This window comes from Euleptes europaea, chromosome 1 (assembly GCF_029931775.1).
Source record: "Euleptes europaea isolate rEulEur1 chromosome 1, rEulEur1.hap1, whole genome shotgun sequence".
In the NCBI taxonomy this organism is placed as follows: domain Eukaryota; kingdom Metazoa; phylum Chordata; class Lepidosauria; order Squamata; family Sphaerodactylidae; genus Euleptes; species Euleptes europaea.
In genome coordinates, this window is record NC_079312.1 from 95876859 (window position 1) to 95948947 (window position 72089).

Here is a 72089-nt window from a genome sequence, read left to right on the forward strand (position 1 = left end):
TTATAGAAAAATAAGAGTTGGTTTTTATAGGCCAACTTTCTCTGCCACTTAAGGAAGAATCAAACCGGTTTACAATCACTTTCCCTTACTTTCCCCACAACAGACACCCTGTGAGATAGGTGGGGCTGAGAGACTGTGACTAGCCTAAGGTCACCCAGCCAGCTTCATGTGGAGGAGTGGGGAAACAAATCCAGTTCACCAGATTAGCCTCCGCTGCTCATGTGGAGGAGTGGGGAATCAAACCCAGTTCTCCAGATTAGACTCCACCGCTCCAAACCACCACACTGGCTCATATAGCGACCCCTGGTGGGATTTTCAAGGTGATTAAACAGAGGTGGTTTGCCATTGCCTTCCACTGCAGAGTCTTCCTTGGAAGTCTCCCTTCCAAGTATCAACCCTGCTTAGTTTTCGAGATCTGACAAGATCGGGCTATACCATGCTGCCTTCCCTCCACCACCTCTTAGTAAAATGTAGTCAAACTTGTGTGTATGTCCTGATAGCATCAGAGAAAGCCAGAGCTGGTGTACCCTATATCACTTTTCAGGTGTTTGACCATGCATACAGGAAGAATGTGCTACATGCCCTCACCATTTTGTCTGAAAGGACTAATACATGTAACTTCCAGCTTTCATACACTTGTACCATATAACTCAGATTGTTCCAGAGTTTTGGTGCATGTGTACTGAGGCTGAAAATTCTCACGGTGCCTCTTTCAGACAAAATGGCGATCACACATGTAGCACATTCTCTTCATATATGCAATAAAGTGTAACACTTGAAAAGGGCTTGTCTTGAGACACTGCTATTAAATGCTTGGTCTCAGAACGCAGGCAGGAACAGTTTGGGGATTAAGCGCCCAGAATAATGAAGCTGGGAGCTGCTTGGTGATCTCAGATCAGGACCAGTTTATTATCAGAACTGAATTAAATTGAGGCAGAATGAGAAAGATTTAGGTAATACATGATTAACAAACAAGTAATAAATATGTAATTAGATATAAAAAATACGTTGAGAAGAAAGAGTAATGTAATTCAAAGAGGTTGATAATCGGGTTGTAATTTGGAATGGCTTCACATATATTGTTGTAATGTGTTTTTGCTTTAATGTTTTTATGTTTGAGTTTTTTAAAAATAAAATAAGGACACAAATTGTAATTGTTCGCTTCTCTTCTTCCAGATACCATTTAATGGTACTTTTTTCCTTGCCAGACTATTTCCACTGGTTAGAAATCCATAAATTTAGACAAGCTTTTTTATTGGCAAGGTGTAATGCCTTAGCCGAGACACAAGGGAGATACAGTAAAATTATTACAGAATAATGCAAATGCCCATTTTGTCTGGATCAAAGAGACATTGTTTTAGCATGTTCACAAAATAATATTGAATAAAAAAATATATCACTCCCTGGATAAAACAGCTGATGACACTTTCTGAGAAGTGGATACTATGTTATCTGGTATCAAGTAGATCAGTGACTTGTGTGAGAGATGTGGCAAATTTTCTCTTTATTGTGTAAAAAAAATTAATCTTCATTTCCCCCCCCCCCCCCTAGGGAAAAGAATTAATGAGGCTTCAATCCGAATCCAGTACTTTGGCCTTTGTTGGCTACAGCTACCAAATTGTTTTCTGAAACTCGCCTTGTAAGCATTCTACCTTGCAAGGGTGACTTTCTTGATCTTAGTCCCAGGAGGGACAGAGGCTTGTCCCTTTGTCTCTGGCTGACTGGGCAGTGACAGGGACTGGTGGCTGGCTACCTACTGAAGCGTAAGGACTCACACGTCAGCTTTTTGTAGTTTATTTAGCTGCACCATCCCACTGTTGGTCTTGGATTAGACTATCTCAACACCATGAAAAGACAGATCTTTCTACAAACCTGAAAAATGCCCCAGGTTTCAGAAAAATCTGAAATCTAAAAACAAAACTCAAAGTCAACCCCCCCCCTTGGGAGTTAAACCCCACCCCCCAAATCACAGAAATGGTGCCTGTACCTTTATGAAAAGAGTGCTCTCAGTGGCTTTTGCCACTATTACCAGCCTTCAAGCCTTCTGTCAATAAAATCAATGACAAATGTGCATATACCCATTGGCATATTCCAAAGTGGTGCCAATGCATGTGCCCACCCCTTCTGTGGTAGTACACCTGCCCTTTCTCTCTTCTGGTTCCCACCTAACTCAAAGCCAGTGGTAACTGATCCTGTTCTTCTTCCTTTCCAGGAGATGTCCTGGAAAAGGAGGAATAGCCATATTACCACTTAAAGGGACAGTGGCCAGTGGTGATCAGGACCACCCACCCACCTGTCCTTTTATTCTGTCCATTGGTGGCAGCTGGGCTGAAAGGGGCTGGAACAACCCAACCAGTGTGCCCTGCCAGCCCAAGGCAAGTAAGGTATCCATATCCTTTCTACTGCCCAGAAGTGGGTTATAGTAGCTGCTGGCCACCCTGGAGCAGTGAGCTTTCAGCAAATCTGTGCCCAGCACTAAAGCAGGGCCTGAAGACAACAGTCTTTACCACCTTTTGAAAGACAGCACTGAGCTGTCATGGTGAACCTCCCTTGGCAGAAAATTCTGAAGTTACACTACTCCCATGAAAAGGCCTTAAGTTCAGCTAATCTAAGATCATAAAAAGAATATATGGGACAAGGCATTTTTTCAGACACTGTTGTAGGGGGAATTGTTGTACACTTTCAGATTGTTGTATCCTGCAATTCACACTAATTCTTGCAGCCAGCTGTGTTCTTTATCAATGCACAAGCCTAGTGATTCACCAGGGCCCAGACTGTATAAGGTTTTACAGGTCAAGAATACTTTGAATTATGCCCAGAAGGTGACTCCCAATGCAGCTTCTTGAAGACAAATGTACTGTGGTTCCCTGATGTATTAGCTAACAACCTAGCTACTGTACTCTAGATCAGGGCTTCTTACACTTTTTTCCACTCGCGACCCCTTTTTGCCTTAGAAATTTTTACGCAACCCCAGGTATATAGGTATATAAAATAAGTATACAAATCAAATATTTACTGATAATAAATCTTAAAGGAATTTATTTTAAAACAATTCTTTGGTATACATATAATTTTACTATTTATTTTTTATAATTTTACCAAAAACAAATCTGCATACTAATGGATGTGCTAGTTTTGTGACCCCCACATTCAGTTATGCGACCTGACCCACAGTTTAATAAGCTTTGCTCTAGAATACGAAACTATGGAAAGTGTTCATGGGCACCAATTTGCTACAGGAAACTTATCTAGACATTATCAGGAGTTGTATAATGGAAGAAAATTATTTTCCAGATGACAACATGACTAACATACCAGGCATAATTGAAAAAAGGCACTCAAGGGTCATGGCTATCACCTGAACACCAAGGAGTAAAGAGGAACCCAGTAATGAGGACCTGTGCATTCAGAAAGAATGTACCCCCTTCCAAGATAGGTAGCCCACCCATTCACATGGCTCATCTTTAAACAATTCTGTCTTTGCCAGACTGAGTTTCAATATGTTAGCTCTCATTCAGAGAATTTCTTAGTCCAGGCACATGTTCAGGGCTTCTACCATTCAAGGAGAGATGGTGTATAATTAATTTCCATTTGCATATTTATGATGCTGGATTCCAAACCATGGTCGACATACCCTAGCTGTTTTATATAGATGCTTAAAAGGCAGACAAGATACTGTCTTGTGGGAGTAAAAGGGGACCATTCCCATGGGTAGAATAGCACTATTCCATTACCATGTTTTATAAGCAGAGAGGAACAAAACCATCACAAAGTGGTTCCAATAATGCTGACATGCAATCCACGCCTGAAGGCACCAAATGCTGCTGAAAGGTTGAGGAAATCAACACACACCTGCCTATTTCTTAGTCAAGGTCATCCTATAGCACAATCAAGGCTGCTCCTGTCCAAAAATGAGGCCTGAAGCCAGTTGGAAATGGGTTTGGATGATCAAGTTTATCTAAGCATCCCTAGAATTAGCAGGTTCACTCCAGCACTTTGCCCAACCAAGGAAAACTGGAAAGTGGCCAATAATTGGCCTAGTCAGATAGCTCCAAGCAAGTTTTCTTTTGAAGTGACCTCATCACTGCCTCCTTAATAATTTATAATTATTGGCAATTAGCAATGTCAAGAAAGGATTCCCAGGGTGGGCAAGAAACACACAAAATTACGTAACTCTGGGGTATGAGTCCTTATACCTCAGTCTTAGCAGCTGCCACCAGCCCTTTTCAACTACCCAAACAGCCAGAAGCCAAGAGGCAAGCTTCCAACGTTACTGGGGTTAATATCAAGAAAGTCACACCTGCAAGGTAGACTACTTGCAGAGCGAGTTTCACAAGAAACAATTAACTTGGTAAGTGTAGCTACGTAGGCCTAGGTACTGGGATTAGATTGAAGCCTCCTGAAAACAAAAGACCCACAAGATTATAATTAAAGTGATTTATTAAAATAGTGCAAGAATCTTTCTAGAAAGTGACAGTGAGGATTAAAATAATAAAGCTAATTCAAACAGACTACCTACACAGTATTAGCATTGGTTCAGTTCACCAGATGTTACTCTTCCAGCTGAAGTCCTCCAGTATTCAAAGTCCACTCTTGTCAAAGAACAAGCATGGACAGACAGCAAGTCTGATCCATAAGAGAGGCAGAAAATCAAAGGTCCAAAGTTGGATCAAGGAACCATGTGCAAGGCACCAAGAACAAAAGTGGAATGAAAATGTTAAACTATATGGGCTAGGGTCTTAGTTGGCCTGAGCTCAGTTGACCAATCAGATATGTGGTTGGTGATGTCAATTGACTACATAACCCTGTAACAAGCCATGTGACCAAGTGGGGTCAGAAATGTGATAAGACTAAACTAATCTGCAGCTAAGTCCAGCCCACGTCTCACAGGTTTTGGCTCTCATGATCTCATCTTTGCTAATTGGATGGAATATGGCTTCACGGTTCTCGGCCTTGGGAATGAGAAGAGAGTCAGGATAGAAACTAGTTAACTCCCTGCACCTGAAGGTTCATGTCTGGGTTGCAAAATGGTCACAGCTAGCTAGGTGTCAAGCAACCGCACAATTATTTTCAACTTAAACTTTTCCATTGTAGGCCTGAAGACTGAACCAATCTTTGAAAGAACAAGAAACTGCACCAAGAGATTTTCTTGACAAGCAATTCTTACATTCAACCTACTATATATAGACAGTGAGTAAAGATGAGTGAGATGATTCAAAAATATTTTGGTTGCTGACTCTAGTTTTTATTGTCATTATTAAATAAAATTTTATTTCATGTGACTGACTGATCCAGTTTCTATATAAAAATACTTTAAATGATAATGATCCCCTACCTTGGGATAGGTGCTACCCATTTTTCTGTTAAGAAGAAAAGCTGACAGTTGTGACTTTGTATGTGAAGTGAAGAGCAGAGCCATCCTTGCCATCTGACAGACATATGTATACTTCTGTGGAAAAAAACCCTGCAAAGCTTAGATGGATTGATCCAGCCCAAAAAAATTGAACAGATTTTCTGCTTCTAGCCACACAGTCCCCTCACTGCAGAGCTGACCTGATGGCAACTTCCAACTGCTTCTCTGGAATAATGAAAACCAGTTGTTAGGCAGCTCTAAATAAAGATGTTATAAACTTGTGTGTGTAGTTCCTTTTCCATCACTTGAGGTTAGATCTGTTAACCTCTATTTTTAACCAGGTGCTTTTTCACATCCTTTCCCTCCCCCCTTGTAACTGGGTTAATTACTAGATAAAAATCCTTGCGTTGTCAGCATTTTTTGTGAAAAAAAATGCAGTTTTGCTTAAGATATACTTGAATTTTAGACCAGCAGAAATAACATACAGGTTGCAGATTGATAGAATCTGTTCCAATGCATTAACTTAACACTTGGGCTTAAGAAACAATGTTTTGGAAATAGTAACACATTATTCCAGCCTAGGTGAAGAATTGCAAATTGAGCAATTTTTTTCCATGGAGTCTGGCAGCTAGCAATGGCAAGGTTGTTTTTTTTTTTAAAAAAATAAGTATGTTCACACAAAATGGAAATATTTTGCTAGCTACAAATAAGAGCACATTTTTAAAATTTAGGTGTCACACATTTGTGCACACTGCATTTTGCTTTGCTTACTAAATACTAAGACTTTCTGAATTTCAGCAGTCAATTTTTTTTTTGCCATCAAGTCACAGGATTTTCAAAGCAAGAGATGTTAGGTGGTGGTTTGCCATTGTCTATTCCTTGGAGGTCTCCCATCCAAATACTAGCCAGGGTAGGGACTAAGAGAGTGTGACTGGCCCAAGGTCACACCCATGGTGTGAGTGTGGATTTGAACCTGCGTTTCCCAGGTCCTGGTCTGACATCTGAACCACCACACCATACTGGCCCTCCTACCAGTAAATATACTTTGCCATAAAATAAAATCCAATTCCTCAAACAATGTTGTACCAGCCAAAATGTAGAATTAGCAGACTGTAACACAGTGTACAAATTTGGTAAGCATCTGTACACACAGTGAGCTACAGCTGGAAGGTCCCACAGGACCTTGTTGGCCAGATGATCTAATACACATTATGGTATGGGTTTATATATGGAAGAAATGGGGTGCAAACCAGGAACTGGTTTTAGAGCTTGCAGTCTCTCTGCATATCAGCAATGTTCCCAAATCCATCGTATATATATACCAGTGGTGGCGAACCTATGGCATGCGCGCCAGAGAGGGCACTCAGAGCCCTCTCTGTAGGCACGCAAGCTGTCGCCCCACCATGCCTCAGCCGCATCGTGCCTCCTCTTCCTGTTACGCCGCAGCGGCCCCCAGCGGTGCCCTCTCCCAGAAGGTGTGGGTCGGAGCGGGTGGGCAAGCGGAGGGAAGCCCCCGCACCGGAGTTCAGCCCCTTCTCCTGCATCGCCAGAGGCCTCAGCGTGGCCAAAAGCACGCTGGGCTCCCGGCCTCTCCCCGCCCGGTGCGCTTTCCTTGCCAAGGCGCACGTGGCACGCAGCCTGGCTCCAGTCCAGGGCCCAGCGGCCCTGCCCCGCTGTGGTCCCTTTTCCCTCTTCTCTCTCTTCGGTGTCCCGCTCCCGCTTTTTTCTCAGGTGCTCCGGGGGCGAACCCACTGCTTTTCTCCACCCCGTCCCGAGAGCAGCCTGGGAGGTGTAGTATTGGGCCGGGCCTCGTGTTAGAGCCCGCCTGTTGCTGCTGCTTCCCCCTTCCGTTTGGCCGCCCAGGCTCTGGCTCGCCGCAGCCTGGTTTGGGAGTTGCTGTCGCTTGGATCCCTGGCTAGGCCTTGAGCGTTTGTTACGGCCAGGAGCTCCGCTCCCAATCTGAAAGCCTTTGAACTTTAACGAGGGACACTCAAAAGGGTCCCTTGGATTGCCCTTTTTCAATGGTTTTGCTGGGCCGTATGCTAAGGATCCCTTTTTCAGACTGGCTGTGTCCCTGCCTTCTTGAGTCATAGAACCATAGAGTTGGAAGTGACCACCAGGGTCATCTAGTCCAACCCCTTGCACAGTGCAGCAATTTCTCAACTACCTCCCCCCCACACACCCAGTGACCCCTACTCCATGCCCAGAAGATGGCCAATATGCCCTCCCTCTCATAAACCGCCCAAGGTCATAGAATCAGCATTGCTGACAGATGGCCATCTCTCTCTGTGTTAAGTGCCATCAAGTCGCTTCTGACCTGTTAGCTGACTTGCTCTTTAAATGGGGGAATTAGCTTAGCAATCGGAAACTACAATATTTATATAGCAGAATGCACTCAACTATACCAGAATCCGTTTATTGAGACCTTGAATAACGACAGAAGCAATTGGATTCCAAATTAAGAGAGTTTATGTGTTCATTCATTCAAATGATGCAACACACAACAAACAGAGAAACTAGGAATGCAAAAGGGAGGAGGTTAGAGACAGTTACCAATTTGGAAGGATATCATTGGTGGGGAAATACTGCACCTTTCTTGTAGAGGAGTTGTCCCAAAGTTCCACTAGACTAAAATAGCAGAAAATAGAGAGGGTGAGGGCAAGGGGTTCCTGTGAGCTCAGCCAGTGAGGCGGGAGGGGAGCGTGGTCAGGCTGCGCAAAACCAGACCAACAAAGTAACGGCAAGTATGCCAGGGAAAGACCTAAGGTAACATTATGGTAGTGGACTACCCCAGATATACTGTTTCTCTGGGGGCGGGGTGATAGGATTACCCCTTCAAGGTTCCCAGGTGACAAAAGGTGACAAAAGACTTTAATGGTCAGCTGCCAGGGTGTGTACATTGGAATTTGGAAATCTATTCTCATTCCAGTGGCTTGTGCAACCCGGGAGGAACCGGGAGGTCCTTGCTAATGGGCTTAAAGATCCTATAACAAAAGGCGCGATTATAATAACGTCCAGAGATCGCGATCTCACATTGCTGGAAGCACGAGTCATCGTTCTCTTAATGTCTCTGAATGGCTTAGCTTAAGCAGTTCGATGTTGCAAGGGAGGGGAATGCAGATGCAGGGTACGTGCTTTTGCGCTTTCTCTGACATGGCTTCTGCTGGAACGGAGGTGACCAGGAACATGGCGTCTCTCAGGCTCTCTGGAGGTTTCTCTGGCCTCGGTCTCTCAGCTGCCGGCTGCTCGGAACACACAGGAGCGGTCATGTCAGTTTCACTGGCATGCGCGCTAGCCTTCCCTGTAGCGTTAAGGACAGGTGCACGGTTGGAACGGGAGGACACGTAGCCTGTTTGCGGGTGCCATAACCAGTCCGGGAGATTGGCACGCGTGGGCTTACAGACTCATGGCGACCCTATGAATCAACGTCCTCCAAAATGTCTTGTCTTTGACAGGCTTGCTCAGGTCTTGCAAATTGAGGGCTGTGGCTTCCTTTATTGAGTCCATCCATTTCTTGTTGGGTCTTTCTCTTTTCCTGCTGCCCTCAACTTTTCCTAGCATGATTGTCTTCTCCAGTGACTCTTGCCTTCTCAAAATGTGACCAAAATACGATAGCCTCAGTTTAGTCATTTTAGCTTCTAGGGCAGTGGTGGCGAAACTTACAAAGTATGAGCCAAGGTTAGACAAATTATCAGCATGCATACAACAGCAAAAATCACATTAATTGTTCAAAAGCATGCCAAATGCAAACTTTTACCTTTCAATAAAAGGTTGTTTGTATCATTGAAAGCTCTGTTATTGCTTTTTTCTTTTAAGACAAAAGATGTTAATGTATGAGTTGTTTTTTCTAAACTAAAACCTCAGTATTCAGGTTAAATTGCCGTGTTGGCCCTTTGCGATAAATAAGTGGGTTTTGGGTTGCAGTTGGGCACTCGGTCTCTAAAAGGTTCGCTATCACTGATATATACCCTCACATTGACTGGGTAAACGTGTGCTCGAGTTATGCTGTAGAAATGAGATTCCTGGGCATCATAAATGACTGTGCACAGTTGGTCACAGAGCCAACAAGAGGGCTAGGGATCTTGCCTTTGGTTCTGAGTGGGGCTCAAGACCTCGTGAGAGATGTAGAGGTTGTAACACCAATTGGGAACAGTGACCACAATGCTATTAAGTTCAGCATCCATGTCAATGAAAAGTTACCCCTAAAGTCTGTAACACTAGATTTCAAAAGAAGGAAATTTACAAAAATGATGGAAATAGTAAAAAGAAAACTGAAAGGGAAACATAAGATAGTCAAGTCTCTAGAGGATGCTTGGGAGCTATTTAAAACCACACTAATTGAAGTCCAGATAGAATGTATACTCCAAATTAGGAAAGGCACTGCCAAGTCTAAAAGAATGCCTGCATAGTTAACAATGCAAGTCAAGGAAGCTATAAAAAGTAGTCTTCTTTTAAAAAGTGGAAGGTCTGCCCCAATGAATGAACAGAAGGGACTACAAGTTCTGAAATGTATTGATTAGAATATAGAATATGATAAATAATCCATACATTAGGCATGCAGAAAGATAATACAAATATATAAATATATAAAATAACTACTGACCAGAGAGTTCCTTTCTGCTGACCCTCTCTACAGTAATTGAGTTGTATTGTTGAATGGAGAATATATAGAGATTAGCTGAGCAAGGTCAGAAGTCCCAGATTAGAATTTAACCCATGAGGGGTCAAAGTCTGCAACCTTAAAATCCACTCAATCTCCTTTTTAACAAGATTTTTTTCATTATGATGGTATGATTTATACAAACCTCCAAAAATTAAATCATCGGGTCCATGTTCTTTCTCAATAAAAGATTGTATCAAAGGAGCACCAACTGTTCTGTGATGTATGTTGCTACTATGTTCAATTATTTGCGTCTTTAATTTTCTTGAGGTGTTCCCTACATATATTTTATTGCAAGAACATCTGATGACATAAATAACTTTATCTGAATTGCATGTTGTATAGCTGTTCAGAATGTATTATCTTTTGTCAGAATGTATTCTCTTTTGTCAAAGAGGTTAATTAAACTTTTCATATTTTGTTAGGTTACAACACGTACAATGTCCACATCTAACATGGCCTTTGGGCAAACCTGCTCCTGGAATGGTTAGTTAAGGGTTCATCGGAACAAAAGTGGTGCTGTGTATGGATTATATATTACATTCTAAATTCTGATCAATATGTGTCCTCACTTGAGCTAATTTTATCATGTCTTTTCAATTGATATTAATTTCAAAATTTGTAATTTTTAAAAATGTGGTTCTTTTACTAGTTGTATTTATTATAAAATTATGTTTTTATCTATTCCCCTGATGAAGCTTGTATAGCAAAATGCATAGGGGCTTCACAGGACAATAAAGCTGTCACCTGTCACATTTTTTCCTTTTCTGACTTACTGGCATGTTGCCACATTTGGCCAATTTTTCTTTCACCTTGGGGTTTTCAGGAAGTTGGGCTACTCCCAGCTGGGAGCATCCAGTAGAATTCTTGCAAGTCAGAGGAACCTGGTTTGTATATTAAACTGGATATTCTAGCCAGAATTCTGATGTTTTAGAAGATCTTAAAGTGCATCTATATACAAGGACGGCCTCATAGTTAACAGGCATTACATGTTAGCTGCACTGAGAGCAATTGGGAGAAACAAATCACCAGGAGTAAATGGAATATCAATAGAGCTATTCCAAGCCCCAGAAACAGAATCCATCAAAATCTTAACAAGAATATGCCAACAAATATAGAAAACAAAATAATGGCCTACTGACTGGAAACACTCTATCTACATTCCAATTCTGCAAAAGGAGATGTCAAAAACTACAGCAACTATTGGACCATCACATTAATTTCTCACCTGAGTACAGTGATGCTCAAAATCTTACAATGAAGACTGTTATTATATATAAAGTGAGGAATGCCAGATGTTCAAGCTGTATTTAGAAGAGGCACTAGAGATCATATTGCAAATTTACATTGGTTTACTGGAGCATATGAGAAAACCTCAGAAGAAAATCAGTTTGTGTTTCATAGATCACAGCAAAGCTACTGACTGTGTTCATCATGAAAAGCTACGGTTGGTTTTAAAATAAATGGGCGTGCCACAACATCTGATTGTTTTGATGTGTAACCTATACTCCGGCAAGAGTATATGGCTACTGTTAGGATAGAATATGGAGAAACAGAATGGTTTCCAATTGGCAAAGGCGTCAGACAAGGATATATTTTATCTCCCTATATTTTCAATCTGTTTTGGTGTGGTCCCCCCACTTTTTTGGTACTTGTTGTTGAAGCCACCATTATCTGGACAAGAAAACCCTGCAAACTTTGTTACCTTGATTTGCTGTGTAATATTCGTTTTTCAGAAACTAAGCTGGGTCAAGTAACAGAAACTTCCACTAGTTTCAATTTATTACTACTGGTAATTATCTTTAATCATAGAATCATAGTTGGAAGGGGCCACACAGGCCAACTAGTCCAACCCTCTGCTCAATGGAAGAGCCTAGGTGTCTCACAGTGTCATTCTAAGCAGAATGTCATTCTAAGCAGAATGACACTGAAGGGTTAGAAGCGGCTTAGGATTGTTAGAATCAAAAAGAGTATCAAATCTGGATGTTAGTTTCCCAGTAAGACATTACAAGAACTTTCATTTTGAAGCTGTGTTTTTGGACTGTATTTCATCCCAAAGTTTACATGTCCACCATATGCTGCACACATTGCTATCAGCACGAACACATTGTTCCACATGTTGTTAGTGAGTGCCAGAAATGGTTGTGATATAGCACTAAAAAGTAACATGCCTAGCCAGAGACTACACAAATACCTGGCAGTAGTAACTGGTGGATGAGAACTGTCTCAAAAAAAGGTAACCTGCTGTAATCAACATCTGGAAAGTGAAATGTATTCAAATACTTCATTTTGGACCTAAGGGTGGCTTTACATGTTCAGGACGTGAAGAAGCCATTATTTTCTGCTGTCATTCCACCATGCAGGGTGTATTCCTGAAACATTATGTTATGCTTCTGTTTAGTACATTCTCAGAATGTATCAGCACTGTCACTGGCTTGCAAAAAAATGCTTTACTTGTCCATGGGGCTCTGTTTTAGTGTTGTTAAAGTATGATGTAATCTACTTACACTATGTAACATCCAAAAATATGGAATGTTTCACGAATTTGCGTGGACACACAAATTCGTGAAGCATTCCATATTTTTGGATGTGGTGTTTTTGTATATGTTATACGTGTTTGTCCTTTCCATTGTGTCTTGCAGTATTTGTATGTGTATTGTTTGAATTGTTGTCATTTTTGGAATATAGCGGTTACTTTGGAGCCTCGGTATCTTGTTGTTACAAACAGGGTTGCAGCAGCTAATGCAGCATTTGATATACTGGTGAAAGGGCCAGAGTTGTCCAGCTGTACCAATTTACTATCAATTTACTATCAAAATGCACTTACTATTGAAAAGGAGACATCTGTGACTAGACTGCTGATCCCAAGATCCTTTACAGGCCCTTAGGGGGTATTATACACTTGTATTTTTGCAGGTCCTTATAACTCAAAACCAGAGGGAAACATGGCTTCCATTGCCATGGGTTTGTGTCTCTGCACTGATATAAATCCACCATATCCCCGTGCTGGAAATCCGCTCAGATTAGCCAAGGGGAAGAAACAGATGCATGACTCAGCAGTGTGTAGTATATCAGCTGTACTGTATGGTCCTAAATTTTCCTCAATCGGCTTGACAGACTAATGGCTAAACCCTATGCCTGTTCACTTTCAAGTAAGGCCCACTGAGTTAAATGGCAGTTATTCCCAACTAGGTGCGCGTAAAACTGTAGTCAGAATATCCCTTCATCTAGCAAAAGCTTCCCATTCACATGAATCAAAATTCGCAAATCACGATACACTGCTTATTAAGAGGCACACAAAATATGAGATTGAGGACTTCCTCCATGAGTCTCCCATTTTATATACTCTATATAGACACAGGAAATAATGTAGATCCAACCTGATTTCTCTGGACCCCTTGCAATGCAACCATTTGCCTTCTTTCCTGGTCTACAAAAAAGGGGACCACACAAGGGACCAAGGGAAAAATATTAACATATATAAGAAGTGAAAACAAAATTATTTGGTCTTTGCCTTGGGTCCTAGGTGGCCTCAAGATTATGGGAATAACAAACTGGGAATGGCAATTCTCAGGAAATATGGGAATACCAAAGCTAGACCTTTCCATGAAAGAAAGACACACCACAAGTGCTGCTTCTTTTAAAGAATATTTATTGCACACCCTAACATTCAATAAAATTGTACATTTGAAAACTGGATCAATGACCAATCTGTAACTTCTAAAATACTGGATATTTAAAAGGCACAAGAACATAGCACCCAATTGAACTGGCAAAAGGACTATTTCTGCTGTTACAAAAACTGAACAGGATAAGTAAACAACCAAAAATGGCGACATGTGGACAGAAACAGCCTTGTAGCACCAAGTGTGAAAACAGCTCTTTTCATTCACTGATAGACACTGTCTTTTCTTTAAATAAAAAATGCCATCATTCCTTTATAGCAGTGTAGGAGTCATTTCTCAGAAACGAACTGGACTGTATATAAAGAAGTAGGCAGAAAGAAAAAAACCGCTAAGTAGGTCAGTTTCAGTCGACTTCTGTTCTCCCACATGGTCTTAAAAATTCATTTCCTCGTTCATGAAACCACTTGTTCGATACTGTGGCAAAACAAAAACAAAAAAATTTGAACATAATGCTGGGCTCTGTGTATTCCTCTCCTCTTAGTTGTTAAAGAACAAAATACTGCTGTGGCAAATAGCAAAAGATAACTGAGATGCATGCAAGCAATCTCCAATTTAATTCCCGCTCGGAGAGCACCAGCAAGAAATGACTGTAAAGAATCAGTGAGTGGCATGTGCCCCCAAATTAGATTTGACATAGGCATCAATGTGCAAACTCAACATTAAAACGATTCATTTTTTCCATGGTGTGCACAGAAGGGGAACACAATAAAGAGTCAGCAGAGTTCCCTCTGCCCACCCCTTTCCCATCTGACCTATGGCTGCACAGTCATACAAGTTCTGTGATCTGGAACCCTGAGGAAAGGAGGTTCAGGCCTTTTCTGCAGGGATGTTTCCCCGCAGTCACCCCCGCAACTACTTCAGGGCTTCCTTTTGACTATGCATGCCTTTCCCGCCCATCAGAGGTCGCCTCGCTCTCCCTGCGCATTTTGGCCATGTTTCCCAGATGCTGTTTAAGCCAGAATTTGGAAGACGTGGGCAAAACGCACGGGGAGAGCGAGGTGTCCTCTGAAGGGCAGAAAAGGAATGCCTAATCAAAAGGAAGCACTCTATACTAGCTTGGCAGGGGAGGGGCAATGGAAGAAGGTTCACATGCCAGTACCCTTCCATGTGTACTACTTTGGCCACAAAAGATGGAACTCCCTCCCCCATTTTAAAGCTCTGTCGATTCCATTGTACAGTGAGATTTCAAATGTGAAAAAGAACTACTTAAAAATACACTTAAATGTGGTGCTTACCCTGGCTATCTATGTCCTGCTGTTGCTCTGGAGATCACAGCAGATCATACTTTAAAAATTGCTTCTTCTGCGTGGACTTCAAAATCATGGAGGTAAATCTAACAGTGAGCCACTGAATGTGACACCATCCAAAGATGTCAAGGGATAAAATGACAAACAGGTCTAACAGACTCTTAGACCCTAAACTACTCAGCATTTTAGCCTTTAACAGCTTAGGGAACCTTACGTTTTCACCATTATTACTCTTTTTACATTATAAGGGAGGATTACTTACCCCATTTACACCCTACTAGCACTGGGCATGCTGCGTGCCTTGTTCGGTAATCACCCTCTCCGCTTCTGAAGAGATTGTACCAAAATACTGCTGTCCCCTGAAGATGAAAACAAGTCTTTACTAACTTAAGTAAATTGGTTGTGTGAGAGACAGAGACCTAACTTCAAATAATAGCTGGCAACTTTTCAAACATTTTGCTACTGCCAAGCCACTTCAGGTCGCAAATCCCTTAAGATTTGGCTTGAACTGTCTAACCCAAAAATTCTATCTGTTTCAGGAATTTGCCAGTATCAAAAGTCCCGCTTCTGTTGACAGCTCTCAGCAACTTCTTTGAAAGTGTTCACCTATTCATTTCTGTTGCTCCTTCTGTGTCTGAACTGACTTAATTTTCCCTCAGCGGAATTCTCAGTGAAGCAGGTCTTCATGTATGCTGTATGTCTCCTGCTTGGCTGGAACTGCCCATAATCTACGAATTGGTTTTGGTTGTTTTCAAAGATGTCATGGCTACATGATGTGCCACTCACTATGAGATACCTGACTGCTTGAGAGAGAGAAATCACGTCGCTGGGGAAAGCTATAACACCAAACATGACTGAGAAAGGGAAACATCCTCATATCTGAGACACTAGTGAGGCCCTTCCCAGCTATAATCCAAAAATCAAAATAGGAGAATATTTGCCACAACTGTAATGTAAACTTCAGTGCTTTTTACCTGATGAGCTCTTATCAAGCACCGAGTCAAACTAATAATCCCAAAGCAGTCTTAATCTGTTCGTACTGTTTCAACACCAAAAGGCAGATTAAACAATTTGCCTTTAGATTTATCAACATAAAGCATGCCTTCAACTAAACAGACACGCAGCGGATGAGGCCAGACTGACAGACAACTACCATATCCCTTCCCATTCTGCTCCAGGCTCACTGTCTACCAAGAGACCCAAATCTCCATTAATAATATGGTCAAGATCTCTGTCAGGATCCAGCTGCTACTTCTCAACTTCTAGCCTTTTCATAAAATATCTATTTTCATACCCACTGTGAAACTACAGGTAGATGAATGCTACCTGCTTTTTACTACCAGAGAAACCGGGACAAATTTAAAAACTACCCCCCCAAATGTATTCTTTTAGGTGCTTATAACATTATAACATTTGCATGTCAAGTTGAACAGGAACTCAGAAGGGCTGCATAGGCTGACTCTAATACCTCATTAACTTTTGGTCAATATTTTTCCTGCATTGATTGTTTTTACAGGTCCATTTCAATTTGAGGAAAGGCTGTGAAATTATGCATTTGCTTCTAGTAAGAAGAAAAAGATTATTCAAACGAGGTTTTGGCTTACACCATCTCCCTGCCTTTAAAATAAATGCCCCCAGCACTGAAGAGAGAAATGGCATTCTAGAATTAAATTCAGGGGTGGGGGGAGAGAAAATGGCCTAGAAATGGTCCTGTCGTACAGGTGATGGCAGCCTTGTTAACGCCTGCCAGCAGTTTTTCCTCCAAATTTAAAAGGCTCCTATTAGCATGGTTCAAAAGACGTATTCATCCTCTAAAAAAACCTAAATTAAAAATCTTTTTAATTTAACCAGTGCAATCACCAGTCAGTAACATTCGCACTGGCAGAAAGCATTCCAAACTCCAATAGAAGCGCTAGCTGGGCCAAGAGAAGCAAAAAACATGGCTGTTTACTGTTGGGAAAATGTGATTTCCAAACTCGTATGGAAGCCACACAAGCAAACAAGTTAAGAAGAAGAAGAGTTGGATTTTATACCCTGCTTTTCTCTACCTTTAAGGAGTCTCAAAGGGGCTTAAAGTCACCTTCCCTTCCCCTCCTCACAACAAACACCTTGTGAGGTAGGTGGGGCTGAGAGAATTCTGAGAGAACTGTGACTGACCCAAGGTCGCCCAGCAGGCTTCATGAGGAGGAGCGAAGAATCAAACCCAGTTCTCCAGACTGGAGTCCACCGCTCTTAACTGCAGTACCAACCAGACATTTATTATGTAATAAACAAGCATGTGACAACCCTGACATTGTGCCTCTCTTTCAAGCAGGGGCTGCCTTTGAATTCTACATTTGTACAGAGATAGAGACTTCCTGAATACAGTTCAAGAGGACCTAACTGTATGTTAACTAAGGGTGTTTGTCTTTAAATCCATTTCATTACATATATAAGCCCAGAGATGGTCACCACAGTTTAGTTAAGGGTACCTATTAATCATGCCAATGGATACCTTGTCGCCCACTGTGCCTAACAGATGATTGGGTAAAAATGGTGTAGCACAGAAAGAATGCTAGAAAAGAGTAAAAATGGTGTTCAGTGAAATTTAAATGGGAAAACACTAGTTATAGACAAGGTCACCACTTACCTTTTTGGGCCAAATTGTAGCCCCAAAATCGGGGAAAACCGTAGCACCTCCAGCTTCTACGTCACTCATCTGAGAAAACAAAACATCCATAAAAGAAAACAGTTGATGATTCAGCATCACAGCCAACAAGACTCCACACATTTCTGAACTGTTTTATTCGATACAGAGTTTAATTATATTGAAGACTGTTGGTTTTTTTGGGATTAAAATACAGGAGGAAATGTACACTTTTAAAAAGACATTCTCAAGCTATCCTGCATTTTTATTCATTCATATTTACGTAATTCTGAATGTTAAGCAGCAATCACTGGTTTAGTATTTGGTATAAAATATGAATATAGTACACCTCTCAACTGAAATGGTGTTTTTACAGTACACACCAGACAGAAAAACTACTAAGCCACATTTTTCCTTAGCAATCTGAAAGGATATATTGACACAATCTTACCAAATTTTAACTCTGTGTGTCTCTCTGTGAAGCATCTGGGTGTCTAACATATGGCAATAAAACTGATACTACTATTTCTGTGCTGAACAATAATACCACAACCACAAATTCCACTAACCACCCAAATCCTAAATCCTAAACACGAAGTTGTATATGTTACACTGTAATCACTGGCAGTTCCTTCCTGGCAAAGCATTTATGGAGATGCCATAATAAGCCATCTGCTTTTTAGAGAAAAGCCCCAAATTCTTGCTTGAATAAGGTCCAGTTAAACCTATGATTGCGGTCCACAGCAACAAAAACAATTCAAGCATTACCAAAAAAAGGAGTAAGCCCTAAGTTGGCTATTGTATAAATATTTGAAAGCATCAAAAAGATGCAAATTTATTTATCATTACTTTCTATTAACCTCAATGATGATCTCACTGTGTAGGCTGTGGATAATTTGCCAACCTATGTGCATATTCTACTTGCAATATGAAGTTGGTAGCCAAGAATAAACTAACTAATGCTAAGCTGCTGCATTAATTGATTTGGTTGAGATGAACAAAAAGGTTTGGCCATTCAGATTCCACGACCCTGCCCCAGATATTCTCAGGTTTCCTTGCAGCGGCCATGACACATGTGCTTGCATGCAGACAGAATACAACATGGGAATGAAAACATGGCAGTAGTACAGACGGTCAGGAGCAGCCAGTACAAGGAAAGAATCCAGGAACGCCTGTTCCCAATACCAAAATCTTAGAAACCCATGCCTAATCAATTTTAATGAAGGCTACACAAATGTACATTATCCTTAGACTGCTCACAAAACATGCTGTGTTGATAAAGCATTAAGTTATGTTACATAATATGCAGAGGGATTAATCAAATTAACATTTTTCTTTTTAAAAGTTTCTATTGGTAATAAATTTACTACAGTTCACTGTTGAGGGGGATCAAAGCAAAAATTGAGAGCTTTTCTGAAAGACTCACAACATCAAATGCTATCAGGTGCTGTCTGATACAGGTAAGAATATCCTCTGAACACACATACTGCAACCTACACAAATAACCATGTTGGAATAACTTTTTCAATCAATTCCCCCCCAATCCACCTTGAAAATTATATTCCTCTCACCAATGCTTAATTTCCAGCTCATCCCAAAGCTTGCACAATTTTAGCAGTTAACCTTGTAGAGGTTGTATTCTTTCCCCCCATACATACTGCAATTGCATCTGATGCTGAGAGTACCAGGAAATCCCCACATTTGGGATTTGCCACCAGGAGTAAATCCCTAAAATCCGTGCAATGGGTTATATTTATGCCGCTGGAGTTGACAAAAAAAAAAAAAAAAAAGTCTCTCTCCGCTCATACTTACATAATTTAAAAAAGTGGCCACTCGATTCCCAGTCCCTAAACGCTTGAAAGCATCAGGCTCATCTTTCTATAAAAAGAAAGTAAACTGCAAACTTCAAGCACACAGACAAGCACACAGAGGTACTTACATAGTTAAGAAACGTTGCTAGCCTATTTCCTTCCGTTTTGAGTGTGCCGTCAAAGGGCCGCTGAAACAAACAACAACTTTAACCCAATTTCCGAAGTTTAACATGCATGCCTATTATATTAGGCGCTTGGAACACAGGGAGGACAATGCTGCTGCAGTCGTCTTGTTTGGGGGCTTCCTAGAGGCCCATGGTTGGCCTCTGTGTGAACAGACTGCTGGACTTGATGGGCCTTGGTCTGATCCAGTATGGCCTTTCTTATGTTCTTATCTAGCGCTGGAAAGGGCAGCCCAATCCTTACGCGTGTAGACTTGGAATCAAGTCCCAGTTAGCTCAATGGGACTTACTGCCAAGTAAGTGCGCACAGGACTGCAGGCTGAAAGTCTCCAACTAAATGCCTTGATACAAGGTGTGTTAACACAGAATATAGTGCCAATCAAGCCAGGTTTATTCAAATGTTGTTATTGTTACTATTATTACTGTTATTATTATTTATTAAACATATACCCCAGCCCTCCCCGGCACTGCCAAGGCTCAGGGCAGCTTCTGAATACATGCAACACGCACCCCGGGAAGGTGTTTTTCAGCCACTGAAAGAATATATACGATCAATTGATGGCAGAATGGTATTCCTGTATAGGCAAATAGTATAACTCTTTATGGGAAAATTTCATGGAGCTGCATTTCTTGCCTACTTCACAAGTGATTGAACAGCTTTGAATGGCTTTATTGTGTTTGAAGAAGAAACCAGCTCTAGGAAGAAACAGACGCTCAAGAGGTTTCCCACCCTGAAAAAAAGATGTCTTGTTCTCTGGTAAGAAATAATTATTCTGGCTGAGGACAATGCTGCCTTTCTAGACAAATGAGAATTTGTGATCACAAAATGCCATAAGCTTCCTTTATTATTGTGTCAGGCCACACAAGAGCTCAGCTGGAGAATTTTAACCATCTTCCTTCACAAAACATTACAACTGGTGCTCATAGGGGGCGGGGAGGATAAGAGGAAAGAGACAGCCACCCTGGGCCCCTTTCAGAGGGAAACTGTGGGATAAAAATAATTTAATAAATGAATCTTAATATATAAAAATCTCATTCAGAAGATGCTAAGAATAAGATGCATTGTTATTAAACAGTGACCTACAAAACATTTCACGGTTGGATTGGCCTGAGAGGGGATGAAAGCAAAATTTCTAAACTGAAATTCTCAGGCCTTGACTGTAACATGGGGTGCAAGAAAACTTAAGAAATTGATAGCTGAGGTGCAGAGTAACCGATGGTATGAGGCAAAGTGAAAATGATAGGTAAAAAACACAAAAACAGAAGAAAAATTGAGAGAACAGAAATGAGGAACAGACACCCCTGTAATGGCGCAAGAAGGGAGAGTGCTATGGGGTGCACATAGAGAAAAAGAGGGGGCTGTGGCATGATGGGACTGCAGAGAAATCTGTGGCCAAGAAAATAAATAGTAAGCTCATGGGATGCAGAAAGTAGGGAGGGAATACAACAGAGTCTAGGGACAGATTATGGCAACATTAGAAACACCTCCAGAGAAACCTGCAGGAGCACAGACAGAGAAGACAGTGTTCCCTTTGCAGTGCAGAGTGAAAGGGGGGTTAACAGAGGACAAGTAAAAAAAATACTAAGTTTAAATTGAAAACAAATGCTTTTCTGTAGTTAATATAGTGATGTGGCCCTCTTGTGTTTGTATATAAAGGATTCATATTGTATACCCCAGCTTGAGAAGAATGTGCATTAGGACCAGATATTAAGACAACTCAAGTGCCCAAGAAAGCAATTCAAGCAGACAGCTGCAGAACTGTTGCAGAATCTATAATTACTGTAAAGCAACAATTTACAGTAATTCAAGTTTTAATCTGTGCAGCATACAGAGCCTGGAGGACCCATCCAAACTTATAATAAATCCAACTTGTTGACTTCCCTTAACTTTGGCAGTGAACTATCAGTTGGATTCCAAGTGCAATTCTTCTCCAGACTAAGAGGGTGGATCATGCTGCTTGTTTTTGAATCCTGATTTTGTTATGTCAATCTTCTTGAATACAGAGGCTTTAAATGCATGTTGATTTGTTTCAAAATACAATTGCCCAATTTGGATGGAACTCGCCTCTATCTTTTCCTTATACAAGAAGGAACAATTTTGCTCCATGAAGGAGTTCAGGAAAAGGGGGGCAGAAAGTATTGCCTGAATAAGGCCAACACAGCTGCAGCAATAACAAAAAATAAGAAAAAGTGGTGCTAAATTTTAGGTTAGTTCAGAAATGCTGGATAACACAGTTAAGGATTTGCTTCAACTGTTTTTTAAAAATATGTTTTCCCAATACTAGCTAAGGTCTTTTATGCATGGTAGTTTCACTCGCCGTCACCCCTCCGATGACTTCGGGTCTGTATTTGGATTATTCATGCCATTTCTGACCATCAGAGGCCGCATCGCTCTCCCCCTGCATTTCCTCACATTTTGCCCATGTTTTCAAATTCGAGATAGAGCAGGTCCCTGAAAAGGCGGGCAAAATGCAGGGAAACGTCGGGGGAGAGCGAGGCGACCTCTGACAGTCGGAAACGGTATGCATAATCCAAACAAAGACCTGAAGTCGTTGGAGGGGTGATGGCGAGTGAAACAGCCATGCATAAAAGACCTAAGATTCCAGCTCATTTTGAGTGAGCTACCATGATCATAAAACCAAACAAATAGTGTCTGAACAGGACAGAATTAAATGCAAAAACTTGCACTGTTATACCTGCTTTCGAAAGGAAGAATGTTGCAAGATTACCTTTGAAAACCAAAATGTAAGAGAGTGGCAGTGCAATCCTCAACACTCTTCTAAATCCGTTGAAGTCAGTGGTCTTACAAGGTGTAACTCTGCTTAAGATTGCACTGCTAGTTTAGTGGATGTGTTCAAGAAATCTCTGCACCTTGCTACAGATACACCTGTGTTGAACTACCTGCATCTTTAGCATACTGGTAGACATTGTCTTCAGCCATGAGCTCTTGATGTATGGATACAAGTATTCAGATATGCTAGTTAAGGTCCTCATCTCAAGCACTATTTCTTGTGCCCCTACCTATAAAAGGTGGGCACCAATTATCGATGGGACATTCTCAGTGAATGGAATGTCTCCAACTCTGAAGCTGATCTGGTACCTACAATTACTGGCTACTAGGTGCCAGGCAAAAAATGTTTTTGTTCACTTCACCTTTTAAATGAATTTTCTCTCCTTGCCCTGTTTTCTACCTGCCTGTTATGCTAGTTGCCATTACGCTTGGTTTTTATGCGACTTTTATACTGCTGGTTTTACTAGTTACCATTTTATAGATAATGAGGATTGGTTTTGCTGTTGATGTTTTAATTATTTTAGTTGTTATGTTCAATTTTATATTGTATTATTTGTTTTATTTTATGTTGTTAGCCATTTGGGGCCAATTTGGGGGACCGTTGGATGTAAACTAGCAACTTACAGGCTTGCTGCACAAAAACCTGGAGTACCACAACAGTGCCCATAGGAACCATGTCTTCTGTGTAAAGTATGAAGCCACCTAAATAATGTAATCTTGGAGTTGCATAGTGGTCCCACTTGAGTCAAAAAGCTCTTGTACAGTAAAGACCTTGAATGATTTATCTTGCTCAGGCTCAACCCACACATTACAAGGGATAAAAGACTGCCACCTACCCACTCCTGCCAAGGTGATACCTTACACTCAGAATTTCCCTGTGTTCACTCCACTTTGCCTGCTACCACTTGTAGTAGGAGATGGGAAACCTTTGAGTGTCATGTATATACTGTGTATGTGTATGATGGCAACCTAAGTACTTTAGGGAGGAAAACCCTCTGAGGAGCTGTGGGATATTACAGTTGTTGCTAATAAGGCTGGTCTTTCAAAGTGCATACATTCAGTGGCATTATGTTTCAGTGGCAACTTCCTAAACAAAACTTGTCATTGGCATAGTGCTGATATCTGACCATAACCCATGATATTGTCACCATTCACCTACAGAAATGCAAAAAGCAGTCTGATACAGAGGCACTTACCCTTGAAAAGTCAAAGTGTGGCTCATATTGTCCTCCCATGCCATAATTAGCAACCTAAGGTGCGGAGAAAATGAGAATGTTTTCAATAAAATAAAATAAAATGTAAGTAGATTTGTTCTACAGATTAAAAAAAAACCCAACTAAATCAAGTGCAACCAACTTCAACAGCAGCAATGCTAGAAGACATGATCTCCACCTGTCAGCATATCCGTAGTTTCCAATTAGGCACTGTGCCCCAGAAGTTCACCGCTTCATACCTTGGCCCTCTTCTAGACTACCAGATGCTAGGAACTTCATTCATAACCAGTGCTCACATTCTCTGAACTGAAATGAACCCATCAGATTAAAAACCAATATGGACGCTGCTTAGTGTTTAAACTCTCTTCAGATTTAGACAACATCCCTAATTGAAAGAGACTGTGAGGGGGGTGGAGTGACATTAAAATTCTCCACAGGATTCTGAGGAACTATTTTCAAGGTCAGTTCAAACATTTATGATTATGAAAATTAGTTCTGTGTGATGGCACCCCATGAGGCAGTTGCAATGACGTGTATCCAACCACACCACTAAACAAAGTTGGAAGCCTTTCTCCAACAGAAGAACACCTTAAGTTGGAGAAAGACTCCCTAGGATGGAGGAAGTAGGATACATATTTGACAATATTTGACAAATTCTTCCCATGTGGTCAGACAATTATGAGGAGATTCCCGTTGCAGCAGATGCCAGAATTGTGGCAGTTGGATGATGCGGACAATTGGAAAATGTTAGGACAAACAATATGGAAAGTGGCTTTCAACCACTGCATGAAGCACTGCCATATGAAAATTGCTTCTGGCAGCTTGAGTTTACTCTTAGGCAGCATTCAAATATCTCTATAAACCTCTATTTGTCCATGACCAGTATGTTTGCAGTGATTATGAGATTCTTTTCTCCTTTAATTCCAATTCAGAATCCCTTTTTGAGAGAATCCCTCTCTTATAATACCAGAACACAGGGTCATCTGCTGAAGCTGAAGGGTGAGAGATTCAAAACAGACACAAGGAAGTATTTCTTCACACAATGCTTAGTTAAACTGTGGAACTCCCTGCCCCAGGATGCGGTGATGGCTGCCAACTTGGAAGGCTTTAAGAGGGAGTGGATATGTTCATGGAGGATAGGGCTATCCATGGCTATTAGTCAAAATGGATCCTAGTCATGATGCATACCTATTCTCTCTAGTATCAGAGGAGCATGCCTATTATATTAGGTGCTGTGGAACACAGGCAGGATAATGCTGCTGCAGTCTCTTGTTTGTGAGCTTCCTAAAGGCAACTGGTTGGTCACTGTGTGAACAGACTGCTGGACGTGATGGGCCTTGGTCTGATCCAGCATGGCTTTTCTTATGTTCTTATGAGAGGAGGAAATGAACTCCCATTTGCCCAGGCACCTGCTTTCAGATGCCACAGCAAACTAGTCCAATTGAAGGCTTGCTAAATTATGACGCTTCTAATATGTGCTCCATGTGCAAAGGAAGGAGTAAGGAAATGTGCGAGCACAGCAAAGAAGTCATGTCCTTCAAAAAGTTTTGCTGCAATATCTAAATGCACCCTTAGGGTTGCCCAAATGAGCTGTATATCAATAGATTTTCTTCTCTTTGACAGCCTTATATTTTATATGTCCAATGAGCTTCCCAAAATTCTGCTCCAGAGCCTGAAAGATGTTGTAAGGCAGCACTCATGGTTTTCCGTACCAAGTTTCCCACTCAACTGCACTAGTAGAAAACTGAAACCAGGAACAGACTTAACAGGAGGGAAGACAGATATGGAATCACCAAGATCGTACTGCTAGTAATGTACTTCTGCACTGACCTGCAATAATTCAGCTGTTTTCGCTGTTAACCCTGTGATCTGTTCCATTCGATTATTCACCTTGGCAACAACAGGATCATCACTTTCCTCCAGCCACGAACTTGCAGAAAAGAACATTTTTATCCAGGAATTAGAAAATAGTCTCCAATAATTAAACATAAATTAAGAACCCTTTGGTGTCAAAAGTTTCCTTATACTATTCCTGAGTCCTTTTGCTGGTCATGGAGATGGGAGTGGGCCAATATACTGTTCCTGTGAGTTTCAAATTTTTGTAATTGCTCAGTTTTGAATATTGTTTATTTCAAGCCAAAACATTTATTGCAAAATACAAAAACAACCTTTGCAAATAAGAAGAAGAGTTGGTTTTATGCCGACTTTCTCTATCACTTAAGGCAGAATCAAACTAGCTCACAATCACCTTCCCTTCCCCTATCCACAACAGACGCCCTGTGAGGTAGGTGAGGCTGAGAAAGCTCTATCAGAGCTGTGACTAGCCCAAGGTCACCCAGTTGGCTTTGTGTGTAGGAGTGGGGAAACAAATCCAGTTCACCAGATTAGCCTCCGCTGCTCATGTGGAGGAGTGGGGAATCAAACCCGGTTCTCCAGATCTGAGTCCACCGCTCCAAACCACCGCTCTTAACCACTACACCACACTGGCTCACAAGAAGAGTCTAGTAGCACCTTAAAGACTAACAATATTTCTGGCAGGGTATGAGCTTTTGTGAGTCACAGCTCACTTCCTCAGATAACACTAGAATGGGAGTCCATCTATCCTTAAGTAGAGAAGAGTGAATTTAGATACCCAGTTCAAACAGACCAACACAGCTACCCATCGTGATCTATCAGCAAATAAAGATTTTAGTCTGAGCTCTAACAAGACTTTTGGAGATTACCCGTAAAAGTCTTTATTCCTAGACATCTTACCTTTTAGACACCCTGTAGCTGGCTACAGTTAGGACACCAGTTTTGGGATCACGTACTGTAGCTCTTGCCAGCTGTAGCAAAAGAAATATCAAGATTTAATGCCTGAAGTATTACTGAAAATATGTTACCAAAAGCAAGGCGTCACATCCTGACCATTTTCAAACATATACTATAAGATGAGGCTATGGAACAGCTAGAAATTTATTCCTCATACAGTGACAAAGGGTATTCCGTGGTAGTGGCAAACATAATTAATCTCATACGAACTGAGGTTCCAGCAAAAGGTCTATATAAATTGCATCACCTATGAACCAGATCCTAAAACCAAAACGAGTTCCTTGTACTTTCTGCTGACTTTAAATCTTCGGAACTCATCTTGCTTTGGTGCAATGTAACCTGAATGGTAAACAGAAAACGCCTGTATCGTAAGATGTTCTCGTTTCCTCCACTGGTGTTTCCAATACACCCAAATAAAGTAGCTTACTGGTAAAGCAAAGGTTAGAATCTACTTAGAATCACAGACTGTGAAAAACATCTGGTCATCTCTGGGTACTCAAAAGGATGCCATCTGCCCCAGTTGCTAATCCAGAGGGAAGAGGAACGCATGGAGGGAATGGTAGTCAGCATGAGAGTGGCTAGCATGCCATTTTGTGGGAACGTGTTTGCTGGTCAGAAAATTCCCGCATACGCTTATGTAAATGACAATAAACCCCATCTAATCATTCTTCCCACATTTTTTCCTGTGATGTTTGGATACTATTTTCCTCCCCATTCTCCCTCCTGCCTCTTAATCCTCTTATTAATTTCTGTGTCTCATCATGCAGCTTTTGGCACAAGGAGGCTCCAGAATTCTGTCTCATCTGCTATTCTGTTGCAGGCGCTTTACTCTACAAATCACAGCTGGAAAATTACTCTCTGGAAAACTTTCATTATACAATGAAATATTGCTTGCAGTGATATAATTTCGCATTCCGAACTTCTCATTATGCCTGCAACTGTCTTAACCTTGCCATAGGGTTCTTTATTTCTGTGGGCTTCAGTTGCCCTAAACAAAAAAGAAATTGAAATGCACACATGAATACATGAAGCTGCCTTATACTGAATCAGACCCTTGGTCCATCAAAGTCAGTATTGTCTACTCAGACCAACAGCAACTCTCCAGGGTCTCAGGCAGTGGTCTTTCACATCACCTACCTGCCCAGTCCCTTTAACTGGAGATGCTGGGGATTGAACCTGGGACCTTCTGCATGCCAAGCAGATGCTCTATCACTGAGCCACAGCCCCTCACCAGCCTATTAAAGGTAAAGGTAGTCTCCTGTGCAAGCACCGGGTCATTGCTGGCCCATGGGGTGATGTCACATCACGTTTACTAGGCTATGTTTTACAGGGTGGTTTGCCGTTGCCTTCTCAATCATCTACACTTTACCCCCAGCAAGCTGGATACTCATTTTACTGGCCTCAGAAGGATGGAAGGTTGATACAACCTTAAGCCAGCTACCTGAAACTGATTTATTTTTGATTGAATATTAATTGTGACAACTGACCCAGCCTACAGTCTAACACATCAGAAATGGTGATAATGGAAGGCTGCACATGGTGGCTGGAAAATAAAATTATTTCCCAATCCATTCTCTTATTTATTTGACAGAGAGACAACATGTTTTATAGAGCTTATGCAATAAATATTCATGCAGAAAAATATATTTTATTATGAATTTTCCTCTTAGCTCACTTATACTTAGTAAAACAGTAACCTGTAAGCAAATGTTTCCTTAAATGTAGTGTTTTTCCTGTCTGGGGCTATTTTACCATTGTTTCCAAGAATAATTTTTTGTAGAACCTAGAGAAGTTGACCTAGCATAATTATTTTGCTTGCTTTACATCAAACTCTGAAGGAACTGTGTCCACAATACAGATATGTCATCTTTAGAGCTGCTGCATACTTTTCAATACTCCTTTGTCTCTAAAAAGGCACCACTTAGCAAACACAAATATGCCTTCATTTCAAAACTACATGACTTCATACCAGGTTAAAACACCACCCTTTGGGGTTATATGTGATAATCCCATACACACACGCACACACTTAACTGCATATACAAAGCACTCCTTTTGAATAATGTGAACTGAAAGCACGAGTGCTGCTGCTTTCTACAAATTGTCCAAAGCAGTCTGAAAACCAAGCACAGTGTTGTTTTTTAAGTATGAGGTAATTGTCAAGCATCAGAAAAATATCTGAATTAATAAGAGTGAAAGCCATGAGGCAAACATAAATATTTCAGCCAAGAAACTGGCTGACAAACAACGAGCTAGGACTTCAGAAATACCCTGAACAAAAATCATGTTCTTCAAAAGGTTTCTTTTTTTCTTTCCAACATTTTCCCATAATCCATTCAGCGCTAAATGCAGAAGAATTCTACTGCACTTGAAGTACCATATTTCTCTGTATGCAAGCTCCATGGACACTGCTGTCTATGTCATTACATTTTCAGCACAGGATACAGCTAAAGAACATCGCCCAGATACAGTACAGGGCAGCTAACATGAGGCCAAATTGGCTCATAAGCAGTTTGAATACATGTGAATTCAGGTTTCTGCTACAAAACCAAAACCAATTAACAACGGTTTGCAAGTGAGCTCAGTAGGTAAAGTAAATAAGCACTGCAGTTGTAATAAAGTCATTTTATACGGATAACTGAGGAGAAAGGAAAAAGGTCAACATGAAAAAGTTAATTATAACATGTGTGTGAGAAATGCCTTCAAGTCGCAGCCGACGTATGGCGACCCCTTTTGGGGTTTTCATGGCAAGAGACTAACAGAGGTGGTTTGCCAGTGCCTTCCTCTGCACAGCAACCCTAGTATTCCTCAGTGGTCTCCCATCCAAATTATAACATAGTCCCTTAAAAATGGTTTCTCACTAGGCTGTGCAAATTATAATGAATAAAACATTAACACATTCACCATTGGTCTAAAACCTGGCATTACTTTATGTAGTCTTAAGAAGGACATTTGAGACTGACATGTCAAGCAGAGATGGTACCTGCTAATATCTAAGTTTACTCGGAAGCCAGTGTTCCTACAGTCATTGTGACTTATTCCAAAGTAAGTGTATCTAGGATTGCAGCGGAAACCACAACTCCTCATTATAGATGGCAGCTCTGTGGCTGATACAGAACTTGTGGTGTGGATCCAAACACCAGAGTTTCGGAGACACAAAAAGGAGGGTGGAGTTGAAGAAGAAAAAGGACCTTACGCCCAGCATGAATACTTTGCGGGCAAATGATTTTGCCAAGGGCTCTGGGAAAGCGGAGTCCTGGTATAGCCTGGAGCTCCTGTGATGCATTCTGAAACTGGGCTCACTGCCACATAAACCCATTTTAAACAAAATGGCCTCATTCCTGAGCGCTGCAGCAGCCGGGGATGGCGTGGCCACAACACTGTTGCGGCGCCTCCAAGGTGGTTTTGCACCCACTGCAGAATTTAAAAAGGGGCGTTTTTAAAATAAAAAAATTAAAAGGGGGGGGAACCCCATAGAGAAAAGTGATGCTGCACCAGCAAAAACCTGGCACAAAACTGCTGAGGTGCAAGGGGGCGTTCCCGTCCCCCCAAACAGCCCAGGAACCCCTCCAAGGATGCCAGCACGATTACTTGCGCCGGCAGGATGCCGAGCCAGTGTCCAAGGGCTGCGCTGCTGCAGCAGTCCTCTTGGGCCAGCACAAGTGGCATTATGCTGGCGTCCATGCCAGTTTGCACAGCGCAAGTGGCACGGACACCAGCATAAGGGGCTGGTCGTCTCCTAAGCCCATTCGGCCTTCTGGCTCAGGAATGGCTGTATGACTCTCAACTACTCCCAACTTTAAAAAAATTTGGATGGACTGTCTTCAAGTATATTGTTGCAGTCGGAGTTAGTTTGGTTAGCTCTTGCATATCCAAGCAGCAAATTCACTACTTTCATAAATTAACATGTTACGCTAACACAGCATTTTATCTTCTAGAGAACTGGAACACTTACTTTTGGTTTTGCCAGCTCCTTAATCTTCTCTATTTCTTCATCAGATAAGGCATCATAGTATCTGACAATGTGTGGACTGTCCCATTCATCTTCTTCTTTGAAAGGCGCTATGATCAGGTTGGGGTTTCGGTTTCCATTGTGGTACCTACAGACCAGCCTCTTTTGTCTTCGAGGAGTCTGAGAACAAGCCCAGATAAACCAGCAATAGTTGTAAAATGTTGAATACAAAGCTACACTTAAATGCACCAATAGGAGTCATACCTTTTCTGTGGGCAGCCCCCCACCTATGGCATAGCCTGCTACAAGGTATGAAATGGCCTTCCCTAGCTTTCATAAACTGTTCTGTACTGATAAGCATTTGCTGGCTGAGCTTCAGGTGTTGGTTTTTTAAATTGTGCCTCTAATTTTTAAGCAATTGCCCGAGGCTTGATTTTTAAGCAATTTTTTTTTCTTAGTGAGCTGTAGTGCCGTTTACTTTTGTGGCCGTTTTTGATCCTGTATTAAGATACTTGTTGAAAGCTACTTCAGGTACGCTTGGAAACAAATCATTTCTGACAGACAAAGATGGTTCTGCTGAACGGAACTTTGCTGGGGCAAAGTATAGCTATGTGCAGACTTTCCCATAAGGCCTCATATCAACTAGTTGCTGTAATGTGGTATTGGCCGTAGGAATGCATTTCCAAAACAAGTAGTTAAAATCTTTACCCATCTTTCTCTCTCACCATTTTCACACCTTCTCCTCTACAGAGCGCCTCATAGATGTCTCGTTCTGGCAGGTAGTCCTGAGGCCTTTCATAGATTCCGCTCTGTGTGGTTGCCTCTGTTGGGCTTGATGTCTCATTTAACACCTGAGCCTCTTTTTCTTTTTCCAGCAGCATCTCGAAGTACCGCATGTTACTGCCTGCTCTTTCATGGCTGGGAGCTTGGTTGGAAAGAAGGATAAAAAGAAGACTCCAGTTACACTATCCAAAGAAACTCATCAGAGGGAGCCTTCAATCTTACAACAGTACCCCAGTTACTTTGCACAAGCAAGAATTCCTGCCACACTTCTCAAACAAGACTGAAGTAAATTAAAATTATAACTATCTGAGCACAGGCAAAGGCTAAGAAATGGGAGAAAGATTTCAATCTGCCTGAAAGGGTGTGTTAACAATATAGTCCCTGCTTCACTTATATACAGTACCTTTTTGTCTTAAAAAGAACACTAGTTAGAGAGGAAAAGAAGTGGTTTTGTGTTATATACTAGCCAAAAGAACATTCCAACCAAGCAATGGAATAAGAAGAGTTTTACCCTTTTTAAATAATTTTGTCAAGCATACACATGGTAGAGGGAAGTGAGAAGATGGTCCAGAACATTCTGAAGACCACTTTTAGAAAAGGGTTCAGAACTGGACTTTTTTTTTTTAAGTATGCTTCTCCATCAGTTCTTTAATCAGACCTTAGCAATGCGCTGCAAAATTTACAATTGCAAATAGGTTCCTACACTAGAAATGGAACAGTTTTCTGTCTTCAGGGTTGATGTAATTGATTCGTGACACAAATGGAAAGAATTATTGTTCCACACTGGGATAAAACGAATTCTAATGTAAGAAATGAACTGTATTGACTGCTGCCAGAATTTAAATAGAAAAAGCACTCTGAATTACTTGGTATAATGAATGGCGTGCAAGTAATTTAGTTAAGATTAGCCTGCACATGAACGTTCAGTTCAGCAGAAAAATCCTACTATGGGAGAACATTTTAACTGCTGGTTACAGCAGAGCCTTTTAAGTCATAGCCCCATCATTTTGGTTTATAATCTCTTTTTTAATGCTCAGCCTTTCTTTTCAGAAACACATTTATAGAAGTGGTGGAAGACAGGTGAATCGAGAATTATTACTTTGACTTTCAGGAGCAACAAATCTTTGAAATTAAGTTAAGGGTGACACATGTGTATACCATTGGCGGGACTGATACACAGTTCTTTTCCCGTTCAATGAGCAGCTCTCCCTGTCTAATGAAAAGTACTCATGTTCAGAGTACAAAGAACTCATAAGGTATGGGAAAAGGAGCACTGGCTGGGGATATGAGAAGCTCACACAAACGCATCTGTTACATTTTTCTCATATCAGGACGGCACATAAAGTTTTCCCCTTCTCCATTTTACTCCCAGGACAACCCTGTCAGGTAGCTGAAAGAGCACATGTCTGGCCCCCCAGAAACTCATCATGCTGCATGTTCATGACAACAAATGTGTGCAGGCAGGGCGCTATTGCCGATTGCATGCGAGAAGACCTACCTAAAGGGTCACAATACTCATATACGCTCATCTGATGTGTGAGATCGTGCACACAGAAGCTGATTCTATGCTGCTGTGTGCACATATAAATCGGGTCTTAATTTTTGTTTACAGGCTGACCTTTTTTGATTGAAGGTCATAAAGTCTTGGCACAGACATCCAAGTTTTCTTCACAACTATAAAAGCTATATTTACTGCATCAAGGCTTTGCATTACACTTTTTTTTTTATTATTAGCAAGCCACTGACCCAAACTAAGGGCACAATGACTTGTACAGTGGATAGGCCCAAAAGCAGGTAGTTCTGATATAAGTCAAGTACTGGGAATAAAGGATGTAAGGGGAGATGAGAGGTCTGTCTGTGTGTTCCTCTCATATAACATTCCAGCGTCCTCCTTTCCTTAAACTTTAAAAGTCACTTTTATTCTTAACACAAGTAACTTGCATTGAGCAGCAAAGGAGGACTCGATAGAAATATAGGAGGCACAAACAGACTTCACAACCTCTCTATCATCTGATTGAATTCCCAGCATGTATGCCTATTTTGGGCCTAGGGGGAGGAAAGGGCTGTGGCTCAGTGGCAGAGCAAATGCTTGGCATGCAGAAGGTCCCAGGTTCAATCCCCGGCATCTCCAGTTAAATGGAGTAGGCAAGGAAGTGATGTGAAAGACCTCAGCCTAAGACCCCGGAGAACAGCTGCCGGTCTGAGTAGACAATACTGACTTTGATGGACCGAGGGTCTGAGTCAGTCTAAGGCAGCTTCATGTGAAGGACATTTAAAAGGGCTCTACTGAGAACTATGAGAATCCTCCACACCACACCAGTGCACCTAATGGAACATGCGCTACATATTCATTGTACTATATAAGACTGAATGCCATGCTTGTTCAGCTTCTCTGTCAAAAACTGCTTTGTCTGAGATGAGGCAAACTTTCCAAAACACAAGCTTCTTACCAAGGGAAACCAGACGCCTGGTGAGCTCCATGGCCCGCAGTATATCACCAAGCTGAAATACTGCATAGCTGAGGTAATCCAGAATCTCCACTTTAGTCACTGTGGCCTCTTCAGCGTTGTCGTGCTGTTTCAGTGCTTGCTGCATCCACAGCACCGTGTGGTAATAATCTCCATCATTATAAGCGGTTTTCCCCATGCCAAAGCAATCATCCACTGTGAGGAAGGATCTGTATTTTGTCCCTAAATTTAGAAATGTTAATATAAGCCTGAATTTAAATCAAGCATTTCTACTTGGAAACATTAAGCGAGCTTCCCAAGCACCGAAGTCGTTGATAGTTATTGTGTTCATACATGACATACTATCATCCCTGTTCTTTTCAACTGAGGGATATTGTGCATGAAAATACAGGGCAGCAAAACAAGATAGGAAAAGGAAAGAATGGGTACCTGAATTCAGGGGGAGCCATCAAAATATGCAGGGAAATTGTAAGGTTTTAAAAATTATTCCCTGCCTCCCCTCCTCCCACTCTCAAACATGGCTGTAAGAGCTTTACATATTCGCTGCCTTCATGCTGACACAGACCATGAGCAGCAGCCTACAGTATGCAGGCACAAGGTTTCAGCAGACAGAACTGGAAAGTCTGCTGAAGGACAGCAAGCAGCCTAAAAGAGAGAGAGTGAGGTCACAGGATGCATTTCATCCGGCACGCATTCCCCAAACCCCAATCCTCCTCCCCAGATCCTTGTGACTGCCAGGCATAATGTCTTTCACAATTAAAAGGAAGGAGAGAAAGTAAAAAATGTACATTCCCCAATGCCATTCAGAGTCAAGAAGAGAAAAGCATATGGGAGAGGAAGTGATTGTTAAAAAGCATTTGCTTTATATGGTATGTGTATGAAGGCATAAAGCAAAGAGTTAAAACAAAAGCCTCCAGCCACCCTCCACTGTTTCCTATCGGGGTAAAATTCTATGCTTTCTCCAGGGCAAAGAATAGCCAAACACACAAGAGCAAGTAACCACTGGCCAAAAGCCTCCAAGCACAAACAGAACCAACAAACCAACAAGCCAAACCAAATCAACGTTGCAGATAATCCCAGCAGAACTACAGGCCAATGTGCAAACCAACATATCCAATGTCAAACCAGAGAATCCAAGCCAAACCAACTGAAGAAAGGGAAGGAATGCCATTTCCAGCCCAACATAAGCAATGCCAAATCACAGAAGCCAAGCAGAACCCATGACCAATGTGGAAGCGAAAGGCTAGCAGAACCAATGACCAACCAGAGAATCCCACCAGACCCAACCTGGCAAGCTCCCCCAATGTATGATCCTATTTGCCTGTGAGAGCTGCCACCCTCCACCCTCCCTCCTGTTGCCTGGAAAACCTACAAAAAGCAAACAAACAAACAAACAAAAAAGCCACCAAGTTTGGTGCTTTAAAATTTCAGCCCCAGATATTCCTGAATATTTGGGATCAGGATACCAGCATTGCTGAGATTCTCAAATATCAATTGGGATCCCAAATATATCAAAAATAATAATAACAAGGTATATATTTGGGTATATATTTGGACCAGATATATCTGAGCACACATCCCTAGTTATGACTCTAAAAATGCTAGTTTAATTAGCTCAGACAGAAGGCAGGATACAAATTTTGTAAATATGTCCTACTTTAAGGCCGAATATCTTTTGCTTTGAAGAATTAATGGATCACAATCACAATTTTTAGATATTAAAGGTACATTTATGGATGTTAGTCCCCAGACATTTTTATTAGCCTGCACAGACTGAGACATCAGAATTAAAATTTAAATGACTTAAAGTAAAACATTTTTATACTCAGCACAAAGTTTGTGTCTGAGTTACTTATCTTGTTTCAAAAACTTCTGATAAACGCATGCAAGTCTCTACTATCACTCAGTGTTAACAGCCTGCCAAATTTTTGTTCTCTCTGAAATGCCATGAGGTGACCTTAACTTGCACTGTAGGTCAACAACGCTGAGCTAGCATGCCAGCTTGAAATAAAATAATTTTTAGCAGCGTCTTGCATTAGTAAGTATAATTCACCTTAAAGATTTAATGTTTCCAACAAAGACACACAAATACATCAAAACAAACTCTACAGCAAGAGCATTATACATTTCCAGGCTCACTTCTGTGGCTTCAGTGATGGTATATGTGCCTGAATAAAGCTTTATTGAAATCTGGTGAAGATTTAAAAGTTTTCATTGCTAACCACAGCCCTGAGAATGAAAAAAGAAACTGGTACGATACAATCAGAAACATGCCTAGATGGAAAGGAAGCAGACTCTAGAAAAGCAACATTTAAGTTTTGTGGCTCACACAATTGTTATTGGTATTAATGGGGAAACCAAATGGAATAAAAATACTTAGGAAGGGCAGTCAAGTCATAATCACCTGGCAATTCTCCTTTTGAAATTGTTTCCGGGTCCAGTTTGTATGTGTCCTGCAAGCGCATCAGTGCCTTGGCAGCTCCCGTCTCATCTTCTTCAGTGGGGAAGAACTGACGCTGAATGGTGAGATTTGTAATAAAACCTTTATATGAACAAGACGGAAACACTTAACACCATGTGTCAGATGCACATAATCGATACCATAACAATGTACAATTGGGAACATGTGCTTTGCTTCACAGTATATCCGCTGTTAGATTCTAAGAGTTGAAACCTAAACTTAAACCATGTTCTCAGCAGGCACTCTAAATTATAGAATTGGTATTTAACTGGAAGATTAAAAAACAACTAAATATGCCAGAGCCATCAAGGGTAAAAATAAGGTGTGTACCGGGAAAGCAAGTAAAAGTAAATTTAGGTAATGTACAGAAGCATTTGCCGGTACCACAAGGTGGACTCATAAACAGGAACTGGATCTTCTGAAGGGGCTTCAAGCAAGATGGATTCCATGAGCACCATGCTTTCCCACTATACATATCTGAGAGCATGGGGACCATAGGATCCATCATGCATTGACTCTATTAATCAACCCTGTTCCTTAATGTATATATATATGGGGGGGGGGTCTGATAATCTGAATCCATGCAAAAGGTAGCAGCATAGCAAGTAAGCATTCTCATTTTATATCTTCTGGGTACTGACCATTTTGTTCCTCTGATGACACCTCAAGTAAAAACAAATACAGAATTCACCCTGTATGATTCAGAGCGAGCATGCCAGGGTTTAGCAATGGGCTGCCTGGCAACAAGGGCTACCCTAGATGGAACGCCATATCTAGTATGATGTATTTAGTTCTACAGCACCACTCATGTACCTGACATTTTAAATAGCAATAAATAGTTCCTTTGCACAATAGCTGATATCACCATTTGTCTATTTTAGATACCCGTTTTATATGTATTCCAAATGCATATAATTTCGGCATACTCTGTTTTATCTATGTCTATTGATATTTTATTATTTGATTAACCATGGAATGTCCTGAATTACTCGCTATGCCAATAAAGGTTTTGAATTGATTAGTTCCTTTACGTTCAGGAAAAGTAAGAAACATATGATGAAAATTGGGATTATTACAAGTAGTGGTCCACAAAACTTGTAGGGAGGGGAAATCCCATTCCTGCCCCCCCCCCCACCTTCCTGCCTGGCTGCAGCCAGTTTGGCCTCCCAGTTTGGCCTCCCACCAGGGAAATGCAGTTCTGGAAGGCACTTCCAACAACCTTGATTACACCAGTGGGATAATCCACCCAACATGTGGGGAATGCAAATGCTGGTATAATTTATTCTTGGCAGACTGCAAATGCAGTGGGATGCTCTTGGGGTCCTATTCCTTTGCTCGCTCTCTAGTGTTGTTGTTATAATGGACAACAGAACTGGTCCCACATCAAGATGAAGCCAAGAGGGAATAGAAAGACAGTCAAAATGGAGGCTTGACAGCAACTGAGATTACAGTCTAAACTGGAGGGGGAAACAACAGAAAGAAGAATGTTGACAAAAGGTTTTGGTTACAGCTGGAAAGGGGGATTAATAGGACAAAGCCAAAAGCCATCCATTTATGGGAAGTGGGTTTTGAGGAGGGGGTTATGTAACATCATTCTAAGGTGTAAGCGGTACGAGTCAGACAGCATAGTCTTTCCAGTGGTTCCATCGTACAATGACCAGAAATAACATGGAACGGATAATCCGTTTGAAGGCCTTTCTCTTTAGACGTAAAATAGAGTACCAGACTCCTCTCCCTTCATCCAAAGAGCTGTTATCCAACGAATATTGTATATAGCCAAATTTCACTGACATCTATGGAAGGCAAAGAACTTCAAGCACAAGATGTTCCATAGCAGACAATGGGACGGGCCTGGCTGCACTCCCAGGATTCGCTCACATATGGCCAATATCTTAAAAGTGGTGGAAGCATGAAGCACTAATTGTAAAGAGAATTCTCCCACCATCAGTTCTGTGACTCCAGCAGAAATAATCGTCTAAAAAAGAAAGCCATGCTCTTGAAACATTCAAAAATTGCCATTTTCATTTGGAAATATGTTCCGACATACGCTACAGTTCCAGGATGAAAAGAAAATACAATTCAAAGCCTCTAGACTTTTAACCTAAGAGAAAAGAAATGTGGTCTTAGTTCTGAGAAAAAGCACTTCCTCTGAAAGCATTAAGAAAGCAAGCTGTTCTCATCTACAGCCGCTTCAAAAGAGAGGTTTTATCATATGAAACATTTACTGAAGAACAAGCGAATGATAAATTATATATAAAGCTACTCTCATGCTGCGATTCCCAACTTGTGGTTCTATAGATCAAAACCTTCTGCAGCAATCACATTCTGCTAGCCAGATGTGATCTATGTACCACAGTAATTTGTTAAGGCCAAAGAATCAAAGACAGTTTGTACACAAAAAGAAACCTGAATTGTGAAGGTTTATGTATTACAATAGCATGTTTGTACAAGCCAATACTGGACATTGTGGGAGACGGCAAGGGAGACCCTGCCCTTGCTCAAAAATGATGCTAGGAATCATGAAGCACATTGCTCACACAAATTAAGAAAACGAGAATCAGGCAGTCCTCACTTTTACTTGCTTATAGTACCTCTGGCATGTTTAATTCAAGATTTTTGAATCTTTTTGACAAAAATTATAGAGTAGGAGCCCTTAACCATATTGAACTTATAGGCACTTCTGAAATCCTGAGGAAAGATTAGTGGATGCCACTACAAAATGACTGCAATGGGAGATGAGACAGATCACAAAATGGCTGCCAAGCAGGACCCAGGAACTATCATAAAATGCCTGAGGGTTTCAATATAACTATCTTGCTACAATGGGGACAGATATTTCTGAAGGGTGCTCTCTGCAAACCCAAAGGTGATGCCCCCCGAGGTCTTCTGAAGCCCCTCTTGCTCCAATGAGATAGAGGAAAGCCAAGGCTGGCTTTTTGATTTGTGTTTTGCACTTTGAGGGCAAAAAAAAAGGCCATCAGGAAATATCTGCATGCATCATAAATGCTTCAACAGTATATTTAAGAAACATTTGGAAAATTCTTGGTTTAAGAAACATCTGGGGGCTCCTGAACTTTGTTACACAACTTAGCAGCTATAGTGCTAGGAGTCCTATCCTAGGATTCAACAAGCCAAGGGATTTAAAAGGGTGATGATTCAAGGCAAGTACTTAAACCAGAGTAGAAAATAAAGAACAGTTCTTTCTTGAAACACAGCACAGAAGTTCTAGTCCCCATTCTGTCCAAGTTTACACCATAAAGTGCCAGGTACGTTTACAGTGGTATTTTATTTAGGGAATGTGTAACATGAGAAATGATATTAAGGTTTTCAAATACCCTATTGATATGTACGTGAACCAGGAATACAGTGCTGAACCAGCAGTCCTGAAGCATTTGGAGACAAGTGACTTCCACTCACACTTTACATGATCTCTGCGAGAAATACCAGTCTAAACGCAGAAATCATTACTTGTCTATGGAGCTCATTGAGTGGCCTACAGCAAATCCAAACCTCAAGGGCTTCAGCTGAGACTATAATGCAACTCTGAGAGGAGCAGCATCATGCTGAAAAGGTGATTATGGTCTATGCACCCCCCTCCCCTCAGGAAAAGCAGTTTCAGGAGAAGGCAGACTTTACCCAGTCCCTGCCTACATAACCTATGACAGCTTTATCCACCTACAGGGTTTAAATGCATGTTTAAACATTTGAAATGCTGCAAGGGGAAAAGTTACTTAACGGTTGTGACAGGCAGGGAGAGGATTAAGCACACACACACCACACTTCTTTACTCTCAATCACACCCTCCATATTGTTTAAGAAACAAAAAAAAGTGTCAGATATGCTTTCCTGAACAAGAAGTTCCTGAACAAGAATTCCTAAACAGCTATTCCAGCCTCTCTTTATCAAGGTCATTTCAGGTGGGTAGCAGTGAAATCTGCAGAAGTAAAGAAAAATTCAAGTCCAGTAGCACTTTAAAGGCCAATAAAATGGCATTTTCCACCACGACGAATACCTCTTAATCAAGCTGATTACATTTTGCCTTGTACCTCTACATCCTGACCCCAAGTGGCCATTCTTTGTTAACACCTCTCCCACCTTCTGACCTGGATGTAAGGGCTGGTGGATCATCATTCTCATTTGTATGTGACAAAGTGAGTTTTGACTCACAAAAGCTTATACCCTGGAAAACATTGCTGGTCTTTAAGGTGCTACTGGACTTGAATTTTATCAAGGTCCTCACCCTTGGTTGAATCCTGGAGAACAAGATTCTCTAGCTCCAGCCAGTCTGTGTTTAGACGTTTCACCAGTTTATAGGCATTGACTGGGTGTGCGAGATAACCCTCTGGATCTGAACTGGATTTGATAGTTAGGGATTCCATCTTCTCAGCCCAACTGGAAAATAAAAGAAATGCGGATAATGGTTAGATTTGACTTTTAGCTGCCCCACACTAAGTGCAGAGTTGGTAAACACTGTATTTATCCAAAGGCCCTCAATTATCTTCACCACATCTAATAAGAATGCATTCACCATTTTCCTTTCTGTCTTGCCTATTGCTATCTTAGTGCTTTTCAAATTTACTAGCTGTACCTTTGAACCTGCAGAGTGAATCACAGCATTTTATTTATCCCGTACAACCTTTTCACAGGCCAATGCACTGATGCCAATAGAGTTGAGGACACTTGTCTGCGGTCATATATGCTTTTCCTCGCATGCCTGCTGAAATCCCAGTGGGTTCATATCCGTGGCTGCGCCCATACTGGTGACACGCCCCTAAGCTGACAATTTTGTGCAACTGAAAGATAATTATATCATGCTCCTCAGGCAAGGCATTCTTTGGGCCTTTTCTCAGGACTGAACCCTTAGGCAGTCTGTAAGCTGTAATAAACAATCTAGTGCAGGAGGGCCCTAAACACCCTGGGCTCCAAGTGTGAAGTGAATGAAGACAGCAACAATGGAGAAATGTTAAGAAGAGCTATAATATGCAGGCACAGAGCTATGCCACTATATCAAAGATGACATTTCCTATGGGAAGTTGAACTATCCAAGAAAGGTGGGTAAGGGAAACTTAAATTCATAACATGTTTTCTCCACTTTAAGATGAAAATGGCCCTTCAATATGCAGCATACTGTTCACAGGTATCTGAGGCAATCTCCAGAAGCCCAATACTCAAGAATAAGTGTGCAAAGTGGTAAATGAGGTTGTAACTCAGCTCAAAATAACACACTGAGATGAAGAGTTGGGAAGCTGGGAAGAGTAGTAATAACATCACATAATGTGGCACATCAAAACAATTATTTTAGCCAATTCTTTGCACTGTTCCATGTATGGTACTGCAGCATCCTGCCTTTTGACCTTCCAGGTTAATTAAACTATATATAAATATCCCAGCTAAAGTGTTCTATAGGTGGACAGTCACCATGTTAAAGAAGATAGATGAAATGAGACCAAACAAAAAGCAAAGCTCTCCCAGGAAAAAATCTTGTCTGTAAGCTCTGACGTCATTTGTTTGGAAGTTAAATTTAGAAACAAGTTGTGATGACTTTCTCCAAAGTGAAAGGAAATTAAGGTTATCAATTTAATTGGCACAAATCCTAAATTTCAAGCTATGTTTTACCCAGCCTATACTTTACTATTTCACTGAGGATAAAGACTAAAATATTAAGACAGTGGAATACTAACATTGGGGCGTGTGGAAAGTGCCATCACGTTTCAGCAGACTTACGGCGTCCCCTGAAGACATTCAGAGGGAGTTGAAATTGTCTGCCTCTACATAATGACCCTGGACTTCCTTAGTGGTCTCCCACCCAAACACTAAAAAGGGCTGACGCCACTTACTTGTAACAGAATGAAGTTTGTATGAATTACTATGATTAACTGTAAATTGCCTTAAGGGTCTGGAAGCCACAATGGAAGTTTTAGAAATATTCTAAATAAATAAATAAAATTAGTTCCAGTGGCATTACCACTGAGTAACTAAGTAGAAGAAGGGCAAAGGGAGGTTTATATCCAATCCAAAGCCTACACTGAGGTGTAAGGATGCAGAACACAACAAACAGGTCTGAAGGCTGCTTCATGCATTGGTTTTCTCCAACAGTGAAACGAATGTGTGTTTATTTGCCACATTCTTTTACCTTTTAATTTTTAACAGCTTAGATTCTTCTTCTTGAATATACGCCTTTAATGACTGTACCAGATCTTTTTCTGCATATATCAGGTCGGTCATCTGGCCTTAAATAAAAAAAGTCAAATGTTATTACTGATTGGCAATAAGAGATGCCACTCCCCTCTATATACCAAAGGTTAATAGGGAAATGAAACAAGAAAAGTTATTCCAATAGGTTGGGTCAAGAGTAGTGTATTTCAGGGTTCCACAGGAATGGGGAGATGGGGAAATCATGCTCTGGAGATGGAGATCTTTTGTCTATAAAAACATTAGTGTGGATCCAGGCAATTATGATGATACTACGCTCAATTAACACCAGGGTTGGGAAATTTCTGAAGATTTGGGGGTAGAGCCTAGGGACGGTGAGATTTGGGGACAGAAGGACCTCATCAGAGTATCATGCTGTACAGTCTACCCTCCAAATCAGCCATTTTCTCCAGGGGAACTGATCCCTGCAGCCAGGAGATCAGTTGTAATTCTGGGAGACCTCCAGGCCCCACCTAGAGGTTGGCAAGCCCACTTAACACTGGCAGAATAAATTTCCAAAATTTGAAAGCTCAGGGTCAAGAGAAGGAAGTTTTCTTGAATAGCTTTTTGCCTGTTCCCTCCTTAACAGACTCCTTTCAAGAACTATAGAAAAAAATTATGGAACTGCACCTTTTACCAGACCAGTTAATGTTCAAAATCTTGCAAACAAGCTTTCAAATTACAGAAGAAATAGTTTGAACATTAGCAAGTTCACTTGCTTACTCTATTACTATAATACCATCAAGGCAGCATGGTGAATAGCTTTAATCTTCATCATGGCGTTTCTCCTGCAAATTAAGCCTGTTTATAGAATTAACATTTTCAGGGAATTTCTCCCTTATCACTACAGTGGCTCTAATCTCTTTCCTTTGAAAACTCCGTAAGAGATATGTGATTAAGGAGTGGAAGAGACTAACTTCAGAGGTTGTTCTACAGAGAAAAAGCCCATTTGTGCCTTTCAAAAAAAAATCTTAAAGCCAAGGAGATATTAGTACTAGTTCTAGAGTGAGGAAGTCACTGTACTCAATTTTAAAAAAGGACTCTCAGAGATTTAAATTATCTTGAAATGGCAGAGCATTGTTTGTGGAGCTTGGAGCGCACTAGTTTGCACAAAAACAAAATTATGTTCCAATCCAGCCTGCTAACTACTTTTTGAAGAAAATCTGTGACATGCAATGAGCAAAGCAACAAATGTTGGTTAAAAAAAAAAAAGGGCAATCACCTTATTAAGAGTAGGCTTTTATTATTAATGTTTCCCCAGTGCTATTTTATGGAAAGGAAACAACAATGATGAAAGTTTACAGAAGTTAATACCTCTCAGTATTCTGTAACAAATATAGATCCAATTGTGGTACAAGCTTATTCACACCTGCCTTATCATTTACACACTTGATTCCTTCCAATTCAGCTTCAGATGAGGTCACACAATTAGAATTATACTTGGAACAAGAAAGAGTTTTGTGGTGGGGTGTTTTTTTTTTTAGCAGAACGCGTTTGGAAAAAGCATTTTAGAAGTTTTTTTCTTCACTGCTTCTCCCACTTGCAACTATAATAACATAAGAAAGGCCCTGCTGGATCAGACCAAGGCCCATCACGTCCAGCAGTCTGCTCACACAGTGGCCAACCAGGTGCCCCTAGGAAGTCCACAAACAAGACGACTGCAGCAGCACCATCCTGTGTTCCACCGCACTCAAAATAATAGGCATGCTCCTCCGATACTAGAGAGAATAGGTATGCAGCATGACTAGTATCCATTCTAACTAGTAGCCATGGATACCCCTCTCCTCCATGAATACGTCCACTCCCCTCTTAAAGCCCTCCAAGCTGGCAGCCATCACCACATACTGGGGCAGGGAGTTCCACAATTTAACTATGCGTTGTGTGAAAAAATACTTCCTTTTATCTGTTTTGAATCTCTCACCCTCCAGCTTTAGCAGATGACCCCGTGTTCTATTATTATGGGAGAGGGAGAAAAACTTCTCCCCGCTCACTCTCTCCAAACCATGCATAATTTTATAGACCTCTATCATGTCTCCCCTTAGCCGCCTTCTTTCCAAGCTAAACAGCCCTAAGCGTCTTAACCACTCCCTATAGGACAGTTGCTCTAGTCCCCTAATCATTTTGGTTGCTCTTTTCTGCACCTTCTCAAGCTCTGTAATATCCTTTTTTAGATGTGGTGACCAGAACTGTACACAGTATTCCAAGTGTGGTCTCACCATAGATTTGTACAAGGGCAGTATGATATCAGCAGTTTTATTCTCTATTCCTCATCTAATTATGGCCAGCATGGAATTTGCCTTTTTTACAGCAGCCGCACACTGGGTTGACATCTTCATTGAGCTATCCATTACCACCCCAAGATCTCTTTCTTGGTCTGTCGCTGCCAGCACAGATCCCATCAGTGTATATGTGAAGTTGGGATTTTTTGCCCCAATATGCATCACTTTACACTTACTCACATTGAATCTCATTTGCCATTTTAATGCCCATTCTTCCAGTATGTAGAGATCCTTCTGGAGCTCTTCACAGTCCGATTTTGTTTTAACCACCCTAAATAATTTGGTGTCATCTGCAAAATTGGCTACTTCACTGTTTAACACCAACTCCAGGTCATTGATGAACAGGTTGAAAAGCACCGGTCCCAACACAGATCCCTGAGGCACCCCACTGCTCACATCCCGCCATTGTGAAAACTGACCATTGATTCCTACTCTCTGCTTCCTATTTTTCAGCCAGCTCTCAATCCATAAGAGGACTTGTCCTCTTATCCCGTGACTATGAAGTTTGCTTAGCAGTCTTTGGTGGGGGATTTTGTCAAAAGCTTTTTGGAAATCCAAATACACAATATCCACAGGCTCATTCCTGTCCACATGCTTATTGATGCTTTCAAAAAACTCTAATAGGTTAGTGAGACAGGACCTTCCCTTACAGAAGCCATGTTGGGTTTTGCCCAGCAGACCTTGCCCTTCTATATACTTGATAATTCTATCTTTAATAATGCTTTCCACCAATTTACCCGTAACAGATGTTAAGCTAACTGGCCTGTAATTTCGTGGGTCCCCCCTGGAATCTGTTTTGTAAATGGGTGTTACATTGGCCATTCTCCAGTCCTCTGGTACAGAGGCTGATCGAAGGGACATATTACATAATTTTGTTAGAAGTTCAGCAATTTCCCATTTGAGTTCTTGAAGAACTCTAGGATGAATACCGTTTGGTCCCTGTGATTTGTTAGTTTGAAGTTTGTCTAGACGTTCTAGGACTTCCTGCCTTGTTACCACTATTTTCCTCAGTTCCCCTCTCCAAAATCTCTGTTCAGGAGAAGGAATCTGCCCTGTATCTTCAACAGTGAAGACAGATGAGAAGAATTCATTTAGTTTTTCAGCAATTGCTTTATCCTCCCTTAGAGTTCCTTTACTCCCATTGTCATCCAATGGTCCAACCGCTTCCCTAGCTGGTTTCCTACTCCTAATATACTTAAAGAATTTCTTATTGTTTGTTTTGATGTGTTTAGCAATATGCCCCTCAAAATCTTTTTTTGTATCTCTAATTATCTGCTTGCATTTCCTTTGTGCAAGTTTGTGTTTGCTTCTGATCGCCTCGTATGGGCAAACCTTCCAGTCTCTGAAGGAAGACTTTTTTTCTCTAATTGCTTCCTTCACCTTACCCGTTAGCCATGGTGGTGACCTCTTGGACTTATTACTACCTTTCCTGACCTGTGGTATACAAGCTAGCTGAGCCTCTAGTAATGTGGACTTGAGTAACCCCTAAGCCTTTTCAAGAGATTTAACCCCCCTAACTGTTCCTTTCAACTATTTTTGTCTGCAATACTAATAATAAACTGGTTGACTCCTGTGTGGATGATGGAGCCACCCAAAGTCAAGGTAGGGAGTCTCTCCAGGTGCACTGGAAAACACGAGTTTATTAACCAGAAGGGGAAGAAAAACCTTTACTAATCCAACCCCCTGCTTAATGCAGGATCAGCCTAGAGCATCCCTGACAAGTGCTTGTCCAGCCTCTGCTTAAAGACTGCACATGAGGGGGAGCTCACAGCCTCCCTAAGCAGCTGATTCCACTGTTGATCAACTCTTACTGTAAAAAAATTTTTCCTACTATTCAGCCGGTCGGTACCTTTCCTCCCGTAATTTAAACCCATTATTGCGAGTACTATCCTCTGCTGCCAACAGGAACAGCTCCTTGCCCTCCTCTAAGTGACAGCCCTTCAAATACTTAAAGAGAGCAATCATGTCCCCCTTCAAACTCCTCTTCTCCAGACTAAACATTCCCAACTCCCTCAGCCTTTCCTCATAGGGCTTACTCTCCAGGCCCCTGATCATCCTTGTCGCTCTCCTCTACACCCGCTCAATTCTGTCCACATCCTTTTTGAAGTGAGGCCTCCAGAACTGAACAGTACTCCAAGTGAACCCTGACCAATGCAGTGTACAGCATTGGTTACTCCAGTCTAAATCCACTGAAATCAATGGGCTTAAACTGGAGTAACTCTGCATAGGATTGCACTGTAAATGTGTTTATGGCGTTGGGATGGAATGTTGAGAGCAGCTAAGCTTCAGTTAAAGGGAAAAGGGGAGGAATCTACCTACTCAGTCCACAGAGAACAGGGAGAGGTTTCGAGGGGGACCATTTTTTAAACTGTGCCTTCTTGCAATTCCTCAGGGAAACAGCTTGTTTTTGTCTATTTCAAAACATTTGGGGGGGGGTTTAAAATAAAGAACCCTTTTTAAAATAATAAATAAAATACTTTATGGAGAACAGAAAACACATTTGTCAGGGCATAAAGCAGCTATCGTATTAATTTGGCCAGTAAAAGATATCACACTAACATTCCCCCTGCTCTCGACACAGAAACAGAGAATGTGATTTTTTCAACAGCAATGATGTGTTCTAACTGTGGTTCACCCTCATTTGTCCCACCCAACCCAGAGCTACTTTAAACAGCACATTAAGTTTAGGGGAGTGTATCTTGAAGCAAAGAAGTAGGCAAGAGAAAAAAATGACATTTTGATACAGTCACACAGTGAGCTGCAGGTTAACTATGTTACACTGACATTTACAAGCTACACGGCAAGAAATGCCAGTAAATTTTACAATCATTCCTTAGTAGGAAATGTTAAATTTAATGTGATATTTTTGTTGACTAGATCCATCTGAATCTTCATTGCCCTTGCAAAACTGCTATCAGTCACACAAAACCTGCAAAATTATCTTGTAATTTAAGGCCTTTTTTAAAGCAAGTCTCTTAAAGAGAGTGTGATTTAATACTCAAGTCTGAAAATGCAATGCCTGAGGAGCAACAGGCGTTCAACTCCCAGAAAATTTGTCAATACCGGGTGTCTTTTTTTTCTTTGCACATTTCTACATTTGAGATAAAGTGGTGCAGGTACATTACAGGGTTAATTGGTCACCTAAAATCCAAGCAAATGATCAGAGAGATGTGTAAGCTTCCCACTTCCTATCTGGAATGATAACTCCAGTCTTGTTCCATCTAGACTGGCCTCCAATTTGTTTCCAGTCTCAATTCAAGGTGCAGCTAGTAACCTTTAAAGCTCAGTACAGCTTGGGACCAACATACCTTAAGGACTGCCTCCTCCCATACAAACCTACCTTTACACTCCGGTCATCTTTGGAGGCCCTGCTTTGGTTGCCCCTGCCATCTGAAGCTAGACAGGTGGCAACCCGATAAAGGGCCTTCTTGGTTGTGGCATCAAAACTTTATAACTCCCTTCCTAGGGAGATTCATCTGCCTCCCTGTATTGGTGACTTTTGCCAGCAGGTGAAGACTTCTTTGTTTCACCTGATATACTTAGGATGCTGACATGCAAGTGATGGCTGAAGACCTCCCATTCTTACAACTGATCTCCAGGCAACAGAGATCAGTTCACCTGGAGAAAATGGTTGCTTTGGAAGGTGGACTCTATGGCATTATAACCCACTGAAGTCCCTCCCCTCCCCAGACCCTTCCCTTCTCAGGCCTCACCCCACCCCAAAATCTCCAGGTATTTCCCAACCTGGAATTGGCAACCCTAGGCAACCCCCCAATAGTGATTACTGGCCCTCCTTCTAGGGTTGTTTGAGCTGTTTTTAATTGATTTTATACTTTTAAATTGTATTTTTGATTGCTGGAATGTTTTAATGTTTTTTTATGTTCACTGCCTTGTGGACACTGTGTAAAAAAGCGGCATAAAAATGTTTAAACCAATCTCCATACTCACATGGATGCAAGTTCTTCCAATGTGAATGAGAACAAATTATCATGAGAGCACAGGGAAAGAAAAATGGGGGGGGGAACCTGAAGAAAACAAATTCTGGAAGACTTCAAAGAGCATTTGCAAGACTAGTTAATATGGATTAAGTAAAAAGAAAAAGCTTTAACAACACTTCCAGAGTGATTAAAATGACAAACTGGCTGATTTTCCAGCATTGCCAAGAGTAACAATTCCAATCTATGCTGGATTGGCAACAGCGTCTCATGTTTTCCAATTAATTAAAATGTCTGTCTGTACACTGACAAACATGAATTACGTGAACAGTCTTTCAACATGGCCATGCTGTACTCTGTTCTCTATTGTACACTTGATGCACACGTGTACACAGGAAAAAATCCTGGTTGGAATCTTTAGAGACCTCATGACAGATAATTTTGAAGGCATGTCTTCTATTAGATCAAAACAGGTTTGTATCATGAAAAACTGCTGTGTTTGCTGTTGCAAGGCAAAACTGATAGATCTGGGGCAGCAAGAAATGGTAATACATAGTGAAAAGCACATTTTAAAATACGGCAATTTTCTGTTTCCCTTTTTCTGTAATGCCCGCTGGTTTTAAACAAGTAAACTGAACTAACATGACTTGCTGCCCTGCTTGTGAAAAGGAAATCTGAAACATTAACAACAACCTTAGTAAGAGCTGCCACCATGAAATCATTTCTCAGAATTCAGTTTCTGATCTTAAACGGAGCCTTGCTCAAGCATTAAGCTATAGAAGGGGGAAAGAAACTCCCATTCCCTCCACCCTTATGTCAGAATCCAAGGCTTGCAATGTACTCCCCAGGGTTTTGGCAAAGACAGGAAAGTTACTAGCCAAGCCATGCAAGCGGAAACTCAATTTTCTGATCTATGCAGCCAAAAGTCAGCACCCACCACTAACAACTGCATGTTAGACTTTGCATGAAGGAATGGAAAGAATGAAGTGCCTATAGCTAGATTTCTTTTTTTAAAAAAACCCTTTTTTTGCTTAATACTAAGTATGGTAGTAAGTTGCTTCTTAATTTCTAAGGAATAATGGTCCCTACTTCACATTTCAGTCACAAATTTGCTGTTTTTTGTTTGTTTTTACAGACAATAGACGTATGCAATTTCCCTTGTGACGAGTACATGAAAGCATTATTCATCGCACTGCCATTATGTACTGGTAGGAGAACTAGAAATGAGTAAGCAGCTCAGGCAGTGATTGTGAAGTGAAGGTGATTGTGATCTTAGCAATATTGAGATTTCACCTACTACATGTATCTCAAAAAATGTTAATAACAATATGAAAGAGCAATTAACTCTGGAATAAAAGACACTGATAATCACAAGATTGTGAGAAACATACACAAATACACTTGTCAGCAGTTCCAAACCACTGCTCTTAACCACTACACCACGCTGGCTAATTTTTAAGTTAATGGGCAGATGGCTCCATTCATTATTTTTAAAAATATGTTTTTGACTTAGACCACATTTTATCATAACATCATTGTAAAATCTTTCCCACACTCTTCCATACCTATTGAAGTGAAAAATTCTGCTTGTCCATGCCATGTGCACACAGTACAGATTAATAGTAAGGATGATATCCATAGAGTCATCTTGAATCAATGGGAAATCTGCAAGAAGCCAAGGAAAAAATATTTGTTATGTCTTGAGGTGGGGGATAACCCCAATCTCCACAACCTAAAGTAAAGATAATGTTTTCAATGTTGGAAATATAGCACAGTCTTACACCATTAGTAAGGGAAATGCTAGGTTTATTATGAATATTCATTTCTGGACTTTGAAAGATCCATCAAAATGTAATTACAGAATGCTGAAGAACCAAATCTAAGCCTCAAATCTAAGCCCTTTGGCTTTGGTTAATGAAAAGCAAAACATCTTAATTTAGGTCATCAGTAGCTTTACAGTACAAGCTAAAGCAGTGCAAGTTAAGTTATCGGCAATAAAGTACTGCGAGAACCTCTCGTCTGCCCCTTAGTTAGCAGTCGCTAACTAAGTCGCTAACTAAGGGGGTCATGCCCCTCTGTAGGATCTGCCTCATACTGCTGCCAAACGTAGCAAGAGAGAACTTGTAGACACATGGAGACAAATCACGCAGTGGGGCTGAAACAGGGAAGCCAGCGCATTAAACAATTCATCTCTTCAAGCAGACAACTAACATGGCGGTTATTTCAAACAGCCTCCTCCATGTGGCAGCCTTAGGTCATTGGAACTGTTTCAGTCTAGCAGCACAAAAAATATGCCTTGAAATACTGGGTTACTATGGTGCATATTTAAACACACGGCCAAGACAGGAAAAGACTAATGTTTCAATGCTTAAAGCTAACAGGCATTTGCACATCCCGGTTCAGTTTAATTGTGCAGATGTGGGATTCTGGAGTACTGGCAAGTACTGGCACTATTGTGCAGGGTCCATAAAATGACACCGCACCTGCATGCAGGTGAACCACAAGAGAGAGCATCTGCTTCTCATTTGAGTGAATGTCCCCTGGCTGATTTAGCGGGCAGTGTAGTACTCATGGCACTGTGGCTGCCTTAAGCTAAGTACACAACCCGATATTTACACGAGGTTCCACGCCACATCTGGGTAATATCCAGAAACCATTGTCTTCTCAAAGGAAGCAGGCGCTTCGGAGCACTTTGCCTTAGACCCTTTTTAACGACTTTTTTCCCTTTAAGAACCATACCCAAAAGCTTGGCAAGCAGGAGGCCATTCTTCACATAAAGCCACACGCTGTTCCAGTCCCCGTTCATGCATTGAAAAAATTATCCCCTGCTCCACCGTCCCTCACTCTACAGTGGCACTGACAGGCCTCTTATAACCATGGGCACTTGGCTAGCATATTTTTTAAAAAATATTTTCCCCTAAAGTATGCTATCTTGAAATATTTGACCATCATCTGAGCTGCTCTAATACGAAGAGACTGCTCTGCTTCTCAAGTAACTCACAAGTAATCCGAACATTTTATAAAGCTGAGTGACAAGTACCATGAAAGGTCTGCCAAGAGTAAAACCACAATAAGCGATGTAACAGCACTAGAAGAGGAAGCCAAAAGAATTCTGAAGGTGCATATATTTGGATATATTAGCTGCCCATCTGCAGTGCTTGTTCTTGCTTCCTGGAGACATGACACACCACTTGGCTAAGCCAGACCATGAAGGGATTTTCCAGCTTAAACAGCAAACCCCCTCCATGCCCCCTGCTTCCCTCCTCATGTGCTTCCTCAGATCAGAGTAGCTGCCAAGTCAAAGAATAGTGTTTACCTCATCCAATGGTTTTCCATCATACAGAGTCATGTGAATTAATAAGCAAAAAAAAAAAAAAAACCCTCTCAATAAACACACAAGGCAGATTTGGGTTAGAAGAGGAGAGACACCTGGCTACGGGATGTTGCATTCCTTGAGTGCAATCTTTGCACAGCTGTTACACTTCCAACAAAAGCAACAACACTTCATCAAACCAGAACAAATATGGCTTGGTAAATAGGTTTTGGAATGGCAATGAAGCATACACAGGCATCCCTGCTGGTATGTCCCATACTTTCCAAGAGTTTCAGTATATAGAAAAGGAAAATAGGAGCAGTGTGACATACAGCTACTCTGATCAGTCAGGCAAACAAACATCAAACACCACCAGCCAAGAAATGCTTTGAACTAGCTGATAAGGGGAAATAAATCCAGTTCAACTATTTACTCTTTGCACACTACATTTCACATGTTGGCCAGGTGTCAGAGAGAAAGGAGGTCATGTTCTGACAAGCTGATTTACAAGATTCTTTTATTTGCTAAATGTGTCATCTCAATCATAATAACTTGAAAGATCACAACCACCCAGTTTTCTGATCCTCAGACTCACTCATGAGGAATGTTTGGCCATTCCTTGGGGGCTGTTGGCAGAACGAGGAGAGGAGTGTGCAGCACACAGGAGAAAGAGCGCAACAAAGCCAGTGGGGACATCCCCCACAGTATGAATGTGTCCTGCAGTATTTGTTATTTTAAACATGTCTGCCTGACTTATTAGTGACTCATTTAACTGTCTGTGGAGGTTATATCCAAGAGTTCTCCAGATTCTTAGGTCTAAAACGCACGGCCACTTACTCCGGTTTCTGCCCAGTTTCCTCCCCGTTCCAGCCAGGATTAAATGAATCCGGGCTGGGGGAGAATCTGTACATATTACTTTTGTTGATCTGTGGCGAAACTGTGTGCTGATCCGTCCGTGAAAACAGAAAATGCGGGAGACACGTACTTCCTGGTCATTCAGCAACGCCCCCTCCCCCTGGTGATTGATTGATTCAAACTGACCAACGACAGCCTTGCGCGCCCCTTTTTTTAAAAAAAATTGGAATACATTTTCGAAATACTGACATCTCCACAGGTTGAGTTACTGCTGATCCGCGAAAACTGTAGTTCGACTTTCCCGATCACTGGCCAGATACGAGGGAGTGGAATTAAAGTGGTGACTGGGATCCTCTGTCGCTTTCAACTATAGGGGGAAATGGACAGCTTTAATGTGGCTGCCAATCTTTTGGCTGTTTTTGCAGGAGAGCTGCAGGTGGTTTTTCAAATTCTCTGCGCTTGTATCAGAAGCGCTTCTCTCATTAGTTTCTCCTTTTTGGCGAGATGGCGCAAAAGAAGGAGAGTGTCGAGAGAGCTGTCCCTTCGGGCAAGAAGTGGGAAAATGACCCGATCTGGTGTCCACGCCCCGCTTCCGGGACAGTTGAACTTTCTCAACATACCAGCCACCATCAATGAAATTGCGCCTTTTTTCACACTTTTCTAGCAAGCACTGTCCCAATCAACACATGGTTGGCATTATTTTTTATCAAAACGTTTTCTCAATATTTTGATATTGCGGTATATCGGGGAAATTTTTTCAAAAAAGGCGGTTAGGTTGCGAGGGGAGGGGTTTGGAGGCAGGCAGGCCGTTGTGACGCGGGAAGACTCGGCTGGTGTTTATGTGAGACGAGCCAGGGTTAACGGTTTGGCTCCTCAATTGCAAAACTGGGTTCGTTTTGGGTCGACACATCGCTCAGCCAGCAGCAAATTAGGTGCCATTCATTTGTGAGGATTTGATCCTGGGTGAAACAGGGAATAAACAGGGAGGAAACTGGGCAGAAACCGGAGTAAGTGACCCTGCGTTTTAGACCTTAGTCTTCAGGCCCTGCTAGGTGTTCAGAGCATTGTATGCCAATGCCTAACAAAAAGAATGGCCTCATTTGTCACATGCTCTCGTCAAAACACTAATGTTACATATCCATTGTCACTTCATTGAAGGGTGTTTAACTCACAGCAGCAATTGCTGGACACTACACAAGATTAAGTATCAATTTACATCCTTTACCAACACAGAAAGTAATTGTATAGTAGAGCAACTACAAAGCTCTTCCTTTGTGCTTACTGCAGAATAGGAATATGGACTGTGGTAAGTTTACCTGGATCAGCCAGATATCATTTGTATGTGTATTTCTTGGTGGGATACATGTCATTCCCAAAGCCACCTACAATCCTAGGGCCTATGCAGCTAAAGGAACATGTGCATTCAATGTTGGATCTAAGGATCATGAATTAGGGAGGTGCACCTCGTAGTATTTTTCAGATACAGATATGAGGGAGCCAAAAAATAGCAGTTTTTCCTGTTATCTAGGTTCCAAATATTGGTTTGGTATTTAGATCTGTTTTTTTTTTTTCAGGATTCTGATATTATTCAACTCCATTATTCCCTGAAGAAAATAATGAAGACTGAAGAGATTGTTTGTTCAGCGGATGGCACCAAAATTGCAGTGGAGCTGCTAGTGCCTGTCTACTAAATAGCCACCAAGTTTCAAGTGAATTAGATCAAGAGGTCCAATTCTATTGGCCCCTGAACAAGGTGCCCCAGCCACCCTCCATTGTTTTATGGGGAGGGGAAGAGTTCTATGCTTTCTCCAGGTTAAAGAACAGTGAAAGACACAAGAGCAAGCAAAGCAGTCACTGCCCAAAAGCCTCTCAAAGCAGACAGAACCAACAAGCCCAAATGCAGAACCAGGGAATCTCAGCAGAAATACAGGACAAAGTGGTGAGCCTAACACAACAAATGTACAATCAGAGAATCATCTAGTTTAAAGGGACTGCATCCATCAGCAATTGTTTAAATTGCTTTTTTATTTATTCCTTGATTTGTGAATTTCACTGTACTGCATTATAAGGGGTTAATTGTGTTGCTATGATCCATCTTCAAGACTGGTTCCAGGCATTTTGCCACTCCAGGCAGAATAGTCACCTGTTCCTTCTCTTGCCTGATTTGTGTCTTCAAATAATCGGGAACCCTACAATTCTTAAAACACTAGGATTCTGCCCCCCTTCCCAGACAGCTAAATCTGATATTCTCCAAAACAGACAAAAATTGAAGGTACTTATGATAGTCCATTAGAAATGCCAAACACAACAAAAGGTTAATATCCTTTGTCACAAAGAATGTCACAAATTAGTGAGCTGGTACAGAACAGTGGCCAGAGTGTTGGATTAGGACTGGGCCAGCTGGTCTCTTTGGCCTTTTATGCACAGGATTTTTCCATGGTGATCACCCCTCAACTACTTAGGGGCTTCGTTTTATTATGCATGTCTTTCCCGACCTTTAGAAGTCACTTCGCTTTTCCCCTGTGTTTTCCAGATGCTGTTTCTGGCGGCATCCAGAAAACTCAGGGAAAACTTGGGGAGAGAGCGAAGTGACTTCTAAAGGTCGGGAAAGATGTGCATAATAAAAACGAAGCCCCGAAGTAGTTGGGGGGGGGGGTGATTGCCTTGGAAACAACGTGTATAAAAGGCCATTGTTTGTCATTACAGGGTTGTTTGAAGGATTAAGGGGAGGGGAAACACATACACCACCCTAATATCCCCAAAAGAATTGATTTTTTTTAAATGGACGGAGTTACTTGGAATTCCCAAGGATTCTTCTTTATACTGGAGAAGCAAAACAGAAACATAAGTGAAGCCTGAAACCTGTTCTGTACCAAATATGATTACCCAAAATCAAACCCACATAATGCCACTTGCATTTATCTGAAGACTTACAAACTGCAGAGTGCCTGACTTCTCCACCATGGACAAGAGCAACGTTTTCTCCATCCTCCCTTAATTTGTTTGTTTTTCTTTTTGCAGTAAGGAGACATTACTGACTTAAACAAATCAAAGATTCAAGCTGAGGTAAATATATTCCCTCTTCTAAAATAGCAGCATTCCATGCTTAGCTTCCATGCACAGAATGGAAAAATTGTTCCTTTAAAAAAGTCAAACTGACCTAGAGCAAAAATTAGGATCACATTCATCTTTCTTCCTGCCACAGGAAAAGAAGCGGTGGTCTCTTAAATTTTATACTTTGTCTACTTGTATAAAACCTAGAAGTTCATTTTTCCAACTTATTCGCACTATTAACTATGAAATACACAGTACAGATTTCTTACTGACATGTTAAAAAAAGTAGACCCATAAAAAGGCTGTAAACTTCCTCATCTCCCAGCTGTGGAAATCTATAAACATGGTGCAGGTCAATGTATTCTCCATATGCTGCCTCTACATCTATTTGAGCAAGTTCACCGGTAGTTTATATTCATAAAATATATGAAGCCACCAAACTTAACACTTCTAAAATCCATCACTGTAGTCCTACAAGGAGACCAAGACTAACTAACTGGTAATCTACAAGCCACGTGAAATCTGAGGCATAAAACCAAATGTGAATTTAACGCCGCCCCCCCCCCACTCCCCCAAATATCGCTACTGGTTAGAGGCAGTAAAATGTCAGGAAATTTTGAAGTTAGCAGGATGTTCTCATGGGAAAAAATGAATTCAAAAGTATAAATGCCCTCATTTTCTATAAGAAAAATTGTAAATACAGTATTTGAAAGTGAGCCGTAAACTGCCGTACCATTTGCTACCTTGTCAAAGGTAGAAAACAAATTCTTCAGAAAACAAAAGAAAGTGTATTATCTAGATAGAATCACTATCACATAGTTATAACAGATAGGGCTACCAGCATATCAAGTTAAACTTCATAGCACTGAAATCACTGAACTTTTAAACAATGTTTTATTATTAAACAATTATAGCATATTAATTGTTGCTAAAATTATTCAGCTTCAAATGGTTTTTTTGTGGGATTTTTTCATAATGCCTAAGAATCTCAGATTTGTGTTACTGTTCTGAAAAATCACAGTAACAGCCCCAAACAACAATTTTCATATATATTTGCAGCTTGGGAATTTCAGAATCCACACCCCCTAGTTTCCATTGTGAAGGAAAGTGGGGTATAAAAGAAATAAATAAATAATAGACCTGAAGATGGGTGGCAGATAAAAGGCTGATTAGTGGGTGGGAAGGAGAGAAGGAAGCAGGGAAAGGTGACAATATGGGAGGTAACCAGGAGGAAGGAAAGTGTAGGTAAATGTGGGGAAGGACACAAAGTGGAAAATAAGATACCACCTGAACGTCCTTGGGGGTTCCCCACTGTGCAACTGGGCCATAGGTTTCCTGGACAGAGGATAACAAACCTCCCACAAAGTAAGTGAGGAGGGGGACCAAGAGGAGCATATAGGAGTAGGGGGCTCTGCACAGTAACCAGTGGATATAATAGAGCAGCTGAAAGTCCTCAACTATGTGCCTGGCAGAACATCTCCGTCTTGCAGGCCCTACAGAACTGGGCCAGATCCCACAGAGCCCTCGTCTCCTCATACAGAGAGTTCCACCAGGCAGGAGCCATGGCCGAAAAGGCCCTGGCCGAGGACAATCAGACTGCTTTCAGGCCAAGGACTTCCAGTAGATTTTGGGAACTAGAGAGAAGCATCCTTGGGGGGACATAGCAGGAAAGGCGGTCCTGCAAGCATGAGGGTCCCAGACCATTAAGGTATTTAAAGGTTAAAAACAGTACTTTGAACCTGATCTGGAAGCATATCAGCAACAAATTCAGCTGGCAGAGAACAAATTGAACAGAAACTCCTTGTTAGGACCTTCTCAGCTGCATTCTGTACCAATTGAAGCTTCCAGAGTAGTCTCGGGGCAGCCCTACATAAAGCAAGTTACAGTAATCTAACCTGGAGGTGACCATTGCATGGATCACTGAGGCCAAGTTGAAGCGACACAGGTAGGGGGCTAATCGCTGAACATGGCAAAGATGATAAAAAGCTGTACATAGTAGAGAACTGCTATTCCATGGTCAGTGACGCATCCAGGATGACACCCAGACTCCTGACAGATGGTGCTGGTTCTAACTGCATCCCATCAAGAGCTGGTAACTATAGCCCTCATACTAGTCCTATCTGACTCAGCCATAGGACCGCCATCTTAGATTGATTACGTTTCAGCTGGCTCAGTCTCAACCACTTGACCATCGCCTCCAGGCAACTAGTCAGGTCCATTGCTGCCGATCCCAACTGCTTGTCCATCAATAGGTAGAGCTGGGTGTCATCCACATATTGTTGACAACTCAGCCCCAAACTCCTAACCGACTGGGCAAGAGGGTACATATAAACATTGAAAAGCATTGGGGAGAGGACTGACCCTTTGGCACCCCACACAGCAGGGGGAGACGAGACAATACATTTCCCCCTAACACCACCCATTGTCCCTGACCCTGGAGAAAGGAGGAAAACCACTGTAAAGCCACCCACTGAAGTTCAAGGTTGGCAAGGTGGTAGTTTAACAGTTCATGATAAACTATATTGAACGCTGCTGAAAGACTGAGTAAAATCAGCAGTGCCGACCCACCTCGATCCAGTTGTCAGCAGAGATCATCTGTGAGGATGACCAGTGTGGTTTTGGTTCCATAACCAGGCTGGAAGCCCAACTGGAAAGGGTCGAGAGCTGATGTGTTATCCAGGAATTTCTGGAGCTGCTCAGCCACCACTCTCTCCACAACCTTACCCAGAAATGGAAGATTCGAGACTGGGTGGTAAGTCAGCTGGATCCAGAGATTTTTTTGAAGAAGGGGTCTCATAACCTCCTCCTTAAGTGACCTGGGGAAAACTCCCTCAGAGAAGGAGCAATTGATAATAGTTCTGAGAGGGTATTGTACAGAACCTGCACTGGCCTTCACAGCCAGGTCAGTCACAGATCAAGAGAGAACATGGTAGGCTTCATAGCAGTCAGAATCCTTTAGACATCAGACTGCATGAACTGGTTGAAGTGGTCCAAAACTGGAACCGAAGATGGCCACTGAGCTTCTAGTACATTTACTGTATTAATATTGGCTGAGAGGTCATAGCAGAGAAATAAGACTTTATCCACGAAGAAGCTCGCAAAGGCCTCACCGCTCAAAGCTTGGCCACGCATGCCAGGTCTATCTCCTGACCTTTAATGTAATCAATAATAGTTGATGTTTTTGTTTTAACAGACCTGGCATTGCACAGCATCAGTGACAGAGAAGGGATATCACTCAAAACCAGATGACCATCATGCCTCAAGGTGGGATAGAGATTAGAAGGACCCCAAGCAAAAACATATCTCCGCGCTCAATAGGAGATGGATTTACTCTATTAAAAAAGCCACGGCCCTCAATTTTGCAAAACCTGAGCTAGGCTGTTAACAATAGGACATTTGGGAGGACATTGATTCATAGGCTCGCCATGAATTGCAAGCAACTTGACAGCACTTAACATACACACACAACCCAATCATAAGCCTACTCAGCACAGGGGTGATCCCTTTGGATTAATCTGAATGTTATTTACTTGGGTACTTTCCGTCCGCATTTCTCCACTGAATGGAGATTCGTACAAGATAACATTAACAACAAAACATCAAATGCAACAAACCCAACCATCATCAACAATCTAATCCAGAGAGTAAGGAAGCAAAACATGGGGTAAAAGAACACAGTCTCTCTCTCCCTAGGCACTTCCATCCACAACACAGTGTCCCCTTTAAGCTTTCAGAAGCTGGAGGGGAGGAGCAGAGCAAGTGGCAAAATCTCTGCTTTGATAGCAACAGTCTCTTCTCAGAGATCCTAATTTTGATAGTGATCTGACACCTGAACTGAATAAAATCTTGCTTCTTCGTGTATCTACATTTAAACTTTGTTATAACACAGTTTAACCATCCTAATTTTGATGAATGCCTTCTCCTGTTTTACATGACTCCTGGTATTTGCTTCAGAGGTGTGGCTCTTTACTGAACCCATGGACACTGGTCTCATAAACAGCAATTTGAGGTTAGACTCAGTGCAGGTCTTCCTCTGGGTACTTTCAGTTTCTACTACTGCTATGTACTGAAGCGGGGAAGAAAAATACTAAGCATTTCAATCCCTCAGCCCGGTTCGTTAATTCATTATTTTTTCTCATTTAAACAAAAGGGATTTGGTGTTTAAGAGACCAAAGTATATAAAATGCAAAACATGTGCCGTGCTGTCAGACCGGGTGGCTTCAGTTATGTGGCTAAAAGCATGATCCTATGCATGACTGCTCAAAAATAAATTCCAGAGTGTTCAGTAAGAGTTACCCCAAGTAAGTGTTCATATAGGACTGGGGTCTAATAACTTTTAAACAGATAGTGCAAGTGACAAAATATAGAACAAGCACACTGGGCAGAAGCCAGATCTTAAAAGCATACAGAACAGTAATTGGAAGTGCGTACGAAAGTTTATATTTTGTAAGTTCAAGAAAAACAGTGGTTATAAAAATATTCTGCCTAAACTGGACAGGATTTAAGGAGCCATGAAACTTGTTCTAAAAGCCTGAGTTTTAAAACTGCAGGCCCCTTTTTATTGATGTATTCTTCTGTACTCAGCAGTTTTCATTCGGCTTGCAGAAGAGCTCTTTCTAAAAAGTAGTATCCTAAGGCATTTTCAGGTACCTCAGGGACAATCTATTTTTCTATTCCTTCACACTGCAAATTTTACCTTGGAAAGCAATCTAGTCTTTCACAGCTCTTCGGCCTAGTACTTACCATTTCTTATATGTACATGTATATTTTAAAACTACATTTTTCATTTGATATTTCAAAATCATGAAAAACAAACACCCTTCCAACTCAGTCTTTCTGGCCCACCAGAATATGGCACACTTATTTAGTTATTAGTCAGAAGGAGATTGAGACTGGGAAGGGCAGCCATGAAGGAGCTAGAAAAGATTCTTAAGAGTAAGGATGTGTCATTGGTATTCCCTATTACTATGTATGGGTGTGAAAGCTAGACAATGAAGAAAGCTGTCAGGAAGTAGATTCTGTTGAAATGTGGTGTTGGAAGAGAGTGTTATGGATACTGTGGACCATCCAAAAACAAATAAGTGGGTTCTAGATCAAATCAAGCCTAAACTGTCCCTAGAAGATAAAATGACTAAACTGAGGTTATCGTACTTTGGTCACATTATGTTTGGTCACATTATGAGAAGACAAGAGTAACTGGAAAAAACAATAATGCTAGGAAAAGTTGAAGGCTGTGAGGAGAAGAGAAAGATGAAATAGTGTAGGAAAGGAGGAACAAAATTTCCTGATCCATAATGACTTAAATATAGGTACTTGGAAATACCAAATAATGGGTATTAAGAGTAGGTGCATAGTACTAGGCTTTGCTTAAATGATATCCCCTCCATCATCTCCTCGTTACTGAATGGACCCTTAACTAGGACATCCTGAGTTCCAGAGCCAATATATCTTGCAGCATTACCAAGATCTCAGATTTCAATAAATGGGGAGTTTCCTATTTCTGTCCTTCATTCCTCCTGGTGAAGAGAGGGGAAGGGAAAGGAGAGTATAAGGGAGGAGACAGGCAAGCAGTGAGGAAGTGTATAAGGCTCCTCAGGTACAACAGGCTCGGTAGAACATTAACTATATCTCTTTTGTCATCAAACTTTATTTCTGCATATTTATCCCCAATTAATACAAGCACACTGCAATCTTTGGGACCCAGGAGCCTTTTAGCTGCACAATTCTTGCTTAAAGTAAAAGGTTTAGTTTACTTGTTGAAGCCAACAGCCTTCTTCCCGCTAGTCCCTCTTTTCCCAAAGATAACTGTCTTCCAGCTGGCTCCACCGTTCAGAATTATAATCCCAAAGCACTCACTACACAGAACTTCTCTACATGCCTGCATCATCATCTCTCCTGCCAAGAGCTTAATATGCATCTGCAAATAATTAAACATCTAAATGTTGAACAATCATTAAAGCAATCTGAAGGCTTCTCAGTATTCTCCCCCCCCCCACCCAAAAAAAGTATATGGGGACTTGTTGCCTAAAATACTGTTTGTTTGTACAAACAGAAATCAGTGTGTGTGTGGAAGGGGGGTAATTTCAACAGCATTGTAATGTTGAGATAGTCCTAGTTATGTAGCGTTCCTTTAAGTTACAAGAGTAAACTGTGTTCAAGTACATTTACAACTCCACAAAAAAAACCTAAGTGACGATACTTTTAAATCCAGTTCTAGAATCTTGCCCTGAGAAAAGCCCTAACACAAAGACAGCTGTATGAACTGATCAAATCTAACAGTAAACATGGAGAGAAATCTCTGGTGGCCAAATTGTAATCTTTATCTTCCCCATCTGGAGCTAGCCAAGACTTTGGAGTACCAGACATATAACTGCCTTTTTGCTGTTCACAGTCCAAAATGTTAATACGCAACCATTCTTCATACAAATCTGAAAACAGTCTTGAAATAGACAAGATTTTTCAAGAAAACATCTCTAAAAGCCCATTTTAAAACACTTGGAAGGAAGTACCAAAGAAAGTAAATATACTAAGGATCTCAGATAAAGCATTCAGAAACATTTAGTTTAAAAGTTATCTGTGACTATGGAACAGTTTCCATAGCCTTTAAGTAATGGTCAACAAACAATCCTTATGCAGCAAACCAATAAAGCATTTCAGAATCTTAAGGCACATTTGCATTCTTTTTAACCTGCCATTTGTCCAAGGATTTCAGATGCACAAATCAACCCTTGGGTACATACCAACGGCTTATAATTACAGTGAATCCTCTCTATTTGCGGGGACCTGTTCTCAGCAGTTCCACAAATGGTGAAATTCACCAATATTGGGAAGCAGTAGCAGAACAATCAATTTTCCTACAAAATCTAATGATGAAACAATTATAACGGTGGCTCAGTGGAAGTAAAATCAGGCTAGGGAACTCATCACATGATCACAGACTATGAATAAGTGAAATCATAAGTCATGAACTTGCAAACGGTTAAGGTCTATTTATGCATAAAACCTAGAGAGGGCATATGAGATGCCAGACAAATATGAATCATTTTGAGCATGTCCAGTCATTGCACTAGCAATACTTCCTAGAGCAGGGCAGCAGAAGTAACTGAAATTGCATGGGTGTATACAATTGTATCTACTTACGCCCTTCTCTTCCTGTTTACACAAGTTACCATCTTCAATCTCTTTGCCTTTTGGACATAAATTACATAAACCTAAAGAACTATTCATAGTAAAAGCAACAGTCAGGTTTTATGAACTCTGAACTAGAAGTCTCCACTGCAAATCTCAGTTCCACTATAAAATTAGGGGGTGTCCTTTAGTAGGCAATTCTCTCCCATCTTCAGCTTTATCTGTTACAAGCGGTAAACAGACATTGGGATGTGTGCTGAACAGCATCTCTACCTTCAAAAATAATTTTGATAACTATAGCAATAGTATATTTTTAAAAAATCTTTCCTTCTAAGAATTCTGAAGTATTTCTACAGTACTGCATACAGATTACTGCAGGGGCACCCAATCTTGTGGCTGTGGGTGCCATGGCCCTCGTCGACACCTTTCCTGGTGCCCGCCAAGTGTTTTTAGAAAGTGGGCAGGGCCAGCTGGGGCTTTTCTCCAGCAAGGTCACTAATTGGCTGGTGTTGCTTTGGCAAAGGTTGCCACCACAGCACAAGCATCTTCACAGTGTTACTGAAGGTAAGCTGGGGCAGCCACGCTGGGGCTGGTTCTGTCTCCTGCAACAGCCATTTTGTAGCTATACCCACCACACTGTGTTAGAATTCCAAAGGTGCCAAAGGCTCAAAAACACTGGGAACCCTGGTGAACAGAAGAACAAGAGTGCCATTTTAACGTTTTTAATTTTAAAGTTTTAAAGTTTAATTTTACAGTTTAATTTTCCAGCAGTTCATTTATGAGGCTTAGGTCTCGCCTGAAAGGACAAGAAAGGCAGGCAAGATTTCTACGTCGTTTTGTCAAAATACTGAATGGGCAGGGAGAATCAAAGGTAACAACAAATTAGAATTTTCAAAGACAAAAAACAGGAAGAAGTAGAAAAATTAGGATTTTTTTATGATTATTTGTTTGATGATAATGATAAATTCAGTTTCACCTTTACTATCTATCAAGATGACAGCATTTTGATGAAGACATGAAGAACAGGAGTTCATAACTGATATCAACATTTGCTTGCTTAAAATATATAGGGCTGCTTTCTATCTAACCTGTTAGTACAACTGGTTTTGGACAGGGAAAGTTTGAATTTACATACATTTACATTTCTCCCACTTAAATCAATTGGACTGGAAAGTGCTTAACAGTGGCTGGATTTCATCCAATCTAATTTATTTCTTGGGTAATGCAAACAGCAGCACTCATGGATCATGAATGTGGTTGAATGTGTCCATGTAGTGCAGAGAGCCATCCATTTGTGAGTCAGAAACTAGCTGATAAGAGTACATCCTTTGGGAGGGATGTACTACTGCCAATGGTGGGTTTCTAGCTAGTTTTGCATTTAGGGTCTGCTTTATTATACAGACTTTCCCTGTTGGGTTTAAGGGGTTTTCCAGTGCTCATAACTAGGTTTACATAACCATAAGCAATGGTAAAAAAATGTTCTTGACATGCAACACCCTGAAAAATTTACAGACAGTAGCCTGAAAGACTTGATGGAATTATCATCAAGCTAAATCTACCACTATATTTGTTAGGCACATTTATTATTGCTGCCACAGAGGCTTCACCCCCCCCACACACACACACACACGAGACAATTGCAGGATGAGAAAAAGTGAACATCTGTGCCACAATTTATTTTTCAGATTTTAGGTCTCTGTAATGCTGCTTTGGCATGGCTTATGCAGAAATTTCCTGGTCAGTTTTACATTGTGCATCAGCCTACAGCAAGATGCAAGTTGGCTGTATGTTTAATTATATAACAAACCTATGGAAGATCCATATAACTCCATTCTACAGATATGGAAACCTTTCTGTCAAGGCTCCATTTGTCTGACTAGTGAGGACATTTTTTTGGAAGCTGAGAAGTAAAAACCTATTGCTCTCACTATTCTGTTTGAGAAATAGTGCAAGAAGCAAGCTGGATTGCACCTCTGGAGAACTTCAGTGGGAGAAAGTGAAGGAGGAGCAAAAGGCTTTTTGTAGAAAGGGGCAGGAACACAATACAGATGCCCATAACCAGATAATCAAGGAAGCCACCCTGCCCATCCCCCCATCTTTTCCAAGAAGCAAATAATACATGCATAATGTTCCATCTAAGTTCTTCTATCAGAGAAAAGCTATAGGTGCAAGATCAACCGGTATACTGTTCCTCTTCAGATTCCTTCTCCAGTTCAGAAATCAAACAATTCCAGAAGCTCTACTCACTATACTTGCTTTCCCAGCATTGCTTGAGTCCGATGCTTCTTTCCCCATGTTCACGAAATACACTTCTTTTTCACATGCTCAGCTGCACATAGACAGAGCCTACGAATATCTTCACGTGCATCTCTTCCTCAAAGGCCGTCACACCATTTGCTATTATTTCTTTGAGCAGATCAGTTCTCACTGTGAGATTCCAAAATACCCCCCAACCCATCCAAAGGAGCCCCTTGGCTCATACCATATTGAGCAGCCAAGCCTCCCAGCTTGTGCACACATTATTTGCTACACTCATACCCTGAAGTATGAATCATCTGCTCCCTCCAGAAGGCTGCGATGCGCTACAGAAACACTTCCAGCCACTTTAGAAAAGCAGGCATGAGGGTACTTCAAGCCAAATAAACATCACAGTTCCCTCTTGGGTTAAACCCATTCAGTCTGGTGTTTACCTGAGAAGCAAGCTTCCTGGACCTAACCACATGAATATGCTTGGTAAGGAAACCCTCCCCCCATAAATCTCCTACAAGATCTGCCCCATCGAAGCATGTACTCCACGCCAGCATCGAAACTTAGTGTGGAAAGGGTTTACCTGTCAGCACTGTCGAGGGGGAATCATAGAGTTGGAAGGGACCACCAGGGTCACAACTACCTCCCCCCCACACCCCCAGTGCCCAGAAGATGGCCAAGATGCCCTCCCTCCCATGAACTGCCCAAGGTCACAGAATCAGCATTGCTGACAGATGGCCATCGAACCTCTTCCTAAAAACCTCCAGGGAAGGAGAGCTCACCACCTCCCGAGGAAGCCTGTTCCACTGAGGGACCGCTCTAACGGTTAGAAAACGCTTCCTAACGTCCAGATGGAAGTTCTTCTGATCTAATTTCAACCCGGTGGTTCTTGTCCGACCTCCCGGAGCAACAGAAAGCAACTTGGCACCATCCTCTATATAGGACAGCCCTTCAAGGACTTGAAGATGGTTGTCAGATCCCCTCTCAGTTTTCTCCTTTCTAGGCTAAAGCTACTGAGCTCCTTCAACCTTTCCTCATAGGACTTGGTCTCCAGACCCCTCCTTTTCAGGGATGCTGAAATGGATGCCCAGTCGAAATAATAGAAAAGAGCAAGAGTCCAGTAGCACCTTCAAGACTCACAAAAATATTTTCTGGCAGGGTAGGAGCTCTCCTCCTACCTTGCCAGAAAATATTTTTGTGAGTCTTGAAGGTGCTACTGGACTCTTGCCCTTTTCTACTACTTCCTTCCTTCCTTTTATCCCTTAGAAGCTCCTTGGTCAATTGATCTTGAGCAGCATATCTCTAGTGTTGGAGGGATATAATTGTCTACTGCTGCAGACAGACCGACACGGCTACCCGCTGAGAATTAGCGGCCGAAATAAGTTAGACAGGAGTTGACCCGGCGGCAGCCTTCCGCGGCACAGCTTGTCCTCGCGATGCAGTCACCCCCGCCACTGTCCCATGGCGCCTCCTTAGCCTAGCGTGCTGGCGGCGGCGGCTCTCGCCCGTGCCAAGCAGGCGCGCGGGGCTCAGGGGTTCGATGCCTGCTGCCGGAGCGCGGAGGAAGGCGCGTTTCCCAGGAGGTCAGGGAGAGCCGGGGAGGACGGGGCGGGCGGGCGGGCGGGCAGAGCCCCGGGGCTACCTGGCGGGCAACAGCGGCAAAGAAGCGGCAGGGGCCGACCTGGCCTCCGGCGACCGGGGTCCCAGCGGCGTCCGCAGCGGGCCGAGGGGGGGCGCCCCACCTGCCCCGTCTGCGAGGAGCGGCTCAGCCAAGAACACGCAGCGCGGGTTCTAGAACCCACTTTCCAGAAACAGCCCGGGCAGCTCCAGTCGCCCCGCCCCCTTTGCTGACGCGCTCGCCTTCCTCCGCTCCGATTGGGCGGCGGCCACTTCGGAAGCCCCTCCTTCCCCAGCAACCCCCCCTTCCCCAGCAACCCCCCCCTCCGATGCTTCCAGACGCTACCGTAATGCTTGGAGTAGCTGGGGTTTTTTTTTGGGGGGGGGGGCGCATGTCAAGCCTTGTGGTTGCGAGGCCTGGCTCATCCCTACCCGTCTTGTCGAGGCTGGGAATGAGGGTTGCCAACCTCCAGATTAAACAAATAAAGGCATCACTGTGCTTGTACCTAAGTAGGGTTGGGAATCAGCACAATCAGGGTACAAAATTACAAAATGATCATTAGTGATTAGGACGAATTGCAACAAGTGTTATACAACAATTACTTACCCTACTGCTATAATACATAAGATTCACTTGATGCCAACCATTCAGGTGTACAATTGTTCTTTGTGCTATAGATGCAAATATGCACTTTATCTTTACAGTATGGTTGAAAAAGTCCAATTCAAGTAGGATATCCAATGATTGGTCTAATCCCCAGCTCATTCTTTTTGGATTATACCAATCATTGGACATCCTACTTGAATTGGACTTTTTCAACCATTCTGTAAAGATAAATTGCATATTTGCAAATTGTACACCTGAATGGTTGACATCAAGTGAATCTTATGTATTATAGTAGTAGGATAAGTAATTGTTGTATAGCACTTGTTGTAATTTGTCCTAATCACTAATAATCATTTTGTAATTTTGCACCTTGACTGTGCTGATTTCCAAACCTCCAGGTGGCGGCTGGAGATCTTTTGCAACGGATCTCCAGCCAATAGAGATCAGTTCACCTGGAGAAAATGGCCGCTTGGGCCATTGGACTCTATGGCATTGGAGTCCCTCCCCAAACCCCACCCTCCTCAGGCTTCGCCCAAAAAACCTCCCGCCAGTGGCGAAGAGGGACCTGGCAACCCTACTGGGAATAGGCAGTGGGATTTTAGGTCCTGAATGAGAACACGAGATCTGCCACTGAGGATGCTCTGACCTCTCTCATCTGGCCTGTTTGAAAGTAAATCTGCTGGGAGGATCGTCCTTGTGAAATAGAAAGCTGCCCTGAATACTTGTACCGACTTGATGCCTCAGTCGGTCTCCAGGGAGATATTTTATTTATTTTCTTATTTAAAACATTTCTAAGCTGCCTTTCCACCCAATGTATGGCTCCCAAGGTAGCAAACAATAAAAACATTAAAACAAATTTAAAACACATCTATACAAAACCAAGGCCAGTTCCAGGTATTTGGGGTCCCTGTGCAAGAAGTGCCTCCTTTCCATCCCATCTACCTACATCCCCGCCCCCCGCCTATGCATCCTGCTCCCAGCTAACTGTGAGCCTTCCCAATGGCTGTGGCTGTAGGTTAGGGTTGCCTTGCCAGATCCCTCTTTGCCACGGGAGAAGTTTTTTGGGTGGAGCCTATGGAGAGCTGGGTTTGGGGAGGGGAGGGACTTCAATACCTTAGAGTCCAAAATGGCAAAGTGGCCATTTTATCCAGGTGAACTAATCTCTATCAGCTGGAGATCAGTTGTAATAGCGGGAAATCACCAGCTAGTACTTGGAGGTTGGCACGCCTATCGTAGGTGCCTACACACCCTTTCCCTAACAGTGATGGGCAGTACATGCAGCCTGGAGCACAAGGAGCAGGGTGCTGATGAGTGGGCAGGAGAGATGTTCAGGCAGGGGTTCAGAGGCAATGGGCCATACCTGAAGCCCTGGGTCTAGGCAGCTCCCCCACCTCAGGGTACGCTGACTCCAGCCCTGTAAAAACAATCACAACAAACGTATGCGTTACATGCCGTCAAGTCATTTCTGACTTATGCTGATCCTATGACTTAATAACCTCCAAAACATCCTGTCATTAACTGTCTTCCTCAGATCTTGCATACTGAAGGCCGTGGTTTTATTTATTAACTCAATCCATCTCATGTTATGTCTGCCTCTTTTCCCACTGCCTTCAACTTTTACAGTTGCAGTGCTGGCCATTGGTGGGATGCAGAAGACCAGGCCTCCTCTGTTTTGTGCATCCCAGATCTTAGGGCGAGGCCACCCTGGCTCGGAGCCAAAATGGTCCTTTTCCAGAAAGCACTGAATTGTTCTTTACAGCTTTTTCCTTTGAAAAGTGGAACAGGATTGGGGCAGTATTCAAACTTGAAATGTACAATGGCGCTTTGATTTTGTGAACCAGATTTCACACTGGAGTCCTGTGGCATCTTAAAGACCATCAACATTTTAATGCAGCAAAAGCTTTATACAAGAACTTGCACTGATCTTGGCTGGAGATCAGTTGAAATAGCAGGAGATCTCCAGCTAGTACCTGGAGGTTGGCAACCCTACTAATAATAGCTAGAGCACTGGGTGTACGTGTACTCCCACCACAGCTGCCAACATCCAGGTGGGACATGGAGATTTTCCAGAATTACAAATGATCTCCTAACCACAGAGATCAGTTTCCCTGGAGGAAATAGCTGCTTCGGAGGGTGGACTCTTATGTCATTATACTTCACTAAGGTACCTCCCCTTCCCAGACCCCACCCTTTCCAGGCTCCATCCCCAAATCTCCAGGAATTTCCCAACTTGGAGTTGGCAACCTTAACACCCATGTAGGTTGATAGTCATGTTATATCTAATGCAGAACCTTCTTGTATTTCAGGGGAATGCAGCATATGGAACTGCATGTATTTGCTGCTTTATGCATGGGGGGGAATCGTGACAAATTCAGGGGGTTACCGCATTATGTATTCCCAGCGATGTAGTAAGAGTTTGAAAATGTTATAAAAAAACATCGCTTTAAAAGGGTTTTTGGATACCACGGCTAAAAAATGGTTAGAAGACGTCTTCACGGCTAAAGGGGCCAAACGATGTGCGAACAGTATTTTTTATAACAGTTTCAAACTCCTAATACATCGGTGGGAATACATAGAAAGTCTGAACAATATTTTTTATAATGTTTTCAAACTCTTAATACATCCCTGGGAATACATAATGCGGTAACCGTCTTTATCCAGTTTGGAGGTTTGTTTGTGGATCTTTATGGTTGTTGCTCCATTCTGTTCACGTCACATCCATTTGAAGTGCCTTACAGAGTTAAATGACAATAAAGCAAATATAAAACCCACCCAACGAGGGGGGTTACCGCATTATGTATTCCCAGCGATATATTTGAAACTGTTTGAAACTGTTATAAAAAATACTGTTTGCACTTTGTTTGGCCCCTTTAGCTGTGAAGACGTCTTCCAACCATATTTTAGCCGTGGCAAAAACCCTTTTAAAGCGATGTTTTTTATAACGTTTTCAAACGCTTAATACATCGCTGGGAATACATAATGCGGTAACCCTGACAGTTTCATTGAAGAAATTTAGTCCAACTTTAAGCTGCAGGGGACTACATTCAGGATGCTTCAACTGCTGGCTTCAATTCTTGATTGTTTTCACAGATGTATGTATTTTCCATTCATAAGAACCAGGAAAGAAAGACACAAATCAGCTGTAACAGAAATACTTTTTTCCTTAAAAAAAATATCCTTTCAAGATAAATGTTGCAAATCTATTCTTGTAACCATATAGCAGCCTTTTTTGTTGTACATTCAACAAGACAATTTATATTATAGTACAATCATTTTCCTGCTGCCTAGGGATGCATTGACACTGATCTGTTTAAATTGAATATTAATGTTTCTTCTGCCCTGTTAACAGATGAAAACCTTGTGATACATCAGAGGAAAGTTAAAATCCTTCTGTACTTAGCTGTAGTAGTATTATTGCTCATGCTTGAAATAATCTTCCCTTTCATACAGATCCATCAAGATCTGGCCACCAAGACTAGATTAATTCATGCCATCGTATTCCCTATTACTATGTATGGGTGTGAAAGCTGGACAGTGAAGAAAGCTGATAGGAAGAAAATAGATTCCTTTGAAATGTGGTGTTGGAGGAGAGTGTTACGGATTCCGTGGACTGCCAAAAAAAAAACAAATCAGTGGGTTATAGATCAAATCAAGCCTGAACTGACCCTAGAAGCTAAAATGACTAAACTGAGGCTGTCGTATTTTGGTCACGTCATGAGACGACAAGAGTCACTGGAAAAGACAGTCATGCTAGGAAAAGTTGAGGGCAGCAGGAAAAGAGGAAGACCCAACAAGAGATGGATTGACTCAATAAAGGAAGCCACAGCCTTCAATTTGCAAGACCTGAGCAAGGCTGTCAAAGATAGGACATTTTGGAGGACTTTCATTCATAGGGTCGCCATGAGTCGGAAGCGACTTGGTGGCACTTACACACACACATCAAGATCTTCCCCTTTCCTCATTCAAGTCTCTTTTCAAGACCACTTATTAACTAAGACTTCTTCATTAACAAAGAGGGAAGTCATTAACAAAGTCTCCCATCTCCTTTAACTTTCTTTGTCCTCTGATTCCACCAGACACCCCATAACGCATCCTGTTCCTCATTAAACATTGTTTATCCATAAATATTATCTATTTCTGTCCCCTACTTGTCCAGATCTTGGGCAGGGATAATATAAATGGTGCGTTCTCAGTGACATATTAATGATGTTGTATGAATAGTAGTTAGCAATAAATCATTCAGTATTCATCTCCTTTTGTATTATGCACTATTCTATGGCATAAAGAAGATCTGTAAAACAGACCTGAAATATCCTGCGTATTAATCTGGATATGTATGCATACAACATCTTGTAATTCTGCTAGCAAAATTCCAGTGGATATTTCACTGAATGAAGCATCAAATGTCAAGAAAAATGAATATTACAGCAATTAAACCCTCAAACTGATTTATATGGCATGGCTCACATCGAACACATTAGTTTCAACATAGAAGTCCATTAAATTGGCTCAGTGATTTCTAGGCTTACAGAAAGAAAGCAGTGTTCTGGATTTGTCAGATATTATGTATCTGCTAGATGTTTTGGATCACAGTTAAGGATGTGTTGGCAATGTATGCCTTATATTAGAATTAAATATCCAGGAATATGTACAGATAAAAATCATTTGGTCTGTTGCAGTACAGATAGATTTATAAACCCTAACAACTAAACTTTTTAAAAGTTCAGAAGCGATCTCCCAGGCTTGAATCAATACAAATGAAACTCACAGCGTGCATTCTTGGAGTTACTTATGCAATCAGCAGATACTTAGAAGTT

At 41.6% G+C, this 72089-nt stretch overlaps 1 protein-coding gene across 2 annotated transcripts; it reads right to left on the bottom strand.

Moving 5' to 3' along the window:
* Positions 1-13904: 13904 nt before the first annotated feature.
* On the bottom strand, positions 13905-50116 carry P4HA2 (prolyl 4-hydroxylase subunit alpha 2). 2 transcript variants are annotated; one of them, XM_056854376.1, is made up of 14 exons: positions 50017-50116; positions 42179-42275; positions 40286-40437; positions 35989-36126; positions 33567-33806; positions 31059-31258; positions 30337-30513; positions 26325-26395; positions 25401-25500; positions 23553-23606; positions 19385-19450; positions 17576-17644; positions 15209-15305; positions 13905-14113 (listed from the first exon to the last, which is right to left on the bottom strand). In XM_056854376.1, exons 1-14 carry the CDS (start codon positions 50096-50098, stop codon positions 14043-14045), a joined length of 1614 nt encoding a protein of 537 aa, XP_056710354.1. In that variant the 5' UTR covers positions 50099-50116; the 3' UTR covers positions 13905-14042. The 2 variants fall into 2 exon arrangements, with proteins under 2 accessions (XP_056710354.1, XP_056710362.1); XM_056854384.1 differs by lacking the exon at positions 19385-19450 and adding an exon at positions 19512-19571.
* Positions 50117-72089: the final 21973 nt, after the last annotated feature.

Excerpts from the sequence above, each read along its gene's own strand:
- P4HA2 (XM_056854376.1), bottom strand. The coding sequence starts at position 50,098 with ATGACTCTATGGATATCATCCTTACTATTAATCTGTACTGTGTGCACA. Across the intron at positions 30,514-31,058 it reads GAGGAGAAGGTGTGAAAATG|ACTCCTCGAAGACAAAAGAG; the intron begins GTGAGAGAGAAA and ends GCTTGTTCTCAG. Across the intron at positions 19,451-23,552 it reads CACACTTTGACTTTTCAAGG|AAAGATGAGCCTGATGCTTT; the intron begins GTAAGTGCCTCT and ends TTCTTTTTATAG.